Below are 71050 nucleotides of genomic sequence, written 5' to 3' on the forward strand. Positions count from 1 at the left end.
TGTGGGGCCCAAAACTGGACACAGTACTCCAGATGTGGCCTCACCAATGCCGAATAGAGGGGAATAATCACTTCCCTCGATCTGCTGGCAATGCTCCTATTAATGCAGCCCAAAATGCCGTTAGTCTTCTTGGCAACAATGGCACACTGTTGACTCATATCCAGCTTCTCATCCACTGTAATCCATAGGTCCTTTTCTGCCAATCAGTCCCCAGCCTGTAACAGTGCATGGGATTCTTCCATACTAAGTGCAGGACTCTGCATTTGTCCTTGTTGAACCTCATCAGATTTCTTTTGGCCCAATCCTCCACTTTGTCTAGCTCACTCTGGACCCTATCCCTACTTTCCAGCTTATGTACCTCTCCCCCAAGCTTAGTGTCATCCGTGAACTTGCTGAGGGTTCAGTCCATTCCATTATCCAGATCATTAATGAAGATGTTGAACAAAACCGGCCCAGGACCAACCCCTGGGACACTCTGCTTGATACTGGCTGCCAACTAGACATTGAGCCTATCATAGATATAAAGAGAAGAGTAACAACTTTTATGTATGCAGTAATATAAAATCCCTCTTGGCCAGAGGTACAGAATCACTTACCTGTAAGGGGTTAATCAGTTCAGTTAACCTCGTTGGCACCTGACCAGAAGGACCAATGGGGAAAGAAGATACTTTCAAATCTGGGGCGGGGGAAGGTTTTGTTTGTGCTCTCTGTGTGTTCCTTTGAGAGAGAAAGAGAGGGACCAAGCAGGTAATCCAGCTCCTACTGAATTGATACATCTAAAATTACAGAAATTGTAATTAATAGCAAGGAAATGCATTAGATTATCTTTTGTTTTAGCATGTGACTCTTCCCTATGCTAAGAGGGAGGTTTATTCCTGTTTTGTAACTTTGAAGTTGAGCCTAGAGGGGAAAACCTCTGTGTTTTAAATCTGTTTATCACCCTGTAAAATTACCTTCCATCGTGATTTTACAGAGGTGCTTCTTTTACTTTTTTCTTTATAATAAAGTTCTGCTTTTAAGAACCTCAAGCCTCCCCAGAAAAGGGGAAGAAAGGGACTTGGGGGGATATTTGGGAAAGGATAGGGCTCCAAGTGGCCCCTCCCTGAATGTTTGTTTAAATCACTTGGGGTGGCAGCAATACCGTCCGAGGACAAGGAATTTTTGCCTTGGGAAAGTTTTTAACCTAAGATGGTGGAATATAAGCTTAGGGGGTCTTTCATGTGGGTCCCCACATCTGTACCCCAGATTTCAGAGTGGGGAGGGAACCTTGACGGAGCCGTTGATCACTACTTCTTGAGCCCGATGATCTAGCCAACTTTCTATGCATCCTATAGTCCATTAATCCAATCCATACTTCTTTAACTTTCTAGCAAGAATACTGTTGGAGACCATATCAAAAGCTTTGCTAAAGTCAAGATATATCGTGTCCACTGCTTTCCCCTTATCAACAGACCCAATTATCTCATCATAGAAGGCAATCTAGTTGGTCAGGCATGACTAGGCCTTGGTGAATCCATGTTGACTGTTCCTGATCACCTTCCTCTCCTCCAAGTGCTTCAAAATGGATTCCTTTAGGACCTGCTCCACGATTTTTTCAGGGACTGAGATGAGGCTGTATTTTCCTGGATTCTCCTTCTTCCCTTTTTAAAAGATGGGCACTATTTTTGCCTTTTTCCAAGCATCCAGGGCCTCCCCCAATCACCGTGAGTGTTCAAAGATAATGGCCAATAGCTCTGCAATCATATCAGTGAACTCCCTCAGCACCCTCGGATGCAGCGCATCCGGCCCCATGGACTTGAGCCTGTTCAGCTTTTCTAAATAGTCCTTAACCTGTTCTTTCACCGCTGAGGGCTGCTCACCTCCTCCCCATACTGTGCTGCCCAGTGCAGCAGTCTGGGAGCTGACCTTGTCTGTGAAGACTGAGGCAAAAAAAGCATTGAGTACATGAGCTTTTTCTACATCATCCATCACTAGGTTGCCTCCCCCATTCAATAAGAGCACCACACTTTCCCTGACCTTCTTCTTGTTGCTGACATACCCGTAGAAACCCTTCTTGTTACCCTGCACATCCCTTGTGAGCTGCAACTCCAGCTGTGCTTTGGCCTTCCTGATTACACCCCTGCATGCTTGAGCAATATGTTTATACTCCTCCCTAGTCATCTGTCCAAGTTTCCACTTCTTTTAAGCTTCCTTTTGGTGTTTAAACTCACCGAAGTTTTCTCTGTTAAGCCAAGCGGGTCACCTGCCATATTTGCTACTCTTTCTACACATCCGGATGTATTCACCAATGCTAAGTAGAGTGGGACAATTACCTCCCATGTCTTACGAACGACAATCCTCTTAATACACTCCAGAATAATATTAACGTTTTTCACAACTGCAGCACATTGTTCACTCATATTCAATGTATGATCCACTATAGCTTCCAGATCCTTTTTGCAGTTCTACCACCTAGACAGTTATTCCCCATTTTGTAGTTCTGCATTTGATTTTTCCTTTCTAAGTGAAGTACATTGCACATGTCCGTATTGAATTTCATGTTGGTGATTCCAGACCAAATCTCTAATTTGTCAATTATGTTTCAAAACCTAATGTTGTTCTCCAAAGGGTTTGCAGCCCCTCTCAGGTTGGTGTCATCTGCACTTCATCATCCAAGCCATTAATGAAAAGATTGCAAAGTACCAGATCCAGGACTGACCACTGCAGGACCCCACTAGAATCGTTCTCCCAGTTTGACACACAACCACTGATACTTTCTGAGTACAGTCTTTTGAAAGTTTCTCCCAGCACCTTATAGTAATTCCCTTAGTTTATTTATGAGAATGTTTTGTGGAATTGTGTCAAAAGCCTGACTTAAAATCATGATACATCATGTCTACTGTGTCCCCCATCCACTATGCCAGTAACCATGTTAAAGAAGGACATTAGGTTGATTTGGCATGATTTGCTCTTGACAAATCCATGTTGGCTATTCCTTGTAACCCTATTATCCTCCAGGGGCTTCCTAATTGATAGTTTAATAATTTGATCCGGTATCTTTCCAGGTATCAAAGTTAGGTTGACTGGTCTACAATTCCCTGCATTCTCTTTGTTCCTCTTTTGAAAGATAAGTACTATATTTTCCCTTCTCCAGTCCTCTGGGACCTCTCACCGGTCCCTTGGTAGGTCCCTTGTGAGGTGAAACTCATTTTGTGCCCTAGCCTTTCCAATTTTGTTCCTACATGCTAGTCCTAGTCTTTTTTACTCCCCCTTAGTAATTTTTCAAATTTCACCTTTATGGATTTTCACAACTTTAAAGAGTTTCTGTTGGCGCCATATTGGCCTCTTACTATTCTTCCCTTCTTTGCTTTGTATAGGGTTAGTTTGTAGTCGTGCCTTTAATATTGCCCCTTTCAGAAACTGCCAGCTCCCCTGAATTTCTTTAGCTCTTAGAATTTCTTCACATGGGACCTCACCTATAATTTTCTGAACTGGTTAGTCTGTTTTTTGAAGTCCATTGTTCTGATTCTGCTCCTCTCACTCCTTCCTTTCGTTAGGATCAGGAATTCTATCATTTGAGGGTCACTTTAGCCTAAATTGCCTTCCACCTTCAGATTCAGAACCAATTCCTCCCTGCTTGTCAGATTCAAGTCTAAAATGCCCCTCTCTCTCGGTTTTTGCTCCACCTTCTGAAACAAAAAGTTGTCCCCAAGACATTCCAGGCACTTATGGGAAATCTTGTGTCTTGTTGTTTTACTTTTCCAGCAGATGTCTGGGTAGTTAAAATACCCTTCCCTCCCCGCCATCTGCCCTCTTTACCTGTTAATTTCCCAGGCTGGCTTGTGTTCTCTGGAATCAACACATAGTTTTATGGAATCCCGTCCCTGGGAGTGTTTCCTCCTCTCCCAGATCTCTGTCCCCAGGGCAGAGGAGCCCCAGTCACTCAGCTCCCCAGGGCAGGGGAGCCCCAGTCACTGGCAGTCTGACCTGCCTGTCCGACCAGGGCAGTTAGTTAAACAAATCATTAGGATCCAGCCACTTTCTATGCATAGCCTTGTGCTGTCAGTGGTGATGGGAAATGTGAGATGGGATCTTTCCTCTCTGGGGGGCACCGGCTCCGATCCCGCCTCAGGTCTGGACTGTGTGAACTGGTCTGTAGATGATGTGAATTGTAAAATTAAAGAAATTAGTGGTAATTTTTAGTGGTAATTTGTTTATGAATCATTTTTTAAATACCATCATTACATTGGGATATGAGCTGCAGTGACCGAGTTTAACCCAGGAACATTTCGGTTTTGTAGCAGCGTTGGTGGACAACGTGACAGAGGCGGAGGAACCAGATAGAATGTTAGATGAAATCATCAAACTGACGGATACACGTTAGATAAAAGTTAGAGCGTGGTCTGGGAACAAAACAGGGCATATTGTACAAATAAAATGAAGATGCTTGTTGTAAATAAAATGTCCATTTAAAATGTCGGTGTGAAGCGTGTTTTTATGGAGCTCAAGGGTGGGGGTGGTTGTAAAAAGAGAAGTAGGTTGCACCTGTGGTATACTTGTAGTTAAGTTACAGTTTGTGAACAACAAGAGGTAAATGGATGGCCAATTCCTCTAACAAGGGCCCACGGGTGCTTGTGCATGAGGGATAGGCTGCTGGGACATCTGGGTCATTGCAAAGTAGCTCCAGAAACCCTCTTAAACTCTTCTGCTTCGGCTGTGCCTTTTAATTTTCCTGCAGGCCCTCTGCATTAGGACTTTAGTGATCATGACACCTCTGTTTTCAGCAATGTCTCAGGTCTTTCATCTACTGGTGCATATTATTTAATGCTGTACAGCATCTAGGGTTACAGTTTGCATAAAAGTGTTTTATAAAAACACAACAAAAAATTCTCTAAGGTGTCAAGACAAGATAATAATAAACAAAATTGTAATTGTTGCTTTGCAGGCACCGCTACAAAGTATCTTCAAGTATGTGATCCCTCTTTGTTTTTGTTAATATTATTTCGGATAGGCCGTAGGACGGGGGAGATAATACCTCATAGAGTGGGGAAGGGATTCTGAATGACAAACGCTCGCCTGTGCACAAGCATAACAACTCACAAAGAATGGCTGCCTACAAAACTGTGTTGCTAAAAGAGATTTCAGTCAGTTATCAATATTCTCCTAAAACCTCAGGACAGCTCTCTTATCCCCATGCCCTGTTCTCTATGGCTATGGTTTTTGTCTTTTTATTTTTTTTATTGTAAAACCCATCACTTCTGTGTGTGTGTGTGTGTGTGTGTGTGTGTGTGTGTGTGTGTGTGTGTGTGTGGTGTTGTGGGATAGGGGGAGGAGATTCTTAACCACACCCTTGACTTTTAAAGCTATCTTTACAATTTACAAGTAGAGCGCTTTCTGTATTCTAGGCAATTCATTTACACAAAAGTTTAAAAAACAAACACTATATTTTGAAGACCCTGCCTAACCATGTAGAAAGCTATAACATGTCTTTACATTTTATTTTATTATTGTAAATCCGTTCTTTACATGAGGGTTTTGTATTATATTCCTGTCCCCCAGGAACTTATTTTTTCACAATTTACAATCCCATGTAACCTAATTTCACTGAGCGGGAGTGGGGGAGGGGAAGAGAAGGAGGTTGATCTTACCAGGTAAGTCAGTTAGACTAAGATCTTCATGTTGCAGAGATGATCATTATTTTGTTATGGAAATTGAGTAAACCTAGCATATTTTTAGGCTTATATTATTTCATTTTAAGCCTGTGTTTTTTCTGCAAAAGTTAAGAGATTTTAAAAATGTTTGCCACTTCAAATTGTCCTCACTGCATGCTAACTTCTTTTTTTTATTGAAACACATATGTAAACTCCCCTCAATTGTGACAGTTTTCATATTCTATTCAGTTGTTTTGGTACTTTAAAAACACTATTTTTCAAAGGATAGGCTAGTGTACCTTAAATATTTTTATGTCACTGAAGTTGTACAAAATATTCCTAAAAAAGAGACCTTGTTATGTTACAGCTCATTTAATGCTGGTTTTTACGGTTTACTGAGGGCTTGCGTTTCTTCAGATAACCAACGTGGGTGTTTATCTTAGAAGAGGTATCTCTTTGTTGTAAAATATAAGGTTTTCCTTTTTTATTTGAAAAAAGGAGCTGATTTTTGTATAAGCTGCTTTCTTAGTGTCATCCACTGTAAGAACCTGCTAATACAGGTTCTTTTGAACTTTTATTGTCCATGCTGGGAATAGGACTTTCACACTTTACAAAGTTTACAGCTAAAGTCATTTTATGGCTTGGGGTCTTTCTGAGGGTTGGTGTTTTTAACCCTGGAGTTGACGGTCATTATGTTAGAAGAGGGGCCTCTGCTTGTAAAAGTTGTATAATTTCTTTACAGAACTTTTCCTTTGGGAAAATATTTAAAAAGCAAGCCAGTGTTTTTTTGAGAGAAATAGAACATCTTTTGGTAAAAGATGTATCTTTTTATTCACTGTTAGCCAAAGAATTAAGAAAGGAGTTTATCTTCAAAACGGTTAGAAGGGAGTTTTATCTACTTACTTCTCATCGTTATCTTCTGGGAACAAAAAGGAGTGGGCACCGGATGCTATATAATTTCTCTCCTTTAAACTTTTATTGTCAGTGCTGCAGATAGGACATTAACTGCTTTGTATAAATCTAAAGCAAGTTGGTGTATTATTTGAGGGAAGTACAACATCTTTTGTTAAAAGGAGTACATAGGCGGCAAGTTATATGGGCCTGTGGTGCTCATGCTCCATCAATATTCATGAAGGAGGGCCCAGCTCCACCAATGTTTGGGCCGCAGGCCCAGTGCTTTGGGGGGCCCCGTGCCATGGGTCAGCAACGTGGAGCGCTCTCACCTCAGGGGCAGCTCCCCCGCTTCCCCACAAGCAGCTCCCCCCATCCCCGGAGTCACTGCGTGCTGCAGAGAGGCCCCAGCACTAACCCGGCTCCCAGCCCATTGGCCGGAAACCCCGGCCAATGGGAGCTGCAGGGTCCGATGCCAGAGCTGCCTGGCCATGTCTCCACAACAGGGGTGGGAGGGAGCCGCATGCAGAGAGAGCCCCAGGAGTCTGTCCCTGTCAGAGACACACAGACACAGACAGGGCTTGTGCGGACAGACAGCTGGAGCTGCGGCTGGGGGAAAGGAGCAGCGATGGGCACCCCGGGGCTGGCATAAAATACACAGTACAGATGGGGCTTCCTGAGGGGGCTATAGCAACACCCTCCCGCAGAGCAGACCCGGGCTGCGGCTGGCTCCGTCCATCACTCCAACCCGCCCCACAGAGCCCCCCACAACCCTCTGCCAATGTTGCCTCTATTTTTTGACAGGCCGTGTGCGCAAAAAAATTCTTCTGTGCAAATTTTTGAAGCAGAGTTCAAATTTGTGCGCCATGATGCAAATGCGTCCAAGCGAGGAAAATGCTTATACATTTAAAAAGGTTTAATTTGCAATTTGTGATAATAATAGTTTTACACAGGGCCGGCTCCAGGCACCAGGCAACCAAGCTGGTGCTTGGGGCGGCACCTGGAGGGGGGCGGCGCGGCGCTCGGGCCGCCGGGGAGAGCGGGGCCACAGCCAGGCTCGCCGCCCTCCCCCCGGCGCTCTGGCCGCCCTTCCCCCGCGCCCTCACCCCCGGCTGCCGGGGGGAGAACGGCGAGCCCCTACTGGGGCTCGCCGCCCTGCGCTCTGCCCGCCGGGGGGGGAGAGCCGAGCCCCAGCCGGGGCTCGCCGCCCTCTCGCCGCCCTGCCCCTGGCGCTCTGGCCGCCGGGGGGAGAGCCGAGCCGCCGCCGGGGCTCGCCGCCCTGCCCCCGCCGGGGCTCGCCGCCCTGCCCCCGGCGCTCTGCCCGCCGGGGGGGGAGAGCCGAGCCCCAGCCGGGGCTCGCCGCCCTCTCGCCGCCCTGCCCCTGGCGCTCTGGCCGCCGGGGGGAGAGCCGAGCCACCGCCGGGGCTCGCCGCCCTGCCCCCGCTGGGGCTCACCGCCCTGCCCCCGGCGCTCTGGCCGCCGGGGGGGGGGAGCCGAGCCCCCGCCGGGGCTCGCCGCCCTCTCGCCGCCCTGCCCCCGGCGCTCTGGCCGCCAGGGGGAGAGCCGAGCCGCTGCCGGGGCTCGCCGCCCTGCCCCCGCCGGGGCTCGCCGCCCTGCCCCCGGCGCTCTGCCCGCCGGGGGGGGAGAGCCGAGCCCCAGCCGGGGCTCGCCGCCCTCTCGCCGCCCTGCCCCTGGCGCTCTGGCCGCCGGGGGGAGAGCCGAGCCACCGCCGGGGCTCGCCGCCCTGCCCCCGCCGGGGCTCACCGCCCTGCCCCCGGCGCTCTGGCCGCCGGGGGGGGGGGGAGCCGAGCCCCCGCCGGGGCTCGCCGCCCTCTCGCCGCCCTGCCCCCGGCGCTCTGGCCGCCGGGGGGAGAGCCGAGCCGCTGCCGGGGCTCGCCGCCCTGCCCCCGCCGGGGCTCGCCGCCCTCCTCCCAGGGCTCCGGCCGCCCTCCCCTCCGGCGCCCTCCCCCCGGCCGCCGGGGGGAGAGTGGAGCCCCCGCCGGGGCTCGCCGCCCTCCCCCCCCCGGTGCCCTGCCCCCGGCCGCTGGGGGAGAGCGGAGCCCCCGCCGGGGCTCGCCACCCTCGCCCCGGGGCTCCGGCCGCCCTCCCCCCGGCGGGAGCCGCCGCCCTCCTCCCAGGGCTCGCCGCCCTCCCCCCCCCCCCGCGCCCTGCCCCCGGCCGCCGGGGGGAGAGCAGAGCCCCCGCCGGAGCTCGCCGCCACCCCCGCGGGCTCCGCCCCCCCCCCCCCCCCCGCGGGGGGGGGGGGGGGGCGGCCGGAGGCTTTTTTGCCTGGGGCGGCAAAAAAGCCAGAGCCGGCCCTGGTTTTACACCATGTTATTTCATAAATGTCAGGTTTGAATACTTAGAAAAAGGAAATTTAACCATTGCTCATGAAGCAGAAGTTAGTTTTAAGCAGTACACTTTAGGATCTTTGTATAGACAATCACGAGCATATATCAAGCACATATTAATCATGATCATTATCAGTCCATAGGCTTCTGCCCGTTGGTGTCCACTTTCACCTTTCATTCTATACACATGTCCAAAAAGATTTTGATAAACATATAGTAAAGACAATTTAATAAGTATCCCATTATGTCAATTTATATGGGTTTTCAGATAGAGACATAAGTAAAAAAAGAAAAACAAGAGTTTGTGTTTTAAATTTAAAATTTTCCTAAAAAATATCGATCAATCATTATCAGTCAAGAATAAAATATGTCATTACAAATGCATTTTAATTTCCTTATTGGTCGAAATGTCAAAGACTGCTAAACTAACCTTCCTGTTTTTCCCTGCGATCTTTTTCATTTGCCCGTTCAATATAAACTCTGTCCAGATCTATCAGTTCTCCATCCAGCTGGTAACTCTTAATACACATCAGCATGTCCAAATGATCTACTTGTAAACGATTCCGTAGTTTGTTTTTTAGAGTGTTCATTAAGCTAAAGCCACGCTCACAGTCTGGACTTGATGCTAGGAATGTTCCTCCAATATCCATCAACTTTGCAAGATCCTGAAACTATTCGTTCTGGTGAGCAAATGTCACCATATCTGGAAAACTTAAAACCAATTGGCTTTTGATTCTTTCGGCTACTGCAAACTTGAAGTCATTGTACTGACTGACTATAACAATCTCTTCAGCAAGAAAGTCTTTGTATTTTGAACATAGGGATTTGACCTGATGAATTCCAAAATTGAAGTCACACTTAACTATTGCTGCACAATCAAAAGCGGACCACTCCTGGACTTCATCCTCTGGAAACCTGTCTGCAAAATGTGCACACAAGATGTTTATCAACGTTATTATGGAACTGGTATCAATTTCATTATTTTCTTGAGAGCTCATATCTAAGAGAGCCTTAACTTTTCACTCCAAAAGACTGAATCTCCAAGGTACTGTCTTCTGATCTTATTCAGTTTACCTCAGGCAAGGTGAAATGCTTCAAGAGGTTAAGGAACCATTTCTGAAGCAGCGTGGATAGTGAAGCCAGCTCTGACAAAACATCATTCAAAACTTCTAATGTTATTCGTATTCCATGGTATTCAGCTTTTTGTGGCAGTATTTAGAAACTGGATCAGTATCTTTGTCTTGCTCAAAATATTCCAGAAGAGGATTATAGTTGCGAATAATTGCTCAAAGTGCAAAGTGCCTAGATAACCAGCACACTTCATTGAGTGGCCTGAAAGCCACTGACTCACATTCAGAAGCATCCACTATTTCCTGAAGTTTGCATTTTCTCCTGGATGACCAACAGAACACCGTGTAGACAGTTCTCATTAAGGTTTCGATGTCTCTTATGAGCTTGACCTCTTTCCATGCATCAGAAATCCCCAAGTCGTCCCAGTGTGCAACGCAATGTTGCTGGACTAAGTGTGGAATATCATGTTTCAGCTGAGCCTCATCATCAGATGTGAACATCACCATTTTCATTAGATCAAGTTGGTGTTTTTTATAAAACTCTTTGATTGCAGACACTATTGAAACAGCATCACATTCTTGCAATTGTAATAGTCCACCAAACGAAGTTTTATAGTCTGCAGAATTTATGGATCTATATTTAAAGTAGAGTATCAAGTATCTGTTAATGGATATATCAGTGCTTTCATCAACAGCTAAAGTATGAAACATTGCCGATGCTATTTCATGCATGGGGTCATTTTGGACAATGCACTTGATAATTTCAAGAAATTCAAAAGCATAATTTTTACTTCTTCAGCTCGCTGGTATGTGCACATACTTTTCCAAATGGTCATTAATATCCTGAACAGAAAGCATTGAGCTGTTCATTTTAAAAGCCAACAACACACTGTCAATAAGTGCCTTGATTTCTTCTGAGTTTGAGCGCGTGCGTTCAAGATTAATTTGCCTCCTCTGCTTTTCAGCTGGACTTTCAAGTATCATGCTAAGCAATCTGCTCCGTAAGGAAGGGTTTTTGTTTCTAAGCCTTGTTACACCATCTGTATGAAACTTACTTGACAGATGATGCTTTAAGAAATCCAAATTCCATACGTCGTTCCACATTCTTCCTGTTGAAAATTCTCTCGAAGCTCTGGCATCTTGACAATATACACAAACCACTCCGTTGTCCTCATCATATGTGAATATTTCATGAAGTTTAACAAGCATTACACTATGTGACTTCGGTGTAACCGCCTCTATAGTCTCATCCAGCCATCCAGATTTAAATGAAGTCGCTGTTTTTTACGCTTTAGACCTCTAGACAGTGACATTTTGGGATTGATTTTTTACCAGATTGATTTATTTAAAATTAATACTTTTATTATATGGCTACTATTTCAATGTGCTTAACAGCGTGACTCGACAAAAGGATCAGGATACCATAAGTTTATGCATAGCTAAAAAAACGTGGCAAAAAATGCGGGAAAATGGTAAAACATCATGAGTAAATGTATGAAGTCCAATGCCTTTGAAAGATTTCAGTCACAAAAACAACACTTACCTTTGTTCATTTCTGGGAAATCTTTGCAGTTCCTTAACAACTATGGCCAGACATTTTGACTTATTCACACGTACTTGAGTTTGTACACAGCCAAATGAACAACTACAAGGAGATGTGTGGGGCCCGACCGTCCCAATGTGATCAAAGTTCCACGTTCAAAATGCTGGCGGGGAGGGGTACGAACAATTCATTGCCCTCCTTTGCCTTCCCCGCCCCTTACCAGCTGGTAGAATCTGGCTGTGTTCATAGATGGCAGGCGAACAATGTCCAGAGTTGCCCGTAAATTATATTTTGACCTGGCTCCAATGTAGTATTTCAGTTTTTGTGCGTGCAGTGTTTCACCATGTGCGTGGGGTTTAGGATCTGTGTGCGCATGCACATGCGCACAGTTTAGAGGGAACAGTGCTCCCAATCCCCCTGGCAGTGAAAGGTGCATCCCCACGCACGGCCGTGTCATGAATGGAAACAGTTCTCAGAGTCAGACATTGGGAAGAACAAGCAGAGCTGTCTGAAGCTGTGAGTCCAGGAATGGGAAGGGGGGTGCTGCAGGTCAGGATTGAGAGTCTATGTGACAATGCTCAGTAAAAGCCATGCAGGAAATTGGCGGGGGGGACACTGGAACGACTATTAAAAGTCTACATCTTTGAGTGCAAATTTGTCATTTCTCCAGTCCCCATCTGCTGTGTCATTTCCTTTTACTCCTGGTTCTCAGAAACTTTTCAAGACCAGCTTTGTTTTTTTCCGTGTGAGGTTTCATATCTGCCTGGCCCCCTGCCCAGCTGGGCTCCAGATAACAGGCAATGCAGGGAAGGAAGCTCAGAGGATTTAATCTCAGAACACATTTCATAGAGTAGAATCATAGAAATATCAGGCTGGAAGGGACCTCATGAGGTCACCTGGTTCAGCCCCCTGTTCTGAGGCAGGAGCATGTCAACCTAGACCATCCCTGACAGGTGTTTGTCCAACCTGGTCTTAAAACCCTTCAGTGATGGGTTTTCCATGCTTCCCTTGAGATCCTATTCCAGAGATTAACTCCATTTTGGGTTAGAAAGTTTTTCCTAATAACTAACCTCAATCTTCCTTGCTGAAGACTCAGCCCATCACTTCTTGTCCTACCCTCTGTGGACATGGAGAACCATTGATCCCTGTCCTCTTTAGAACAGACATTCACATAGTGGAAGACTGTTCTCAGGTTCCCCTTCAGCCTCCTCTTCTCTAGACTAAACATGCCCAGTTTTTTCACCTTTCCTTTTAGCTCAGGCTTTCTCAACCTTTGATCATTTTTGTTCCTCACCTCTGGACTCTCCAATTTCTCTACATCTCCCCTAAAGTGTGGCACCCAAAACTGGACACAGTACTCCAACTGAGGCCCCACCAGTGTCGAGTAGTGTGGAACAATTACCTCCCATGTCTTACATACGGCACTCCTCTTAATACACCCCAGAATAATATTAATGTTTTTCATCCCTGCAGCACATTGTTCACTCATAGTCAATGTATGATCCACTTTAGCCTCCAGATCCTTTTTGCAGTGCTACCACCTAGCCAGTTATTCCCCATTTTGTAGTTCTGCATTTGATTTTTCCTTCCTAAGTGAAGTACTTTGCACATATCTGTATTGAATTGCATATTGGTGATTCCAGATCAAATCTCTAATTTGTCAAGTATGTTTCAAAACCTAATTTTGTTCTCCAAAGTGTTTGCAGCCCCTTTCAGGTTGGTGTCATCTGCACTTCATCATCCAAGACATTAATGAAAAGATTGCAAAGTACCAGACCCAGAACTGACCGCTGCGGGACTCCACTAGAATCGTTTTCCCAGTTTGGCACACAACCATTGATAGGTTTTGAGTATGGTCTTGTCTACTACTTCCCCCCATCCACTAGGCCAGTATCCCAATTTAAGAACGAAATTAGGTTGATTTGGCATGATTTGTTCTTGCTGGCCATTCCTTGTAACCCAAACTAAGTATTTAATAATTTGCTCCAGTATCTTTCCAGGTATCAAAGTTAGGCTGACTGGTCTATAATTCACTGTATTCTCTTTGTTCCTCTTTTTAAAGATAAGTACTATGTTTGCCCTTCTCCAGACCTCTGGGACCTCACCTGTCCTCCAGAGGTTCTCAAAGACACATCCTAATAATTCCGTGATTGCTTCAGCCACTTCCGTATGTACCCAATGATTAATTTAATCAGGCTCTGCTAACTTGAATACATCTAACCTATCTAAATGTTCTGTAACCTGTTCTTTCCCTATTTTGGCTTGTGTTCCTTCCCCCTTGCTAGTATTAATTGTGAAGAGTATCTGTTCACCATTAACCTTTTTAGTGAAGTCTGAAGCAAAACTGACATTAAATACCTTTTTTCATTTTGATTGTTAGTTCTCTTTCCTGGCTACGTAGTGAACCTTCACTTTTCTGAATCTTTCTCTCGCTCCTAATGCTTGTCAAGGACCTCTTCTTTTATGTCCCTTGCTAGGTGAAACTAATTTTGTTCCTTAGCATCTCTGATTGTGTTCCTACGTGCTAGTCCTATTCTTTTATACTCCTCCTTAGCAATTTTTCCAAGTTTCCCCCTTTTTTAAGGATTCTTCTTTGATTATGAGGTCATTAAAGAACTTCTGTGGAGACATATTGGCCTCTTACTATTCCTTGTGTCTTTCCTTTGCATAGGAATAGTTTGCAGTTGTGCCTTTAATATTGTCCTCTTCAGAAACTGACAGCTCTCCTGAACTCTTTTCGCCCTTAGACTTTCCTAACATGAGAGCTGACCTATAATTTTCTGAGCTGGTTAGTCTGCTTTTTTGAAGTTCATTGTCCTTATTTTATTGCTCTCCCTCCTTCCTTTTGTTAGGATCAGGAATTCTATCATTTCAGGATCACTTTCTCTCATAAATTGCCTTCAGAATTGCAACCAATTCCTCCTTGTTGGTCAGAACCAAGTCTAAAATGCCCCCCTGGTTTCTTCCCCCACCTTCTGACACAAAAAGTTGTCCACCAGACATTCCAGGCACTTATGGGGAATGTTGTGTCTTGACGTATAACTTTTCCAGCTGATGTCTGGGTAGTTAAAGTCCCCTTCCCTCCCCGCTATTTCCCTGTAAACTTGTTAATTTCACAGGCCAGATTGTGTCCTCTGGAATCAACACAGAATTCAATGAAATCCCATCCCTGTGAGTATTTCCTTCCCTCCTGGATCTCTGTCATCCAGCTGAGGGGAGCCGCAGCCACTCAGCGGTTAAACCCGGCAGTCTGAGCTGTCTAGCAAACCAGGGCAGTAGGAAAAACAAATCACTAGGATTCAGCCACTCTAGCTGCATCTGACTCTGCTGGAGAGCATGACTGAAGAGAGGAGGGTGAATGTGGTGGGCTGGATTAGCTTAAAAAACAGGCTGAGATGGATTCTGATTACTCTCTATGTTGATGATGTGGCGGGTGGAGGGTTTGTGGAACATCAGTCTATCTTCTGTGGGGAGAGGAGGCTGTAGAGTTTGTATGGCCTCCACCTCAGGAGAAGAGGGACCAATCTCCATGGGGACCGGCCGGCTAGAGGAGTCAAGGGAGGGCTAAACTAATAGACCAAGGGGAGGGTAAAAGGGGGAAGAAATGAGCTCTCAGCAAAAATCAAGAACAAAATTAATCCAGGAACCCCAATTAAATGAAGAGAAGAAATTCTTGACTTGCCTCTGCACCAGTGCGAGGAGTCTGGGGAACAAACACGAGGAATTGGAATTGCTCCTCTGGTAGCATCAGTTTGGTGTAGCAGGTGTGACTGGAACCTGCTGGGATGATTCCCACGACTGGACGGTTAAAATCCATGGTTACCAGCTAGTCAGGAAGGATCAAGTGGAGAAAAGGGGAGGGGACGTGCACTCAGTGTCAAAAATGGCACCACCTGTTTCCGAGTCACTGATAACTGGGAAGAAACTGATCCTGGATGCTTATGGATCAATGTCCTACCCAATAAAGCACAAGAGAGGTTAGTTGGTGTCAGCTATAGACCATCACATCACACTCGGGAAGAGGATGCCTGGCCCTGCGAGCACCTTTCTATACTGTGTAGGAAATAAACCATGTGAAGTGTCCTAGGCCCCAGCTTAGCGCATTAACCACAACCTCAGCCTTCCCCTGTAGGGGTTAATTCCCACCTGGCCCTGGCAGATGCAGCAGCTGCTCTGGATTTCACAGCTCGGGTTGATCGCTCAGTATCTGAAACACTTTTTTTGTAACTTAATTTTTATTCATTGCTGGCAATGGAGCAGGGAGTGAAATGCAGCAGGCCGCGCGGCAGGGTGGGGCAGGGGAGGTGGGAGGGAGGCGATCAGCGCCGGGGACTGATCTGCAATCAGTTCAGCGTGGCTTTCGCTGAGTTCCCTTGCCGACCCTGGGAATAGGTGTGTTTGGAATGGGAAATGCCCCCGCCCCCCGTGGGAACTAACCCCTGGGAAAGGCCCAGGGAGGACAGGGTAGGCTTCAGTTTTCACACGACTCAGCAGGTCAGGTAATAACGAGGATCTCCCATAAACAGTCACTTGACCAGGTGACACGGGGAGAGCTACAAACCGCTGGGTCTGCCAAAGGATTTGGCTCGTGTGTGTTCCCTGGGGGAAATAAACCAGCTGCTCCCTACCGAAGCGGCAGCCTAAGGGACTGGGTTGGGATTGCTAAGGGAGACGATGAGAGCTGGCCTTAAACCTGGCTCCTAACTCCTCTAGGCTCCCTACTTTGATTCTCATGGGTTGGGCGCTGCCTGAGTGGAGCCATGGTGGGTGGGAGGGAATGAGCCTGGGGGGGCTCAGCCCCTCTGAGAAGCAGGCAGTAAATCTGGGCATCTCCATGGGACAGAAGTGGCACAGCTCCAGCCCATTCAGTGATTCCCAGCGTGGCTCAGGGCTGCAGCCTCCTCATCGTCGCCTGCATCCAGGGGATGAAGGTGGAAACTCTTGTGTACACTGCTGGGTGGGTCCCATCCTTGGATCCCCAAGAGACGATGCCCTGGGCTGTTCCCTGACACACCAGGGGCCCCCAGAGTCACCCTGCAAAATGAAAGGAGAGACAGATAAACCACAAGACTCAGCAACAGCACCCGCCCCCTGCCCAGGCAGTCTCAGCATCACACCCTCCCATCCTTGGCAACCTCCTGGTTTCTGCCTCCCCTGGGAGAAGAAAAGATTTTTTCCCATTCATTTCTACAGCCTAACCTCTGATCTGTGCTCTGCAGCCCGACTGCAACACCAACAGGCTCATAAATAACAATTTGTCAAGGGAGCTTAAAGGCAGGAGATTTACACTGAAAGAAGTTTTGTTCTCCTCTGGGTCTCCCACACACAGCATCGTTGAGGCGTTATATTCATCGTATATAATATACACGTCATCCTCCAGCACCTCCAGGTCCACCTCATGGAGCGTGTCCGAGCTCAGCTCATTGTCTGCACTAGTCCGGCCCCAGCTGGCGACACTGCACACGGTCTCTGGAGGCACTCGATGATGGGCCGTGGGCAGGTGGATGAGCCTGACATGTTCATTGAGCCGTGCTTTGTGCCGCAGCTGCACACAAGAGAGGACACAAAGACCAGGGTCAATTTGAAGGTCAGAGTCAATGATGTCCCAATCAAATAAGAGAGAAACTACAGCCAATGCATGGCCATGGGGTCATTGGGGTGGGATGATGGGATGGGGGCAGTACCTGCAGCAGTGTGAGGTCACAGGGGAGGGGTTATGGGATGTGGCTGTACCTGGAGAAGTGTGAGGTCACTGGGGGCGGGATCCGTGGCAGATTGAGAGTTAGTGGGGCCCTGTGCTCAGCTTCATTTTTGGGGCCCCATCTTGGGACCCAACCAAGAAAAAGACCATTCTCTCTTATCTCCCGCCCCCGCCCCTGTTTCTCTTCTTTTTTCTTCATCCTCCTATAAGTAATAGGAAGTCAATGAAAATAAAGTGAGGTACCTAGATTGTTTTTGTAGTCTAACTTATTTTTCCACAGACCACTTGAAAATTATTTAGGGTCATAGAATCATAGAATCATAGAATCATAGAATATCAGGGTTGGAAGGGACCTCAAGAGGTCATCTAGTCCAACCCCCTGCTCAAAGCAGGACCAATTCCCAACTAAATCATCCCAGCCAGGGCTTTGTCAAGCCGGGCCTTAAAAACCTCCAAGGAAGGAGACTCCACCACCTCCCTAGGTAACGCATTCCAGTGCTTCACCACCCTCCTAGTGAAATAGTGTTTCCTAATATCCAACCTCGGAGGACCACTTAATAATCTTTCCAAATATTGTTTGTCCCATTAGCTAATTACTGTAAAGCACTTTGGATAAGAGCGCTTTATAAAAAAAAAGTCAAAAACCGTTGGGGTGCAGCGTCTGGCCAGGACTTAGGGGGTGGGAGGGGACTCAGGGCTGGGGGTGCAGGGTCTGGCCAGGACTTAGGGGGTGGGAGGGGGACTCAGGGCTGGGGGTGCAGGGTCTGGCCAGGACTTAGGGGGTGGGGGGGACTCAGGGCTGGGGGTGCAGCGTCTGGCCAGGACTTAGGGGGTGGGGGGGACTCAGGGCTGGGGGTGCAGGGTCTGGCCAGGACTTAGCGGGTGGGAGGGGGACTCAGGGCTGGGGGTGCAGGGTCTGGCCAGGACTTAGGGGGTGGGAGGGGGACTCAGGGCTGGGGGCCAGGACTTAGGGGGTGGGGGGGACTCAGGGCTGGGGGTGCAGCGTCTGGCCAGGACTTAGGGGGTGGGGGGGACTCAGGGCTGGGGGTGCAGGGTCTGGCCAGGACTTAGCGGGTGGGAGGGGGACTCAGGGCTGGGGGTGCAGGGTCTGGCCAGGACTTAGCGGGTGGGAGGGGGACTCAGGGCTGGGGGTGCAGGGTCTGGCCAGGACTTAGGGGGTGGGAGGGGGACTCAGGGCTGGGGGTGCAGGGTCTGGCCAGGACTTAGGGGGTGGGGGGGACTCAGGGCTGGGGGTGCAGGGTCTGGCCAGGACTTAGCGGGTGGGAGGGGGACTCAGGGCTGGGGGTGCAGGGTCTGGCCAGGACTTAGGGGGTGGGAGGGGGACTCAGGGCTGGGGGTGCAGGGTCTGGCCAGGACTTAGGGGGTGGGGGGGACTCAGGGCTGGGGGTGCAGCGTCTGGCCAGGACTTAGGGGGTGGGAGGGGGACTCAGGGCTGGGGGTGCAGGGTCTGGCCAGGACTTAGCGGGTGGGAGGGGGACTCAGGGCTGGGGGTGCAGGGTCTGGCCAGGACTTAGCGGGTGGGAGGGGGACTCAGGGCTGGGGGTGCAGGGTCTGGCCAGGACTTAGGGGGTGGGAGGGGGACTCAGGGCTGGGGGTGCAGGGTCTGGCCAGGACTTAGGGGGTGGGGGGGGACTCAGGGCTGGGGGTGCAGGGTCTGGCCAGGACTTAGGGGGTGGGAGGGGACTCAGGGCTGGGGGTGCAGCGTCTGGCCAGGACTTAGGGGGTGGGAGGGGGACTCAGGGCTGGGGGTGCAGGGTCTGGCCAGGACTTAGGGGGTGGGAGGGGACTCAGGGCTGGGGGTGCAGCGTCTGGCCAGGACTTAGGGGGTGGGAGGGGGACTCAGGGCTGGGGGTGCAGGGTCTGGCCAGGACTTAGGGGGTGGGAGGGGGACTCAGGGCTGGGGGTGCAGGGTCTGGCCAGGACTTAGGGGGTGGGGGGGACTCAGGGCTGGGGGTGCAGGGTCTGGCCAGGACTTAGCGGGTGGGAGGGGGACTCAGGGCTGGGGGTGCAGGGTCTGGCCAGGACTTAGGGGGTGGGAGGGGGACTCAGGGCTGGGGGTGCAGGGTCTGGCCAGGACTTAGGGGGTGGGAGGGGGACTCAGGGCTGGGGGTGCAGGGTCTGGCCAGGACTTAGGGGGTGGGGGGGACTCAGGGCTGGGGGTGCAGCGTCTGGCCAGGACTTAGGGGGTGGGAGGGGGACTCAGGGCTGGGGGTGCAGGGTCTGGCCAGGACTTAGCGGGTGGGAGGGGGACTCAGGGCTGGGGGTGCAGGGTCTGGCCAGGACTTAGCGGGTGGGAGGGGGACTCAGGGCTGGGGGTGCAGGGTCTGGCCAGGACTTAGGGGGTGGGAGGGGGACTCAGGGCTGGGGGTGCAGGGTCTGGCCAGGACTTAGGGGGTGGGGGGGGACTCAGGGCTGGGGGTGCAGGGTCTGGCCAGGACTTAGGGGGTGGGAGGGGACTCAGGGCTGGGGGTGCAGCGTCTGGCCAGGACTTAGGGGGTGGGGGGGGGACTCAGGGCTGGGGGTGCAGGGTCTGGCCAGGACTTAGGGGGTGGGAGGGGACTCAGGGCTGGGGGTGCAGGGTCTGGCCAGGACTTAGGGGGTGGGAGGGGACTCAGGGCTGGGGGTGCAGGGTCTGGCCAGGAGTTAGGGGGTGGGAGGGGACTCAGGGCTGGGGGTGCAGCGTCTGGCCAGGACTTAGGGGGTGGGAGGGGACTCAGGGCTGGGGGTGCAGGGTCTGGCCAGGACTTAGGGGGTGGGAGGGGACTCAGGGCTGGGGGTGCAGCGTCTGGCCAGGACTTAGGGGGTGGGAGGGGACTCAGGGCTGGGGGTGCAGGGTTTGGGAGGAAGTTAGGCTGCAGGAGCAGGCTGGGGGTTGGGGTGCAGGGTCTGGCCAGGAGTTAGGGTGTGGGGGGGGCTCAGAACTGGGGCAGGGGGTTGGGGTATAGAGCACTTAACTGGGGCAGCTCCCGTTTGATGTGAGGGGTGCAGGTGGGGATGTGAGGGGGTGCAGGAGTCAAGGTGGGCAGGGGGCAGAGGGTGTGGGGGGTTGCAGGAGTCAGGGAGAGCAGATGGCTGGGGATGTGTGAGGGGGTGCAGCAGTCAGGGCTGGGAGTGTGTGAAGGGGTGCAGGAGTCAGGGATGGGGGTGCAGGGTCTGGGAGGGAGTTAGGGTGCAGGAGTGGGCTGCGGGTTGGAGTGCAGGGTCTGGCCAGGAGTTAGGGTGCAGGAAGGGGCTCAGGGTTGGGGCAGGAGGTTGGGGTGTGGAGTGCTTACCTGGGGCAGCTCCTATTTGGTGTGAGGAGTGCAGGTGGGAATGTGTGTGTGTGGGGGGGGGTTCAGGAGCTCTCATTTGGTGCTCAGGGTGGGTGTCGGGGTGTGGGGTTGTGCAGGAGTCAGGGAGGGCAGGGGGCTGGGGGTTTGTGAGGGGGGTTTAGGAGTCAGGGCAGGGGGCTGGGGGTGTGGGCTGGGGTCATGGGAGTGCTCCCAGCCTCCTGTCCCACCCCAGCCCCCTGCCTTGAGCCTCTCATGGCAGGAGGATGGGTGGGTATGTATAGGGGGAGTGGAGGGGCCGCACCTTTGCTCCACCCTGCCCCAATTCACCCCCTTCCCCAAGTCCCCGCCTCCTCCCCAGAGCGTGCTGTAGCCCCGCTCCTCCCACTCCCTCCCAGAGCAACCTGAGCGCTGGCAAACAGCTGTTTGGCAGCGGGGGAAGCCCTGGGAGGCAGGAGCAGGAACGCGACACACTCGGGGGAGGGGGGATCTTGGCTGCCGGTGCAGCATGAGACCCAGGAGCTGGCAGGATCAAGCTTCTGCCCCCGCAGCTGCCCGGCCCTGGAGTCCCCTGTTCTTGGGGGGGCCCGTGCCAGGGCACCCTGTATTGTACTGTAAATCTGCCTGTGGGTGGGGTGATGGGATGGGGGCAGTACTTGCAACAGTTTGAAGTCACTGGGGATGGGGTGGAGTGATGGGGAAATTCCCTGTAGCAGTGTGAGGTCACTGGGGGTTGATGGACAGGGGGGCGCTACCTGCAGCAGTGTAAGGTCAAAGGTGCATGGGCATGAGATGGAGATGGTATCTGCAGTAGTGTGAGGTCACTGGGGGCAGGAGGATATGGGCTGGGGGTGTTACCTGCAGCAGTGTGAGGTCACTGGGGGCAGGAGGATATGGGATGGGGGTGTTACCTGCAGCAGTGTGAGGTCACTGGGGGCAGGAGGATATGGGTTGGGGGTGGTACCTGCAGCAGTGTGAGGTCACTGGGGGCAGGAGGATATGGGATGGGGGTGGTACCTGCAGCAGTGTGAGGTCACTGGGGGCAGGAGGATATGGGATGGGGGTGGTACCTGCAGCAGTGTGAGGTCACTGGAGGCAGGGGGATATGATGAGGGTGGTATCTGCAGCAGTGTGCAGTCACTGGGGGCAGGAGGATATGGGCTGGGGGTGTTACCTGCAGCAGTGTGAGGTCACTGGAGGCAGGGGGATACGATGGGGGTGTTATCTGCAGCAGTGTGAGGTCACTGGGGGCAGGAGGATACGATGAGGGTGGTATCTCCAGCAGTGTGAGGTCACTGGGGGCAGGAGGATATGGGATGGGGGTGTTACCTGCAGCAGTGTGAGGTCACTGGAGGCAGGGGGATACGATGGGGGTGTTATCTGCAGCAGTGTGAGGTCACTGAGAGCAGGGGGGTGGGATGAGGGCAGTAGCTGAAGCGGTGTGAGCAGGGCTGGCTCTAGGCACCACCCCTCCAAGCACGTGCTTGGGGCGGCACTTTCTAAGAGGCGGCACTCCGGCCCCCCTTTTTTATTTTTATTTTTTATTTTTTTGCTTGGGGCGGCATTGCCGGGAGCCGGCCCTGGCCCAGCCACTCGCCCTGCCAGCGCGAGCTGGGATCCGCGCCCCCTGCCCAGCCCGGCGGCGCCCTGTACAGCGCTGCCCTGGGGAGACTCGGCGCGGCAGCGGCAGCAGGACCCCATATCCCTCCCTGCATCCCGGGCGCCGCTTCCCTTCCCCCCCCCGCCCAGCCCCTCTCGCGGCCGCTGCAGCCCGGGCTGCGGCGGTGGCTAGAGGGGCTCCCGGAGTGTGTGAGGAGCGGGGGGGGCGGGGGGGAAGGGAAGCGGCGCCTGGGATGCAGGGAGGGAGATGGGGTCCTGCTGCCGCGCCGAGTCTTCCCTTCCCCCCCCCCCCCCCCGCCGCTCCTCACACACTCCGGGAGCCCCTCTAGCCACCGCCACAGCCCGGGCTGCAGCGGCCGCGAGAGGGGCTCCCGGAGTGTGTGAGGAGCGCGGAGGGAAAGAAGCGGCACCCCCTGGAGCCGAGCCCGGGCTGCGGTGGAGGCGAGAGGGGCTCCCAGAGTCAGGGCCGCCCGGGGGGGGGGGGCAAGTGGGGCAATTTGCCCCAGGCCCCGAGTATGTCCAAGGCTCCCCCCGCCTCCGTCTTCCCGCATCCCCCGGCATCTCAGCCGGTAAGGGGGCGGGGCTGCAAGCTGCGGCCCAGCGGCGGGAACTCAGGCCCCGCTGGAGACACCAGGCGGCTGTAGCGATGTTTGGGAGAGGGGTAAGCGGCATGGTAAGGGGCCAGGGCACCCCCGACCCCATCCCCCACAACCCTGACCCCCAGTTCCGAGCCCAGCCCCTCTGAGCCGGGCACCCCCGACCCCATCCCCCACAGCCCTGACCCCCAGCTCCGAGCCTAGCCCCTCTGAGCCGGGCACCCCCGAGCCCATCCTCCCCCCAGCCCTGACCCCCAGCTCCGAGCCCAGCCCCTCTAAGCTGGGCACCCCCGACCCCATCCCCCACAACCCTGACCCCCAGCTCCGAGCCCAGCCCCTCTGAGCCGGACACCCCCCAACCCCATCCCCCCCACAGCCCTGACCCCCAGCGCCGAGCCCAGCCCCTCTGAGCCGGACCCCCCCCGACCCCATCTCCCCACAGCCCTGAGCCCAGCCCCTGTGAGCCGGGTACTCCCCAACCCAGAGCCCAGCTCCCCACCCAGCCTTGGGCAACAGCAGCATCACCCCCAGGCAGCGACAGCCCATTGCCACCAACCATCACCCAGCAACAGCCCATTATGTACTTGCAAATGTATACATACCATTAAAGCATTTAATGTTTTTAAATAATGTATTTAGTGTATTTTCAAATTATTACAAATTAATTTTTGAATCTATTTCACTAGTTATTTTTTACATTTCCAAATACATGTTACTATAGTATTGCAACTTTTTTTTATGGAAGGGGCCCCCGAAATTCTCTGGGCAGCCCTGCCCAGAGTGTGTGAGGAGCCAGGGAGGGAGGGAAGTGGCGTCCCCTGGAGCCAAGCCCGGGCTGCGGCGGCGGCGAGAGGGGCTCCCGGGGTGTGTGAAGAGGTGAGCGGCCGGCTGGGCTCGTCGGTGCTGAGCAGGTAGCCCCGCAGCCGGAGATCCTCGCCTTCCCGCCCGCCGGGGCTGGGCCAGGGCGCGGTGAGGCTGAAGAGCAGCAGGTCCGGGGGGCTCTCCAGGTCCTCGGCTGCCAGCATGTCAGGGGTGAGGGCGGTGAGCACAAACTGATCCACCTTGGCCACCAGCAGCGCCGCGAAGCCCAGGGAGGGGGCCGTGTTCTCCGCGCCGCCCCGCAGCCGCACTGCCACGTGGAAGTACTCCCACTCTGCGCCGTCCAGCAGCTCCACCCGCATGGGGACAGAGTCACAGCTGGGCCAGGGCTTGGCCGCTGTGTGCTGGTAGCGGATCCCACGTTTGGGGGGGAGCCCAGTGCTGGGGTGGCAAGGGGTGCAGGGGGGGGAAGAGAGAGCCCGGTGCTGGGGCGGCAGGGGGTGCGGGTGGGGGGGGGGGCACTGGTGGGCTGGGGGGTGGGGGGGCAGCCAAAATTTTTTTTGCTTGGGGCGGCAAAAAACCTAGAGCCGGCCCTGGGTGTGAGGTCATTGGAGGTGGGGTGATGGATGGGGGTGGTACCTAAGGTCACAGGTGGTGGGGTGATGGGATGGGGGGTGGTACCGGCAGCACTGTGAGCTCACTGTGGGTAGGGAAATGGGATTATAGAAGTACCTGCAGCAGTGTGAAGCAATTGGCGGCGGGGTGATGAGGTGGGGGCAGTACCTGAAGCAGTCTGAGGTCACTGGGGGTGGGGTGATCGGATGGGGGATGGTACCTGCAGCAGCGTGATGTCATTTTCATCCATCTCGTCATTGGATTCTGGGTGGGGGATGACGTATCCAGATCTGCTGCTTCCCAGGTTCATGTATTGAAATGTTGTGGGCCCCAAGTAGCACGCTGATGGTGCTCTGAAATACAAGGGTGTGCACGTGCTGCAGATGGGCCAATACTATGGATCCAGTCATGGGCTGTTAACCCTGTTAAAGTGGGTGGGTTTAGCAGCCGCCTTGCACTCACGATGAATGTAGAGAAGCCAGTGCTCCAGGGCCTTTCCCCTGCAGAAGCAGGGACTGGCTTTGATCTGGCCTGAGGGCAGGGGACTGGCTGGCTCAAGGACAGGGGCTCTTGCATTTCTTACCCCGGGTTGCAGTTACAATGAGCTGCCGTCACCACCACGTCCTCCCTGATCAGGAACCCTCCACACCTGCTTCTTTGATTTCCTCCTGTCTCTATGTTCACAAAGGCCATGTAGGGTCTGGAGTGAGGCCGGGCTTCCCATCCCCCGATGATCTCCCCTGGCAGAGCCTCCAAGAGAAGGAGTTAGTTGAGGCCCCCGATCCAGCAAGCTGGTGTACCCCTTCCCTGACCGAGATCAGGGCCCCCACTGTGCCAGCTGCTGCACAGACCCAGACCGAGAGCAGGGCACCCATCGTGAGGGGCGCTGCCGGGAAACAGAGTGAGAATTCCTGCTCCAGGGAGTTTACGCAGACAGAGGACGGATCCTCATCCCCATTTCACACACTGGGAAATCCAGGCACAATGAGAAAAAGTGATTCACTCCAGAATCACTGGCGCAGTGTGCGGTAGGATTGGAAAATGAACCCAGAAGTCCAGATGCCCAGCCCCCACTCTAACCACTAGAACTCACTCCCCTCCTGGAGCCGGAGACTGAACCCAGGAGTCCTGGCTCCCAGCCCCTCCCCCGCTCTAACCAGACAGGCTGCACAGATCTGCATTTCCTGCCTAGGTGCCCATCGTTCACATCAGGTGTATTGAGCTTCTCTGTGTTGCCTCCGCCTCAAGGGACTTTTTTATGTTAGCACCAACCCCCTCCTCCCCCTCTGCCCCTTTAGCTCCCTGCCCACCTACCCTCAGATATCATTGCTCCCCAGCTGGGTCCTGGACACACACTGATGCCCCCAGACTCCATGGCCCTGAGGCTCGCCAGTTGCATCCTGGTCAAACACTGATAGCCCCCCAGGCCCCACGGCACTGCATCTGGGTGATGGGAACACACTGATAGTGCTGGTGGAAACATCTGACTCTGGGGAGGAGCCAGGGTTTGCAGACAGCTCTGCTCCCTATGGGGCTGGGGGGCCTATTCCCCATGTACTCACCAGTCTGAGCCCCAGGGGGCAGGGGAAAGATGTTGGGGAACAGGAGCAGCAGGAGCATCTTCAGAGGGAGTCCGGGGAAGGAGACGATGTGTCTGCCTCTGGGGTCACTTATAGACCTGTCTGGGGGAGAGCAAAAGGGAGGGGCTGGGCTCCCCAGGTGACACTCGGCTCAGGATCCTGTGGGGGAGGAGCCCCTGGATCCTGCGGGGAGGAGTTCACACCTATGGTAAGGGACTCACCAGCCACCCAGCAGAGCTAGCAGAGAGCAAACCCTTGGCTGTGCACCTCTGGGGCCCTGAATCCACTGGGGCCTGTGCACATTGGGGCCACTATGCCCCCCCCCACCAACTTGAGCCCTGGGGAGAAGGTGTAGGAGCAGCACTGTCATGGCCCAGCTTGGCAGGGGGGTGGGCATCTGCCAAAGCAGTGGGTTACAGGCCTGGCTGAGCAGTGGGGATACAAGGCAGGAAACCTCAGGGCCATGAGCTCCGGGGCGTGGGTAGGGGATCTGCCATCTTGGACCCCTCCCCCCCCACCACACCTGCTGGGGGAAAGGGTGGAAAAGGGGAATCACCAGCCTGAGTCCATTCTGGTGGGGCCATGGGCACTGCAGGGCTGCGCTCACCCTGGGTTGTGCCCAGCAGCCCTGCAGAGTGGAGGGAAGTGGTTCAGCTGCTAAGAGGAGGGGCCTAGTTTGAGGCCGATGCTGTGGTTATCCCGACCTGATCTCAGCATCTCTCTGCAGGGCCGGCTCCAGGGTTTTGGCCGCCCCAAGCAGCCAAAAAAAAAAGAAGAAGCCGCGATCGCGATCCGCGGCGGCAATTCGGCGGGAGGTCCTTCGCTCCGATGCGGAGTGAGGGACCGTCCGCCGAATTGCCGCCAAATACCTGGACGTGCCGCCCCTCTCCAGAGCGGCCGCCCCAAGCACCTGCTTGACAAGCTGGTGCCTGGATCCGGCCCTGTCTCTCTGCACCAGGAGAGCTCCTGTGTCTGGTTGGGACCTTCACAAGCCACAGGCTGACAGACTCGCTTCCCCCTCTCTCGCAAAGCAACGCCGGTCCTCTCCGCTCTCATGTCCAGGTGAAGCAGCAGGAGGAAGGTTCCTCTGTGGCCAGGCACCCTCCACAGCTGGGGCTGCAGCACATCTAGGCACTGGCCCAGCCTGGAGCTGTGCACATTTGGAGTGGAGCTGAGCCCTGATAAAGCTTGCACAGTCTCCTCTCCATGCACATGCCTGGTGATGCGTGTGGCGAGGGCTGAGACATCCACTGACACGTCTTTGCTGGCCTCTTTCTCCAGGCGCCCGGGTTGGAGCAGAGATGGGGGTGGGGAGGACACCTCAGTGAGATGTTTCCACCTGCCTGGTGGAGCCTCGGCCGTCTCTTTTCCTGGAAAACCCACCACATGGCCTGCAGGGGGAGTGATCAGGCCCAACTGCATCACACCCCCACCCCCAGCTGAGCCCCTGGAGCCAGGGCCGGCTCTAACTCTTTTGCCGCCCCAGGCAAAAAAGAAGAGCGCCGCCCCGCCGTACCCCCCCCCCCCACGAGCGCTGCCGAAATCCCCGCCCCCCCCCAGCACCACGCCACCTGAAGCCCCACCCCCCAGCGCCGCGCCGCCCGAAGCCCCGCCCCTCCAAGCGCCGCACCGCCCGAAGCCCCCGCCCCTCCTCCGAGCACCGCGCCGCCCGAAGCCCCCGCCCTCCCTCCGAGCGCCGCCCGAAGCCCCGCCCCCCTCCAAGCACCACGCCGCCCGAAGCCCCCGCCCCCCCTCCGAGCACCACGCCGCCTGAAGCCCCGCCCCCCCGAGCACCACGCCGCCCGAAGCCCACGCCCCCTCCCCGAGCGCCGCGCCGCCAAATAAAAAAAAAAATTAAAAAGTTAAAAATCAAGCGCCGCCCTGCCCCAAGGTGCTGCCCCAAGCACGTGCTTGGTTGGCTGGTGCCTGGAGCCGGCCCTGCCCGGAGCCCTGCCCAGCTGGGGGCTGCCCGTCCTGCTGCCAGGCACAGCTGGGGCCACACTTAACTGGAACCGCTCTGTGCCCCGGCAGCCGTGCACTGCTGGGTACTGCGCACATCTGGAGTGGAGGTGGGTGAAGTGGCTCAGCCGCTAACAGTCTGAGCTCTCTCCCTGTCTTGGTGCTATTGTGGGAGCCGCGGTTTGACCAAGACTGAGCTCAGCTTCTGGTGGGAACCCGGCCCCTTGATCCTCCTCAATTGCCCCCCTCCCTCACAGCGTGGGCGTGAGCTGGGGTGAGGGAAATGGGTTAGGGAGACCAAGCCGCCCCCACCCCACCTGCATCTGTGACAGCACCACTTTTCACAGACATCTGGATGGGGGGCGGGGCAGAAATAGTGAATCTGATTCTCAACCCCTCCCCCACCGTCGAGCCAGCCAATCTTGGATAGGAGTTGGTGCCTCCTGGAGGGGAAAAGCCCCATGTCCCCTTCCCCTTCCCCTGAACCAGCCCTGGGGCTGGTTCAGAGCCAGTGTCCCCTAGAGGGGAAAGGCCCATGTGCATTTCCAGCCCACCCTACAGTGTAATGTGAGGCTGGATCCCATTTGGAGCCGTTCCCATTGGTGTGAGTGAGGGGTCTGAGTGGACTCCAGTGTGTACCTGCTCCTCGGCTTATGTGTGTTTGGCTCTTGTGAAAATCTCCCCATATCCCCCCATTGGGAGATGCTGGGTGCTGGGATTACATGGGATTGAGCCTCAGCACTTGAGAGGATGGGCTGGGGATTGTAAAGGGGGTCAGGGTGTTACGGGCCCAGGGCCGACTGAAAGTCAATGGGATTTTGACACCTCACTCCTGCAGGTGGCTTTGAACATCTTAACTTGTCTGTGTGCAATAGCAGTGGTCACTTCTAAAGACCCTGGAGGGAAGTAAACACCCACAAAGGCTGAATGTCACTACACTCCATTGATGCCGGCAGACAGAGAACAGGGAGTGAAATAAACAAGCAAACATGGCAGAGATGAAGGCACCAACAGAGCCGAGATACTACAGCAATCGGTTACACTGTCAGGGGATGGATGGATGGATGGAGGGGGTGTGTGGGAAGGGAGGGAGGGATGGAGACTTGCATATGCATAGGGAGAGCGGGAGGGAAGGATGGAAGGACAGATGGAAAGAAGGGTGTGGTTGGGAAGGGGGGGCTGGCTGGATAGAAGGTTGTTGATGGGGACTGATGGATAGATAGAAGGGCGTGGATGGTCTGTCATGGGGTAGATACACCCCGTCAAGGGGTGTCTAGTCATGCACAGTCAGTGGGGAGCTTATGCCCTGATTCCTAGAGTCTCTCTGACAGCCTAACCCAGAACATGGGAGAGTGCGAGCTAGTGGTCAGAGTCCTTTGGGCTATCCTTGTTCTCACGGTAGTGTGACCTAGTAGTCAGAGTCCTTTGGGACAGCTCTTTCTCTCAGGTTGGCATATCCTAGTAGGCAGAGGGGAAAGGGCTGCCCCCCAGAGTCTCAGGCCGTCAAGCAGGGTAGAGCAGCAAATCAACGGTCTGGAATCTCCAGCCCTCAGGCAGGGAGGAGCAGCAACCACCCAGTCTGGGTCCCTCGGGCCCTCAGATAGGGTGGGAAAAACAAATGGTCTGGGTTACTCAGGCCTTCAGACTGGGCAGGGCAGCAAACAGACAGTCTGGGTTGCTCAGGCCCTCAGATAGGCCATAGCCGGAAACTCACAGTCTCAATAGTCTAGCGTTCTGACTTGGGTGAACGGCAAACAACCACAAGCCTCTAGGCCTAAGCTGGGGAGAAGCAGCCACCCTGGTGTGGGGTTGGCCGCAGGAGGTAGGAGGACCTGGGCCCACCCGCTCCACCGGGTCCCAGCCCAGGGCCATAATGCCCCAACACTGGTCAGCGGGGATCCCACTTGAAACTTGCTGACGAGTCGCCCGGTCCCAGGACCGCACTAGTATCTATTTCCCCAGCGCTACTTCCTACCCAGTCTCCCAGTACAGCCGGCCACGGATCCTCTGGGTCTCTGGCTCACACAAATCTGGTGTTTAGCCAGACAGGGATCAGCCACACGGCATCGTCCAGTCCTAGGGAGCGCTGTCCAGCACTGCCCCGTTACCAAACAGAGAGAGCCAGACGGAGGGGAGTGTGGAGACACACAGGTCAATTCTGTCTGTACCTGCTCCACAGCCACTGGATTTGGGTGTGGGTGTGGGGTGGGTGTAATTCCAGCCCTGCAGGTGTTACAGCCCCGCACCCTCTAACCAGAGATCTGCCCTGCCTTGGTGAACCCAGCGCCTGCCCCATACAACATGGGTTAGGAGGAAATTCAGTGGTGGAAACGTTTGTGTCAGATCTGTACTGATTGCAGAGGATACAAGATATGAAGTGAAATTAACAAGCTGTGTGGTGGAAGGGTTTGGGGGCTGCGGGGCCTGGGACTACCTGACTGAGGTGCTTTGAGTTGGGGGCAGTAGTGTGTCCTCGAAGCCTGCGCTTCGGGACACCTGGTTTCTGTGCCCAGCTCTGCTGCTGAGTGACTTTGGACAAGTCATGGCTCCTCTCTGTGCCTCAGTTTCCCCATCTGGGAATAATGATCCCAACAACCTTTGTAAAGTGCTTTGAGATCTGCTGAAAGAAAGGTACAGCCCAGATCCTTAAACGTACTTGGGCACCTGGTGATTTAAATGGGAGTTAGAAACCTCAACACTCCTGAGGATGTGGGCCTAGATATTCTTATTTAGCACTAATTTTGTTTATGGCTCATCCCAGCTTCCCTTCATCCCGCCCTTTGCCCCCTTATCCTCCCCCAACCCTGGATCATTAGCATTCACAAATCCCAATCTACAGGCCAGTGATAGAAAAGGAAGTGTGAATCGTTCAAAGAAAATGTTTTTTATTCAAAAACGGCTTTTTTTCCCTCAAGAGTCATTTGTTTTTCAAATGAAGGTCCGTTTTTGATATTTTCCAAATATTTGGAATATTCTTTATTTTGTCCCAATATAGCTCAGCAATGCTTTCCAGGTTCCTGTGATCTGGGTTTTTCCTACCTCCCGTCAGTATCACAATGGTAAATAATAAATAATTAAATATTTGTGGGGTAGGGAGAGGAAAAAAGGAAAGAAAATACTGAAAACAAATAAAAGCTGGGTCCTGTTCAAAATCTCCTAAACAAAACATTCAAATTTCAATTTTTTTAATGCAATCGTTTCCATGTGCTATTGTCATGGGCTGTTTAATTTGGCTAGCAACGCTTTCTAGTGTTATATTGGCCATCTAAAACACATGGCCTTGCTGCTAATCCTTGACTGGGTGAAAGTTTTAAAGGCAGCCAATGACATGCTGCAGCTAGGAATTTTGATGGTAGAAAACTTTGAAGATGTAATAGGTATAAAAATGTTCAGCATTTGTAGAGGGCTTATAGAATTCAACAGAGAAAATTCTACCTTTGCTTCAGAATCCTCTAGGCTGATGTAAAACCCTGTACAAATGTGGGAATTCTTACGACTCAGGGGGAAAGGTTTTCACCGAATATTGTTCTGGGGGTAACAAGAAATGTCATCAGACAGACACAACACAAACAGAGAGACCCGGGGACAGAAGAGAGTCTGATGCAAAGTAAAAAGCCAGGCACTTATGTTGTCCCCAAGACATTCCAGGCACTTATGGGAAATGTTGTGTTTTGCCGTATAACTTTTCCAGCAGATGTCTGGGTAGTTAAAGTCCCCTTCCCTCCCTGCCATCTGCCCTTTTAACTTGTTAATTTCACAGGCCAGATTCTGTGCTCTGGAATCAACACAGAATTCTATGAAATCCCATCCCTGTGAGTGTTTTCTTCCCTCCTGGATCTCTGTCAATCAGGTGAGGGGAGCCCCAGCCACTCAGTGGTTAAACCCGGCAGCCTGAGCTGTCTGTCAGACCATTGCAGGAGGAAAAACAAATCAGGAGAATTGAGCAACAGAGGGTCCTGTGGCACCTTTAAGACTAACAGAAGTATTGGGAGCATAAGCTTTCGTGGGTAAGAACCTCACTTCTTCAGATTCAGGAGAATTGAGGCACTCTAGAACCATCTGCCTCTGCTGTCAGTGGTGATGGGGAATGCGAGATGGGGCCTTTCCCCTCTGGGGGACACCGGCTCTGATGAGGACCCAGGTCTGGGGGACTGACTGGCTCAGGGGGGCAGGGAATGCTACTGCATCTCACCTGAGGCCTGGAATCCATAAGTCGCTCTTTGGAAATCCCGATCTGCATCACCAGCCTGGGCTGCATCCCCTGCCCCTCCTGTGAATGAGGGGGCTGATGTGTCACCTGAACTGGAGAGCATTTGCCACATTCACCAACAGACCAGCGTGGGGGTGGAGGGACCTCCCATGGGCTGCAGAGCTGCCTAAGCTCAGATCTATGTAGGCCGGGCTCCAGCTGTGCATGGCCCCAGCTGTGCATTGCATAGTGCCAGGTGTGCATAGACCTTACTGTGCACTCCATATCTCCAGCTGTTCATTGCATACTTCCAGCTGTATATGGCCCCTGCTGAGCATTTAATTCGTCCAGCTTTGCATGGCCCCAGCTGTGCAGCTCTCCGGGCTCTGGGCCATTCCTCACCAAGTGGCTTTATCCCTGGCATCTTGAATGCGAGAAAGAAGGAACCACAGTGTTTGCATGATGACCCTGAGGTTTCTGATGGTCTTAATCAGAAGCCACATCCGTCCCCCACAAGCCTGTGCGTGTGTCATCTGGGCTTTCTGAGGGGTGCAACCTCTCCATTTCCTGCTCCCCCTGCCTCTGTCTATAGAGGGGGAGGCATCACCCCAGTTGCACCTGCTTCAGCCCCACCATGCAGGAGCTAATCTGTGGCAAGCAGACCCAAATGCCAGGCCTCACGTGATTCTGAGCAAGACACATCTGGGCCAAGCGAAGCCACGGCCCCTAGCTCTGGGGCTCCCAAGGCAGGCTCCCAGGGCCAGGCCTGCCATTGCGCACCTTTCCTTGGGTCGTGGGATGCTGCACTCCAGCTGCCCTGGATCAGTGCAACCTCAGCAAACATCTCCCATCACTGGTCAGGGTGCGCCAGTAGCTGCCAGGAACCCAGCTTCCCATCTGGAACCAATTTGGCTCACGCGTGTGCAGGACAGAGGAATTCAGACCGGAGCAGATGCAGAGAAGGGCTGTGAGGGCGCTCAAGGGACCGGAGAGCAGGTCTGAAGAGAGGAGAGTGAATGTGCTGGGCTGGATTAGCCTAAAACGCAGGCTGTGATGGGGTCTGATTACTCTCTATATCGATGGTGTGGAGAGTGCAGGGTTTGTGGAACGTCAGTCTATCTTCTATGGGGAGAGGGGGCTGTAGAATTTGGATGGCCTCCACCTCAGGAGAAGGGGACCAATCTCCATGGGGACCGGCCGGCTAGAGGAGTCAAGGGAGGGCTAAACTAATAGGCAAAGGGGAGGGTAAAGAGGGGGAAGAAATGAGTTCTCAGGAAAAATCAAGAACAAAATTAATCCAGGAACCCCAATTAAATGAAGAGAAGAAATTCTTGACTCGCCTCTGCACCAGTGCGAGGAGTCTGGGGAACAAACACGAGGAATTGGAATTGCTCCTCTAGGAGCATCAGTTTGGTGTAGCAGGTGTGACTGGAACCTGCTGGGATGATTCCCATGACTGGACGATTAAAATTCATGGTTACCAGCTAGTCAGGAAAGATCAAGTGGACAAATGGGGAGGGGACGTGCACTCAGTGTCAAAAATTTGATGTGTCCTAGGCCCCAGCTTAGCGCATTAACCACAACCTCAGCCTTCCCCTGTAGGGGTTAATTCCCTCCTGGCCCTGGCAGCTGCAGCAGCTGCTCTGGATTTCACAGCTCGCGTTGATCGCTCAGTACCTGAAACACGTTTTTTTGTAACTTCATTTTTATTCATTGCTGGCAATGGAGCAGTGAGCGAAATGCAGCAGGCCGCGCGGCACGGTGGGAGAGGGAAGGTGGGAAGGAGGGATCAGTGCCAGGGATTGATCTGCAATCAGTTCAGTGCAGCCTTCACTGCGTTTCCTTCCCTCTGGCCTCGCCAGCGCTGGGAACAGGTGTGTTTGGAACGGGCGGTGGCAGCCCGATGAACTAACCCATGGGAGAGGTCCAGTGAGGACAGGGCAGGCTGCAGTTTTCACAGGCTTTAGCAGGTTAGATAACAATGAAGATCCCCCAATAAATGGTCACTCGACCAGCTGACATGGGGGAGAGCTACAAACCGCCGGGTCTGCCCCAGGGTTTGGCTTGTGTCCGTTACCCCCGGGGGGGGGGGGGGGAAACAGCTGTTTCCCTAGCAAAGAGGCAGCCTAAGGCTCTGTTTTGGGATTGCCAAGAGAGTGGATAGGAGCTGGTCTTGAACCTGGTTCCTAACTCCCCGAGGCCCAGTGCCTTGATGCTCATGGGCTGGGCACTGCCTGAGTGGAGCAATGGAGGGGGGGCTATCCTGGGGAGAGGGGGGCTCAGCCAATTTGCAAAGCAGGCCCTACATCTGGGCATCAGCAAAGAACAGAAATGACGCAGCTCCGGCCCCTGCAGCTATTCCCGGCTTGGCTCAGGGCTGCAGCCTCCTCATCGTCGCCCGTATCCAGGGGATGAAGGTGGAGACTTTCGTGTACACCCCAGGAGGGGTGCGATGCCCCCAAGAGACGACGCCCTGGGCTGTTTTCCCGCACACCAGGGGGCCCCCAGAATCGCCCTGTGAAATAAAACAAACCACAGATGGAGAACAGCTCAGTGAGTCATTCCCGCTGATGCACAGCTCAGTGACAGCCCCCTATGTCCACCCGGTCTCTGCTCGGCTCCCCCAAGGCCCAGCTGGTATCAGTCCCCCCACCCCTACCCCTAGAGCTGGTCTCTGCTTCCCTTGGGAGAAAACCAGATATTTTCCCATTCATTTGTACAGCACCAAGCACAGTGGGGCCAGATCGCTGTCCGCCACTCGTATGCCGGACTGCAACACCAACAGCCTCATTAATAATAACGATTTATCAAAGATGCTTGAAGACAGGAGGAGAATCACCTTCCAAGAGTCTTTGCCCGTCTTTGGATCCCCCACACACATCATGGTGGACGATTTATAGTCGCTGTATGGCCCATTAGGGTTCCTCGGACATGCGGCATCCGGCATCACCACCACGTCCACCTCCTGGAGAGTGGCGGGGGATGATTCACTCTCTGTGCTAGTGCCGCCCCAGCCGGCGACGCTGCACACGGTCCCTGGCTTTACTCTCTTGCTGGCGCGGGGCAGGGCGATGGTATCCACCCATCTGTTCAGCTTCGCTCTCTTCGCCAGCTGAGACACAAGAACGATGAAGATCAATGTGAGGGTCGCACTCAAGGACACAGAGACACACCCCAATAGCCAGAAACACTCAAACCCATGCCTGAGAGGTCACTGGGGATCGGAGGATGGGATGGGGGCAGTACCTGCAGCTCTCTGAGGTAACTGGGGGCGGGGTGATGGAATGGGGGGGGGCACGTGCAGCTGTGAGAGGTAACTGGGGGCAGGTGATGGGATGGGGGGACTTACCTGCAGCAGCATGATGTCATTGTTGAGGGTTGTCTTGTTGTACTGCCGGTGGGGGATCCGGTGGCGCACGGAGAATTTTTGTTGGCTCCGTTCCTGTTCACTAATGTTATGGGCTCCCAGCTGGACAGTGATCTCGCTGTGAAAGCCAAGAGCAATACATGGGGCGTTAGGGGCAGGAGCATACGTGAGGAGGGGGAGGGGCACATGTGGGTCTGACTCATGAGCAGTGATATGGGGAGGACAGGGCTCTTCTGGGCCGGGAAATAGCACAGGGGACTTTTCCCCTCTAGGAGGCAATGGCTGCAGCACACAGACCCTGCCCAGTGGTGTTGGGGTCCCAGCCTGTGTCTCTACCAGCCCCTTGTGTTGTTCCTCTGAGCTCCTTCACACCCCGCAGTCCTCCTGCCCCCTGGGTCTCAGCTCCTCCCCACCCCCTGGCTAGATCCAGACAGGGGTCTATGCAGGGCTGGTGCAACCTATTAGGCAACCTAGGGGGTCGCCTAGCGCGCTAGCATTTGGGAGGCGGCATTTTCTTCAGCGGCGACCGCGGCGGCCGGATCTTCAGCCGTCCCGCTCATCGTCGGCATTTAGGCGGAAGGAGCTGGGGCAGGGGGACGTGGGGAGGGCTGCCTGCTGCAAGTCAGGGGGGACGGGACGCAGGGGAACTCCCCGCTCCAGCTCACCTCTGCTCCGCCTCCTCCCCTGAGCACGCCGCCCCACTCTGCTTCTCTCCCTCCCAGGCTTGCGGCGCCAAACAGCTGATTGGCGCCGCAAGCCTGGGAGGCGGGAGAAGTGGAGCAGCGACGGCGTGCTTGGGGAGGAGGTGGAGCAGAGGTGAGCTGGGGTGGGGAGCTGTCGGGGGGGGGCGCCTCAGGGAGGAGGGGGGGTGGGGAGCTGCCGCAGGGGGGCGCCTCAGGGTGGGGGGGCGGGGAACTGCCGCAGGGCTCGGGGAGGGGGAAGGGCGCAAGGTGGACGTTTCGCCTAGGGCGCGAAACATCCTTGCACCGGCCCTGGGTCTATGCCAGCTCCTTCCAGCCCAGAGCCCCGCAGAGCTGTCTTGGGGCTGTGACTTTCTCCCTGCCCCAATCAGGACAATGTGCCAGACCCCAGCTGGTGTCAATGGGTCAATGGCTGTAGCTCCATTGATTTACCCAGCGTTGGCTCTGGACCATGGTTTGCAGAGACCCCTAGAGACACGCCACCGCCCCCTGACCAGATCATATCCCTGGGTTCTGCTCTCTCAGCCTGTCGCACAAACTCCTCCTTCTCTGGAGCCTATGATGGCACCAGAGCTCCCGGCTCCCCCATCACCCACTAACGCCCGACCTGCCCCGACATCCCCAGCACAGAGGCGCTTACTCTCCATTGCAGTGAGCGGCCGTCAGCACGAAGTTCTCCGCCACCAGGAACCCTCCACAGATAGAGTTCTTCCCTTTGCGTTGTATTTCCAGATAGGCCATGTAGGGTCTGGAGTGGGGCTTGGCTTCCCGACCCCCAATAATCTCACCTGGGGAGAGACCAGATTCATAGAAAGAGCCCCATCATCTCCCTGGACCGGGCTGGGACTGAGCTCCCCATCCCAAAGGGGAGTCTCTACAACCTCATCCCATCCCCTCTGATGCTCTCTGTGGGGGATCCCTGTGCCTGGAACTCTGCCCCCTCCTCAGTTCTCCCCCAGATTGGACACCCCATGGGGCCGGAGGGTAAATCTAAAGCTCCCACCTCGCTGTGTGGAGAATCGGTGCCAAACGCACCAGGAGTGGGTCAGTAATTGCACTGCCTTGAGTTAACAGCTTTGGGGGCCGAAGTCACCCCAGATTAAGCCAGGGAGCCCCTGGAAGGGCACAGACAGGTCCCTTGTGGATGCTTCTTCTCCATCAGCCCACAGTCACCAGCCAGGGCTGCTCCCAGACTGACCCGCCAAACTTTTTACGAATGTCATTTTTTCTCAGAAAGCCTCGTCTCAAACCTGTCTGAATTATTCTGATTCTTTCCCCCCAAGTGTTAGGTAATATTTAGGTGAAATTTTAAAAATACCACTTTGGTTTTTTTTTCTCATGGAAAATAAAAAACGTCTCTGATCACCTCTGAAGAAGTTTCCACTGGGGTGGGTGGGTGTGTTGGAAAATCTCACCTTTAACAAATTGCTGTTTTTTGCATGAGGGTGGCAGATAGACCGAGAACCAAGCCCCTTTTATGCCAGGGGCTGCGCAGAAACTAACCGAGATCAGGGGCTCCCTTGCTCCAGACCTTTCACTGACTCAGGCAGCGTCCAGACACAAGCTGAATTATTCTTCACATTGTACAGATAGGGAAACTGAGGTCCAGGGAGATTGTTTGTAAACCCGCCTAAGGGATTTCAGTGACCATCCTCAATCCATACAAATCCCTGTCCACAGAGATCCTGGGCAGATCTGGGAATGGTCCCAGATTTCTTGGGTCCCAGCCCAGTGGCCTAGCCCCATGGCCGACCTCCCTGTCTGGGACAGGGATTGGCAGTGGGGTCCCAAAGGAGCCTGTGGGGGCTTGGCCACCCAACCCCTTGGGCTGCTGTGAGAGCCCCAGCCGCACTCAGGAGAGGATGCAGGGTTCAATACAGGTGCTTGGCCCCAGCAGGAGCAAGGGGGAGACCCTAAACACTGCCCACAGCTCCCCATATGGGAGGGTCATGCTCCCCATGGGCCCTGATCCCACCCCAAAGTCACCAGCCTGAGACCCAGTGGGAAGGAGAAAGGCCACGGGAAGCAGGACAAGGATCAAGAGCTGCATTGTCAGATATATCCAGGGATGGGCACGGAGCCTCTGCCTGAGCCCCGGGGGTTATATGGACCAGGCGTGGGGAGGGGGGGCAGCGCCTGGCAACCACCTGACATGTACCCTGCTGCCCGGAAACTCCCACCCCAGATGGCCCAGGGGTGGAGACTCCAATTGGAGAAGCCTCCAGCCACAGCTGTGCCCACATCAGGGTGGGGGGTTTCCTCCCTGCTCTGGTGCCCACCCAGACTGGCTGCAGATGTGGTTAACCCTCCCCCCTCCCTACTACAGGTGTAAGAAACACCCCTGGGCTTCTCTGCACCTAGATACCCAGACCCCTAGATTTCAAGGCCTGGAGGGACCATTATGACCTTCTAACCTGACCCCCTGGTGGACACCCCAGAGCCAGAACCCACCCAGCAACTCCTGTCTCTACATGGCCCTGGGTCAGTTGTTCCCATGGCTCCATGTTTAATGATTGAATATTAGTCTCAGCCAGACCTTTTCTTACTCCAGTTCCTGGCCATTGGGTCTTGTCTTGTCTTGGCCACAGAGGCTGAAGAGACCCTGCTCTCAAAACCCCCGCCCCATGGAGTTTCCTTCAGACAGGCCAACTCCCCTCTTCGCCTCCAAAATCCTCAGAAGATCACTCTCCTTGAAGCTCTCCCCACCAGCTTGTTCTTGTAGCTCTTTTCAGTTTCCCAAAGTCCTGCTAAAGGTGTGGACATTAGAGCTGGACAAAATCTCCAGTCATGGTCCCACAAGGGACGAATCCAGAGGTGACCCCAACTCCTTGCTGCTACTGAATATCCCCTGGTTTATGCATCTAAGGACGGTATCTGCCTGCTTAGCTCCAGCATTCCATTGAAATCTCCTGTTTGGATGGGTTCCGCCATGCTCCCTTTCAGAGCCCCTGCTCTCCAGGACACAGCTCCCGTCCTCCAGCATGAACGACATCCCTTCTCCCTCGATGTTTGACCTTGCATTTGGCTGGATTCATGTGCAGGTCTAATTGCACCCAACTCACCAGGTGACCCAGGTAGCTCTGTAGCTTGGAGACATCCCCATCCCACCTATCCTTGTGTTCTCTGCAAACTTTGCCAGCAACAATTTACATGAACTTCCAGATCATTGCTATAGATACTGAATAACATCAGGCCCAGATCAGATCTTTGCGGGGCCCACCAGCAACACCCCAATGGATGCTGATTCCCCATTGAAGATCATATTTTAAGGAGAACCATTTTGGAGCCATGTTGAGTGTTTAGAGAGCTAATTTCTCAATATGAATATTGTGTGGTAGTTGGGCACACTCCCTAAGGGAATCCACGTATATATCACAACAGCACGGTCTCCTTAATAAACCAGACTTTTAAGGTTGCTCAGAAATGACATGATGGTCATTGAACATGATCTGTTCTCCATGAACTCACTTTGACTGACATTAACTCTGTTTCCATCCATTAGTAACTGCCTATTGGTAGATCCAATCTCAGCTCTTCCATTATTTGGCTCTGGATCCCTCTCTTGGAATTGCTATGTCTGATGAATGAGGGGTGGGATCTGTCCATCCAGATATCAGTGTCACTGTCGAACTGAGGTGGGCAAACTATGGCCCAGGGGCCACATCTGGCCCTCCACACATTTAAATCCGGCCCTCGAGCTCCTGCCGGGAAGCGGGGTCTGGGGCTTGTCCGGCTCCGGTGCTCCAGTCGGGGAGTGGGATCAGGGTCTTGCCCCACTCTGAACGGCTCCCAGGAGCAGCATCCTGACCCCACTCCGGTCCTACGCATAGGGGCAGCGAAGGGGCTCCGCATGCTGCCCTCACCCCAAGCGCCGCCCCTACGGTTCCCATTGGCCAGGAACCACAGCCAATGGGAGCTGCAGGGGTGATGCCTGTGCACAGGGTAGCACGCAGAGCCACCTGGCCACGCCTCCGCATAGGAGCCGGAGGGGGGACATGCCACTGTTTCTGGGAACTGCTTGAGGTAAGCACCACCCGGAACCTGCACCTCCAACCCCCTCCTGTGCCCCAACCCCCCTGCCCCATCCCTGATCCCCCTCCTGCCCTCCAAGCCCCTCGGTCCCAGCCCGGAGCACCCTCCTGCACCCCCAACTCCTCATCCCCAGCCTAACCCCAGAGCCCGCACCCCCAGCCGGAGCCCTCACACCCACCTGCACCCCAAACCACCAATTTCATGAGCATTCATAGCCCATCATACAATTTCCATACCCAGATGTGGCCCTCGGGCCAAAAAATTTGTCCACCCCGATCTAAAATAATTCCAGAACCTCTGTGAATCCATTCAAAATCAATATACATGCATGAATACCCAACTCACTCCATTTAAATTCTTGCTAGATTCACTTCAGTTGATGCTGTTCATTCTAGATCTATCCATACCCACATAGCTACCTGTAGATCCCTTCTAGATTGGTGCACATCCCTGTACATCCATTCTAGACCCATCATTTCACCCTACCAGTGCTGGACCGACCTGCTGTCTGGACCCTGATGGTAGCTACAGGTGCTTGGAACAGTGACAGCAGCACAGATATGTCCAAGAGGGGAAAGGCCCCACATCTCATTCTGTACCCCTAGAACCAGCCAGTCCCCTGCTATGAGGTTGTATCATAGCTGGCACCCCCTATAGGGGAAAGACTCCATGTCCATTCCCTACTCCCCCAAACCAGCCTGTCCCCCATCCCAGGGCTGCTATTAGTCTCACTAATGCTGCATAGAGAGGCAAAATCCCCTCCCTGATTTTACAGCCCAGGCTCTGGTCAGTTTTGTCCCAGAGGTGTGTGGGGAGCTCATGGCACTGCTTGTTCACTGTAAGCCCTCCTAGATCCTTTGTGAAGCATCAGTCCTCCAGGACAGAGTCCCGGACCTGGGAAGGTGTCTGCGTCCCTGGGACTGGGATGGAGAACACTGCATCCACTGGATTCTCACTGCTGGGGTGTGACTGGACCCAGCTCACCAAGTGCCCCAGCTTGCTCCCTGCACCTGCCCTGGCTCAGTCAGCATTTACTGCTCTGCCTGGCACTGTGACACCCACAGATCTGATGGCAGCTTGAGCTGGGACCTGGGGTGACTCTGGTTCCTGGCGTCCAACCTGAGACATGGAGCATGTCCAGGATTGTCAGATGACCAGGGCTGCATTGTGCTGGGCGCTGTACAGTGTTTATTAGGTGTATTATGGTAGCACCTAGAAGACCCAGTCATGGCAAAGGATCCCATTGCCGCTGCACATGACTTGTTAGGTGTATCACAGTAGCACCTAAGTGGACTCCCAGCTATGGCCCAGGACCCCACTGTGCCAGGTGCTGTACAAACACAAAACACAGCAATGGCCCCTCTCCCCAGTTGCTCACAGTCTAGGTATAGAACAGGAGAAAACAAGTAACTACAGACAGGCAGATGGGGAAGATCCAGGGGAACAATGTGATGACACTAATAGGCATCAGCAGATGGTGCCGTGTCCCAGTCTGAGACGTCTCTTCCCAGAGCATCAGAGCCGCGTCCGGTCTGTGGATCCCGGCTGTACTGGGCTAGGTTTGTGGTGCATTTTCTTTGCAAGGGAGCTGTTGCAAACAGCAATGGAGTTTACCCCCTGCCCAAATAGTCCTTGATTAGAGTCAGTCGGGCTGGGGGGACACACAGAGGATCTTTGGGATCAGGCCTTAACATCTGGGCTGAGATGCCTGATGCAGGGGACTGGTCTTCCTGCTCTTTGTGACCCCTCTGTCCACAGACAGGTGCGGAGTGGAAGAGGAATGATATACAAGGGAAACTAAAATACCGTGGTACCGATTTCTCTTGCAGTGGGCCTAAAGTGCACTCCTGTTGGCATGGAGGTGGTCCAGGTGTCAGTGGTGGGATACTGGAGTCAGAGAACTGACAACACACACAGTGATTTACTTTTTCACCTGTGATTTTCCTTGTCTTTCTAGCAGATCCAGCATGAATTACTCAAACCCAGGGGGTGAATTCCCCCCTGGGCCCAAAACCTTGGTTACACCTGCTAGGTACAAGTTAGCTGGGAGTCCGAGGCTGGGGGCATTCATTCAATTCCCAGGAAGGCACCACTTCATTGTTTTGCAACTTCATTTTTATTCATTGCCGGATAAGAAGCAGCGAGCGAAATGCACCAGGCCGCGCGGCAGGGCAGGGCAGGGCAGGGCAGGGGAGGTTAGAGGGAGGCACTCAGAGCTGTCATTTCAGCTAAAATCAGTTTGGTGCACAATTTCCTAATTTCTCTTCTCATGAACAAACTCCCGCTCTCCTTTGGCCCATGTATAAACCGGACAGTCTCTACGCAAAAGAATAAATGGACACAAATCTGACATCAGGAATCATAACATTCAAAAACCAGTGGGAGAACACTTCAACCTCTCTAGCCACTCAGTGACAGACTTGAAGGTGGCAATTTTGCAACAAAAAAATTTCAAAAACAGACTCCAAAGAGAGACTGCTGAACTTGAATTAATATGCAAATTAGATACAATTAACTTAGGTCTAAACAGATACTGGGAACGGTTGGGTCATTACACTAATTGAATCTATTTCCCCATGTTAAGTATCCTCACACTTTCTATGGGTCATCTCGATTATCACTTCAAAGGTTTTTTTTCTCCTGCTGCTGATAGCTCATCTCAATTGATTGGCCTCTTACAGTTGGTATGGCTACTTCCACCTTTTCATGTTCTCTGTATGTATAAATATCTTCTTTCTGTGTTTTCCATTCTATGCATCCGATGAAGTGGGCTGTAGCCCACGAAAGCTTATGCTCAAATAAATTTGTTAGTCTCTAAGGTGCCACAAGTACTCCTGTTCTTTTTGTGGATACAGACTAATACAGCTGCTACTCTGAAATTTAGCTAAGCAGAGCACTAACAGCAGTGAAAAGACAAGTACCACCAAAACGGAAATCCAAAAAGCAACTAACAATCAAAGATTAGAGCATAGACATCCTAAGCTTGGCTACCATGGAAAGAGCTACAGACTTTTACAGAGAGTCCCCAAAAAAGTTGCTAGAGATATGAGATGATCTCCTGGAAGTATATGATGGTCCTATCGAATGCATGGGCCCACCTTAAATCCCCTTTTCCCTACCCACTTCCACTCCCTGTATCTATCCCTCTCATTTGAATTTTGCTTCTAGCCTTTATCTTACTTTAATATATTTTTTTAACTAGCTGGATTTTTATAAAGCATATTTTGTTTGTAAATTGTGGAATACAATAAGGGATTGAAATTCTAACCATTCATACTACAGATAACTAAATGTTTCAAGCCTAGCTAAGGTGAGGTAGCAAATACTTAATATCTTATGAGGTGTTTATGCATTATGATAAGTTTATGTATATTTTGCTGTTTGTTTTCTCACTCTCTCTATGTATCTTTTAAAAATTAATAAAAAGTTATTAGAAAAACAAATTACTTTGGGGGTTTTCAACGAAAAGTCGAAATTTCCCCGGGAAAAACTTTTCAGACCAACTCTGAACACGTCTCAGCCCAGGTGGGTGAAGTCAAAGCTAGACAATCAATGTAAAGACATCAGGGTGGAGGGGACAGGAAGGGGGGAAGAGCTGGTGAAGCTGAAGGACAATGTAGGTAGAAGAACAAAAGGGGATAAACTGGGCAGGGATAGATGGAGGTGGAAGTGAGAAGGTCTCTAACTATCAGGGGGATGTAGGAATTAGGAATTGCCAGACTGCATGGTTTGTTTTAACCCTGTGCAAATGCACATCTTGAGGCACTTGTATTGGTTGAAGGCTGGTTCTCTGAGGTTAACGAGTCCCTGGGAAGTTTCCGACGCTTTGGCCAAGTTTAAATCAATATCAGGGCAGCCACAGGCAGAGCTGAACCAGTTGAACCACAAATGTGGTTTAAAATCACGATAATTAAAGCAATACAAGTTTGTGCGCAGCTCACATCTGAATGTTTTAACAGACGACTCATGGCTGTTAGTTTGATGTCCATAGGAACGAGGCTGTATTGACAGTCTGGTGCTGTTATTTGCATATGGTGCCACCAACCCAGATGAGAGCCCCGTTGTGCCGGGTGCTGCACAGACCCTCAGGGAAAGTCAGTCCCTTCCCTAAAGAGCTTCAATTTAAAATGACACCACAGACAAAGGAGCTAGAAACCTGGAGTCCGGGCTGCCATCCCCGAGCTCCACTCTAATCACTCGACCCCACTCCCAAGCAGGGGATAGAACCCAGGAGTCTTGGCTCCTAGCTCCTAGTTAAGATCCTCCTCTGTCTCTCTCCTGCTCGCAAGCTCTCTATGTATCTCTCGGGGGCTTTATCTCAACACCAGCTCCACCACCCAACTCCTTCACCCCCACCTCCAAACTCTTCCCTAGCTGGGTCCTGGGAGCCAGAAATCACCCTGGGAGACGCATCTTACTCTGGGGAGGATCCAGAATTTGCAAACAGCCCAGAGAGCTCCCGGCTCCACTCCCCAGGATCCCTGACCCCCCCACACTCACCAGCCCCAGCACCGGGGGGCAGGAGAAAGGCCACGGGCAGCAGGATCAGAATCAGCATCGTCACCATCTGGGGAAAGTGACAGTGCTCGTGCCTCAGTACTGGAGGATTTATAGAGTCAGCAGGAAACCGCAGATCATTTTCGCTTTCCCCTCGTGAGAGCTGGGACCATGCAGGTGCCCTCAGAAACCTCAGCATTACTCCACTGACACATGGGGGGCACGAGGGAGGGAGCTGGTGGCTGGAAAACAACCTCTCTCTGGAGGAAGGAGCTCAGGGGAAAGTCCCTCAGGGATGGAATATCTCTCCCCTGCCTCCCAGAGCAACTGGAAGCAGGGCCCCATGGGGCCTGCCTGGAGCCCAGCACACTGGCACCGGGCTCATCTGGAAACATAAGAACATAAGAACATAAGAAAGGCCGTACTGGGTCAGACCAAAGGTCCATCTAGCCCAGTATCTGTCTACCGACAGTGGCCAATGCCAGGTGCCCCAGAGGGAGTGAACCTAACAGGCAATGATCAAGTGATCTCTCTCCTGCCATCCATCTCCATCCTCTGATGTACAGAGGCTAGGGACACCATTCTTACCCATCCTGGCTAATAGCCATTTATGGACTTAGCCACCATGAATTTATCCAGTCCCCTTTTAAACATTGTTATAGTCCTAGCCTTCACAACCTCCTCAGGTAAGGAGTTCCACAAGTTGACTGTGCGCTGCGTGAAGAAGAACTTCCTTTTATTTGTTTTAAACCTGCTGCCTATTAATTTCTTTTGGTGACCCCTAGTTCTTGTATTATGGGAATAAGTAAATAACTTTTCCTTATCCACTTTCTCAACATCACTCATGATTTTATACACCTCTATCATGTCCCCCCTTAGTCTTCTCTTTTCCAAACTGAAGAGTCCTAGCCTCTTTAATCTTTCCTCATATGGGACCCTCTCTAAACCCTTAATCATTTTAGTTGCTCTTTTCTGAACCTTTTCTAGTGCTAGAATATCTTTTTTGAGGTGAGGAGACCACATCTGTACACAGTATTCGAGATGTGGGCGAACCATGGATTTATATAAGGGCAATAATATATTCTCAGTCTTATTCTCTATCCCCTTTTTAATGATTCCTAACATCCTGTTTGCTTTTTTGACCGCCTCTGCACACTGCGTGGACATCTTTAGAGAACTATCCACGATGACGCCAAGATCTTTTTCCTGACTCGTTGTAGCTAAATTAGCCCCCATCATGTTGTATGTATAGTTGGGGTTATTTTTTCCAATGTGCATTACTTTACATTTATCCACATTAAATTTCATTTGCCATTTTGTTGCCCAATCACTTAGTTTTGTGAGATCTTTTTGAAGTTCTTCGCAATCTGCTTTGGTCTTAACTATCTTGAGTAGTTTAGTATCATCTGCAAACTTTGCCACCTCACTGTTTACCCCTTTCTCCAGATCATTTATGAATAAATTGAATAGGATAGGTCCTAGGACTGACCCTTGGGGAACACCACTAGTTACCCCTCTCCATTCTGAGAATTTACCATTAATTCCTACCCTTTGTTCCCTGTCCTTTAACCAGTTCTCAATCCATGAAAGGACCTTCCCTTTTATCCCATGACAGCTTAATTTACGTAAGAGCCTTTGGTGAGGGACCTTGTCAAAGGCTTTCTGGAAATCTAAGTACACTATGTCCACCGGATCCCCCTTGTCCACATGTTTGTTGACCCCTTCAAAGAACTCTAATAGATTAGTAAGACACGATTTCCCTTTACAGAAACCATGTTGACTATTGCTCAAGAGTTTATGTTTTTCTATGTGTCTGACAATTTTGTTCTTTACTATTGTTTCAACTAATTTGCCCGGTACCGACGTTAGACTTACCGGTCTGTAATTGCCGGGATCACCCCTAGAGCCCTTTTTAAATATTGGCGTTACATTAGCTAACTTCCAGTCATTGGGTACCGAAGCCGATTTAAAGGACAGGTTACAAACCTTAGTTAATAGTTCCGCAACTTCACATTTGAGTTCTTTCAGAACTCTTGGGTGAATGCCATCTGGTCCCGGTGACTTGTTAATGTTGAGTTTATCAATTAATTCCAAAACCTCCTCTAGTGATACTTCAATCTGTGACAGTTCCTCAGATTTGTCACCTACAAAAGCCAGCTCAGGTTTGGGAATCTCCCTAACATCCTCAGCCGTGAAGACTGAAGCAAAGAATCCATTTAGTTTCTCCGCAATGACTTTATCATCTTTAAGCGCTCCTTTTGTATTTTCATCGTCAAGGGGCCCCACTGGTTGTTTAGCAGGCTTCCTGCTTCTGATGTACTTAAAAAACATTTTGTTATTACCTTTGGAGTTTTTGGCTAGCCGTTCTTCAAACTCCTCTTTGGCTTTTCTTATTACACTCTTGCACTTAAGTTGGCAGTGTTTGTGCTCCTTTCTATTTGCCTCACTAGGATTTGACTTCCACTTTTTAAAGGAAGTCTTTTTATCTCTCACTGCTTCTTTTACATGGTTGTTAAGCCACGGTGGCTCTTTTTTAGTTCTTTTACTGTTTTTCTTAATTTGGGGTATACATTGAAGTTGAGCCTCTATTATGGTGTCTTTAAAAAGGGCCCACGCAACTTGCAGGGATTTCACTTTAGTCACTGAACCTTTTAACTTTTGTCTAACTAACCCCCTCATTTTTGTATAGTTCCCCCTTTTGAAATTAAAGGCCACAGTGTTGGGCAGTTGAGGTGTTCTTCCCACCACAGGCATGTTGAATGCTATTGTATTATGGTCACTATTTCCAAGCGGTCCCGCTATAGTTACCTCTTGGACCAGCTCCTGCGCTCCACTCAGGATTAAATCTAGAGTCACCTCTCCCCTTGTGGGTTCCCGTACCAGCTGCTCCATGAAGCAGTCATTTAAAGTATCGAGAAATTTTATCTCTGCATTTCGTCCTGAAGTGAAATGTTCCCAGTCAATATGGGGATAATTGAAATCCCCCACTATTATTGGGTTCTTAATTTTGATAGCCTCTCTAATTTCCCTTAGCATTTCATCATCACTATTACTGTCCTGGTCAGGTGGTCGATAATAGATCCCTAATGTTATATTTTTACTAGAGCATGAAATTTCTATCCATAGAGACTCTATGGAACCTGTGGATTCGCTTAAGATTTTTACTTCATTTGAATCTACACTTTCTTTAACATATAGTGCCACTCCTCCCCCTGCACGGCCTGTTCTGTCCTTCCGATATATTTTGTACCCCGGAATGATTGTGTCCCATTGATTGCTCTCAGTCCACCAGGTTTCTGTGATGCCTATTATATCTATATCCTCCTTTATCACAAGGCACTCTAGTTCACCCATCTTATTATTTAGACTTCTGGCATTTGTGTACAAGCACTTTAAAAACTTGTCCCTGTTTATTAGCCTGTCTTTTTCTGATGTGCCAGATTCTTTTTTATGTGGCTGTTTATCATCTGATCCGGCCCTTACATTATACTTTTCAGTCCTCTGCTCCTGACTATAACCTGGAGATTCTCTATCATCAGACTCTCCCCTAAGGGAAGTCTGTGTCCGATCCACACGCTCCTCTGCAGCAGTCGGCTTTCCCCCATCTCCTAGTTTAAAAACTGCTCTACAACCTTTTTAATGTTTAGTGCCAGCAGTCTGGTTCCACTTTGGTTTAGGTGGAGCCCATCTCTCCTGTATAGGCTCCTCCCATCCCAGAAGTTTCCCCAGTTCCTAATGAACGTGAACCCCTCCTCTCTACACCATCGTCTCATCCACGCATTGAGACTCTGAAGCTCTGCCTGCCTACCTGGCCCTGCGCGTGGAACTGGGAGCATTTCTGAAAATGCCACCATAGAGGTCCTGGATTTCAGTCTCTTCCCTAGCAGCCTAAATTTGGCTTCCAGGACATCTCTCCTACCCTTCCCTATGTCATTGGTACCTACATGTACCACGACCACCGGCTCCTCCCCAGCACTACACATAAGTCTATCTAGATGCCTCGAGAGATCCGCAACCTTCGCACCAGGCAGGCAAGTCACCATACGGTTCTCCCGGTCATCACAGACCCAGCTATCTACATTTCTAATAATCGAATCTCCCATTACTAACACCTGCCTTTTCCTAGAAACTGGAGTTCCCTCCCCCGGAGAGGCAACCTCAGTGCGAGAGGCAACCCCAGAACCATCTGGAAGGAGGGTCCCAACTATGGGAAAGTTTCCCTCTGCTTCCATTGACTGCTCTACTTCCCTGGGCCCTTCTTCCTCCTTAACAGCACAGGTGCTGTCTAAGCGGAGGTGGGACAATTCTACAGTGTCCCGGAAAGCCTCATCAACATACCTCTCTGCCTCTCTCAGCTCCTCCAGTTCCGCCACCCTGGCCTCCAAAGTCCGTACATGGTCTCTGAGGGCCAGGAGCTCCTTGCACCGACTGCACACATACGCCACCCGCCCACAGGGCAGGTAATCATACATGCAACAGTCGGTGCAATAAACTGGATAGCCCCCACTCTGCTGCTGGGCTTCTGCCTGCATTTTATCCTAGTTAGTGAAAGGGTGGTTTACAGAAGGAAGTTTTGGAATGTGGTTTGGTTTATAGGTTTTAGGGGGGGGCCACAGGGATGGGGTTACGGCTGGCGAGGGACTCCCACTCCCTTCCCACTCCCCTTCTAAACTCCCTTGCGAAACTCCCTGTTAGCAAAGCTCCCTGGTCGCTTGTGCGCGGCTTTATAAAGCCCTGGCCTGAGTGAATGCCCCGCCCACTGAGTAAGGCTCAGCCAATTACCAGAGGCTTCGAGCTTTCAAACCTGCCTCCAACTGCCAGCCAGAGCACACGGTCCCTCAAACAACCAAACAAACAAACACAAGCTCAGCACACAGCAAGTAACCCCCAAACTCAAACAAACACACACTACAGACAGTCACTTACCCCACAGATGCTGTAATTAGCTCCTCCTTCACCTGGAGAACTCCCTTGCGAAACTCCCTGTTAGCAGCCCCTGGTCGCTTGTGCGCGGCTTTATAAAGCCCTGGCCTGAGTGAATGCCCCGCCCACTGAGTAAGGCTCAGCCAATTACCAGAGGCTTCGAGCTTTCAAACCTGCCTCCAACTGCCAGCCAGAGCACACGGTCCCTCAAACAACCAACCAAACAAACACAAGCTCAGCACACAGCAAGTAACCCCCAAACTCAAACAAACACACACTACAGACAGTCACTTACCCCACAGATGCTGTAATTAGCTCCTCCTTCACCTGGAGAACTCCCTTGCGAAACTCCCTGTTAGCAGCCCCTGTTCGTGAGCTTGCCCGTCTCCTCTGCTCCAGCAGCTAATCTGATGGGGAGTGCGGCTGACGCTGAGTCACCCGCTGGCTTGGCTCAGCTCCCTGCTTCCTCTCCAGCGTGCGTCTCAGAGCAGTAAGAAGGGGATGGGGGCTCTCCTGTGACTTCCTGTAGCACAGCCACAGAGCCCACAACAGGAATTCTCCCAGAAGATGGGGAGCATGTAGACCACATTGGAGGTGGGGGAGCACTGATACCATGGTGATGGGTGATGGGGAAGGCCCTAAACAGACGGTGCTGGAGCCGTGTTCCTCTGGGCCTGCCCCATGGCTGGCATGGTTGAGTAAAGAGCAAACGTGCCCACTCAACAGGGGTGACCACTTGGAAATGTGACCCTGGCTGTCCAGACATTTGAATATCTCACACGCCCACAATTTAGGGCCCCAGAAAGTGGCTTAAAATTGCACTGAGGCCCTGGCCCCATTTCTCCATCAAGCTCCGAACTCTCCTGAAATACCTTGGTGTATTTTGTAAAGCCCCAGCATCAGGAGTCATGGGATCACCTGCAAATTTTAGCTTCTCTTGTGGTAAATTGGATGTTTTGAGCCCACAGAGCTGTGGAGAAGAGTTTGAAGCCATGACCCATAAATGTATAAAATCCCCTGGTCTTCTCCTCATCCGTGTCACTCCCTCAGGGTGCCCTAATACAACTCAGACAGCACCCACAGAGCATGAGAACCCCGTATTCATTCCCAGATGACGTCTTCCCATCCCCCACGAGAAGCATCTTCATGGCCTGTCTGAGGTGGGGGCAGCCCTTCTGCCTGGGCCCAGAGGGGTTGCAGCCCCAGCTGGGTGGGGACAGGAAACCTTAGGGTCAGTTTCCCAGTGCGTAGGTGGGTGCTAGGGTGTCCTGGGCCATGTACACCCAGCCACATGGCAGGGAGAAAGGATGGGTCCCCAACATCTGCAGACGCTCAGCATCTTGGGCTCTGCACAGCTGGGGCTGTGTCCAGTCTGGTCCATCCTACAGGATCAATTGACTCGGTCTCTGAAACTGGCTGTAGTGGGGGGGTTTTGTGGTGTTGATGAACCCCCAGTGTCCATGGCCTGGACGGTAAAACCCTGCCATCTGTAGCAGGCTATCATCCCAGAGGCCTGACTTTCAAGCTGAAATGAGCAGGAACATCTCCCCGTCCCCCTGGCAGTGAAAGGTGCATTCCCATGCATGGCCGTGTCACGAATGGAAACAGTTCTCAGAGTCAGACATTGGGGAACACAAATGGAGCTCTCTGAGGGTCTCAGTCCTGGACTGGGATGGTGGGTCTACAGGTCGGGATTGATGGTCCCCAGCAGAGATGACCCATGCCTGCCCATTCTGGGGGCACAGAATGAGGGCAGCCCGTTTCAGCAGTGCTATCCAGCATGCTCAGTCCATGTTAGCATGGTCAGTATAAGCTAAGTAGCTAATCTGGAGGGGGCATTTGTGGTCACATACCGCCCACCCCCCACCGCACCGCCTCTGGCCTGCATCAGCAAGAATATTAAATGTCTATATCTTTTTCTGCAAAATTGTTATTTCTCCACTCCCCACGAGCTAAGTAATTTCCTTCTTCTCCTGGCTCTTAGAAAACTTTCAAGACCAGCTTTGTTTTCTCGGTGTAATGTTTCATAACTCCCTGGACCCTAGCTAGCTGGTCGCCAGCTAACGGGCAATGGAGGGGAACAAAGCAGAGGGGATTTCATCTCAGAAGATATTTCATAGAGTAGAATCATAGAAATATCATCTGAAAGGGACCTCGAGCGGTCACCTGGTCCATCCCCCTCTTGTGAGGCAGGACCATGTCAACTTCAACCATCCCTGACAGGTTTTTGTCTAATCTGGCCTTAAAAACCTTCAGTGACGGGGATTCCACAACCTCTCTTGGGATCCTATTCCAGAGATTAACTCCATTTAGGGTTAGAAAGTTTTTCCTATGACTAATCACAATCTCCCTTGCTGCAGATGAAGCCCATTACTTGTTTTCCTACCGTCAGCGGACATGGAGGACAATTGACCCCCATACTTTTTAGAACAGCTCTTAATATATTGGAAGACTGTTCTCAGGTTCCACCTTAGCCTCCTCTTCTCTAGACTAAACATATCCTGTTTTTTTTCACCTTTCCTCCCAGGTCAGGTTTTCTAAACCTTTAACTATTTTTGTGGCTGTCCTCCGGACCCTCTCCAGTTTTTCTACATCTCTCCTAAAGTGTGGCACCCAGAACTGGACACAGTAGAATCATAGAATCATGGAATATTAGCAGTGGAAGAGACCTCAGGAGGTCATCTAGTCCAACCCTCTGCTCAAAGAAGGATCAGCACCAACTAAATCATCCCAGCCAGGGTTTTGTCAAGCGGGACCTTAAAAACCTCTAAGGAAGGAGATTCCACCACCTCCCTAGGTAACCCATTCCAGTGCTTCACCACCCTCCTAGTGAAATAGTTTTTCCTAATATCCAACCTATACTTCCCCCACTTCAACTTGAGATTCTTTCTTTTTGTTCTGTCGTCTGCTACCACTGAGAACAGCCTAGCTCCATCCTCTTTGGAACCCCCTTCATGTAGTTGAAAGCCGCTATCAAATCCCCCCTCACTTCTCTTCTGCAGACTAAATAAGCCCAGTTCCCCCAGTCTCCCCTCATAAGTGCCCCAGCACCCTAATCATTTTTGTACCCTCCGCTGGATTCTCTCCAATTTGTCCACATCCTTTCTGTAGTGTGCAGCACAAAACTGGACACAATATTCCAGATGTGGCCTCACCAATGCCAAATAGAGGGGAATAATCACTTCCATCGATCTTCTGGCAATGCTCCTACTAATGCAGTCCAATATGCCATTAGCCTTCTTGGCAACAAGGGCACACTGTTGACTCATATCCAGCTTTTCATCCACAGTAATCCCCAGGTCTTTTTCTGCAGAACTGCCGCTTAGTCAGATGGTCCCCAGCCTGTAACGGTGAATGGGATTCTTCTATCCTATGTGCAGGGCTCTGCACTTGTCCTTGTTGAACCTCATCAGGTTTCTTTTGGCCCAATCCTCCAATTAGTCTAGGTCACTCTGGACCCTATCCCTACCCTCCAGCATATCTACCTCTCCCCCAAGCTTAGTGTCATCCGGGAACTTGCTGAGGGTGCAATCCATGCCATCCTCCAGATCATTAATGAAGATGTTGAACAAAACCAGCCCCAGGACCAACACCTGGGGCACTCCACTTGATGCCGGCTGCCAACTAGACATTGAGCCATTGATCACTACCTGTTGAGCCCGACGATCTAGCCTAAATGATTATTTAATAATTTGATCCAGTACCTTTCCAGGTATCAAAGTTAGGCTGACTGGTCTACAATTCCCTGCATTCTCTTTGTTCCTCTTTTGAAAGATAAGTACTATATTTTCCCTTCTCCAGTCCTCTGGGACCTCTCACCTGTCTCTTGGTAGGTCCCTTGCAAAGTGAAACTCATTTTGTGCCCTAGCCTTTCCAATTTTGTTCCTACATGCTAGTTCTAGTGTTTGGACTCCCTCTTAGTAATTTTTCAAATTTCCCCTTTATGGATTTTCACGACATTAAAAAATTTCTGTTGGAGCCTGTCATAACTATAAAGGGAAGGGTAACAGCTCTCCTGTGTACAGTACTATAAAATCCCTCCTGGCCAGAGACTCCATTTGTACCCTAAAGTTCAAAGTGGGGAAGCAGCATTGACATGGTGGCAGAGCGGTGGGAATCATTTTAAACCCAAAAGCCAGTAAGATTTTTTTTTCCTTCTAGCTGCTTGGAAAGCAGAGCTGAAGGTAGATGCATATCTTATCTCTCCTTGCCTGAAGGCAGAGGTGTTAAGTTTTTTTAACAAGGGCCTTTGTTAAGAGAAGGGTTCAATCAATGAGCAAACAACTGGTAAAAGGAATTTACAAGCTGAATTGGTTTTTTTTCTTTCTACCTCCTCGGGAGTAGCTAGTTAGAAAGTCTCTGTTAACTCAGCAGCAGCCTGAGCTGAGTGCATCCCAGTTTCAGTGAACTGCAGAGGGGTGTGACCCAGCACAAGAAAACAGGAAAATGACTACCAAAGAAGTAGCTAACAAAATAGAACTGGCCAGACTAGAAGCAGAAGAAAATGAAAAAAAACATCAGAGACTGCTTCAATTAAAAAAACTTGAGAAAGAGCAGAGTGAAAGAGAAGAGAAAGCCAAAGAGGAGGCCCACAAGAGAGTTATGGAGCTGAGAGAAAAAGAAATGGAGCATGAACTGGAATTAGCACGGGCTAGGCCGGGTACACCAGCCAATCCTAGCAACCCCTCTCCAGGTACCACTTCCCATCCCAGAAAATTCCCCACCTACAAGGCAGGTGATGATACTGAGGCCTTCTTAGAAAATTTTGAAAGGGCCTGCCTTGGATACAGCCTCACTACAGACCAGTACATGGTAGAGCTGAGGCCGCAGCTCAGTGGACCCTTAGCAGAGGTGGCGGCTGAAATGCCTAAGGAACACATGAACAGTTATGAACTTTTTAAAAACAAGGCCAGACTCAGAATGGGGCTAACACCCGAGCATGCCCGTCGGCGGTTCAGAGCCCTAAGGTGGAAACCAGACGTGTCATTTACCCGACATGCCTACCACATTGACAAAAATTGTGATGCCTGGGTATCAGGAGCAAATGTTAAATCTCTGGAAGATCTGCTTTCCCTAGTAAAAATGGAGCAGTTTTTAGAGGGTGTTCCTGAGGAAATAGAAAGGTACATCCTAGATAGGAAGCCCAAAACTGTAACCGAGGCGGGGGAGATTGGAGCCAAATGGGTGGAGGTGGCAGAAAAGAAAAAAACTAGTAGCAGTTGGAGCGAATATCAGAAGGGGCAAGCCGAAACAAAACCTTACCACCGGGGACAACCCAAGGCCCCACCCACATCCCAAGGGAAACCCCAGACGCCTTCTCACCCCACCCCACCAGTCTCCACCAACCAACATCGCCCCGGTGATACCTTAGCAGGGCGATGTTTTAAATGTAATGAACTGGGACATATAAAGGCTCACTGCCCCAAGAACCCCAACCGATTACAGTTCATTACACCACAATCACACCAAAGATCCACAGACCCAGATGCCTCTCTCATACCCTCGGAGCGAAGGGAAACCTTGAGAGTGGGCGGAAAGAAGATTATTGCTTGGAGGGACACTGGGGCACAAGTGTCAACTATCCACCAATCCCTAGTGGACCCCAAACTCATCAACCCGGAGGCTCCAGTGACAATTCAACCCTTCGTGTCACAGTCTGTAACCTTGCCTACAGCCAAGTTACATGTCCAGTACAAGGGCTGGTCAGGAATGTGGACTTTTGCAGTCTATGACAATTATCCCATTCCCATGCTGCTGGGGGAAGACTTGGCCAACCATGTGAAGCTAGCCAAGAGGGTGGGAATAGTCACCCGCAGCCAGGCTAAGCAAGCTTTCACCCCCATCCCTGTTCCTGAGCCGTCCCCCAGGGCCCCGTCTGTGTTACCAGAGACCCAAACAACGGTGGTGGAACCGGATCCCCTGCCAACGACTGCAACAGCCGTAGTGGATCCAATCCCAGAGACCCAGCCAAAGCCAGTCCCAGAAACGGAACTGGCAACGCAACCAGCACCAGAACCATTGCCAGCACTGAGTCCAGCGCTTGCAAACCCGTCTACAACTCCAATGCCAGAGGGCACCAGCGAGCTTGAACTGGCGGAAGCAGCAGATAACCCTACCCAAGAGGCTCAGCCAGAGCCTGAAATACCACATAGTGCACCAGCGAGCCTGAACTGGCGGAAGCAGCAGATAACCCTACCCAAGAGGCTCAGCCAGAGCCTGAAATACCACATAGTGCACCAGCGGACAGCGGTTCACAGTCAATGGAAAAAGCCCCAGCACCTGCATCGCTTCCAGAGGGACCAAGCCCCAGTCCACAGTCCAAGGAGGAACTGATGTCTCCAGCATCAAGGGAACAGTTCCAGGCCGAGCAGGAAGCAGATGACAGCCTTCAGAAAGCTTGGGCGGCGGCACGGAGCACCCCACCGCCTCTCAGCTCTTCTAACCGATCCCGGTTTGTTGTAGAACAAGGACTTTTATACAAGGAGACTCTTTCTGGTGGGCACCAGGAAGACTGGCATCCTCAAAGACAGTTGGTAGTTCCCACTAAGTATTGGGTAAAGCTCTTGAACTTAGCCCATGATCATCCCAGTGGCCATTCTGGGGTGAACAGAACCAAAGACCGGTTGGGGAAGTCCTTCCACTGGGAGGGAATGGGCAAGGACGTTGCTAATTATGTCCGGTCTTGTGAGGTGTGCCAACGAGTGGGAAAGCCCCAAGACCAGGTTAAAGCCCCTCTCCAGCCACTACCCATAATTGAGGTCCCATTTCAGCGAGTAGCTGTGGATATTCTGGGTCCTTTCCCAAAGAAGACACCCAGAGGAAAGCAGTACATACTGACTTTCATGGATTTTGCTACCCGATGGCCGGAAGCAGTACCCTTAAGCAACACCAGGGCTAAAAGTGTGTGCCAGGCATTAGCAGACATTTTTGCCAGGGTAGGGTGGCCCTCTGACATACTTACAGATTCGGGAACTAATTTCCTGGCAGGGACCATGAAAAACCTGTGGGAAGCTCATGGGGTGAATCACTTGGTTGCCACCCCTTATCACCATCAAACCAATGGCCTGGTGGAGAGGTTTAATGGAACTTTGGGGGCCATGATACGTAAATTCGTAAATGAACACTCCAATGATTGGGACCTAGTGTTGCAGCAGTTGCTTTTTGCCTACAGGGCTGTACCACATCCCAGTTTAGGGTTTTCACCATTTGAACTTGTGTATGGCCACGAGGTTAAGGGGCCATTACAGTTGGTGAAGCAGCAATGGGAGGGGTTTACGCCTTCTCCAGGAACTAACATTCTAGACTTTGTAAGCAACCTACAGAGCACCCTCCAACACTCTTTAGCCCTTGCTAAAGAAAACCTAAAGGATGCTCAGGAAGAGCAAAAGGCCTGGTATGATAAACATTCCAGAGAACGGTCCTTCAAAGTAGGAGACCAAGTCATGGTCTTAAAGGCGCTCCAGGCCCATAAAATGGAAGCGTCGTGGGAAGGACCATTCACGGTCCAGGAGCGCCTAGGAGCTGTTAACTATCTCATAGCCTCCCCCACCTCCAACATAAAGCCTAAGGTATACCATGTTAATTCTCTTAAGCCCTTTTATTCCAGAGAATTAAACGTTTGCCAGTTTACAGCCCAGGAAACAGATGACGCGGAGTGGCCTGAAGGTGTCTACTACGAAGGAAAAAGTGATGGTGGCGTGGAAGAGGTGAACCTCTCCGCGACCCTTGGACGTCTGCAGCGACAGCAGATCAAGGAGCTGTGCACAAGCTTTGCACTAATTTTCTCAGCCACTCCAGGACGGACCGAACGGGCATACCACTCCATTGACACAGGTAATGCTCACCCAATTAGAACCCCACCCTACCGGGAGTCACCTCATGCCCAAACTGCTATACAAAGGGAGATCCAGGACATGCTACAGATGGGTATAAGCCGCCCCTCTAGCAGTGCATGGGCATCTCCAGTGGTTCTAGTTCCCAAACCAGATGGGGAAATACGCTTTTGCGTGCACTACCGTAAGCTAAATGCTGTAACTCGTCCTGACAACTATCCAATGCCACGCACAGATGAGCTATTGGAGAAATTGGGACATGCCCAATTCATCTCTACTTTAGACTTAACCAAAGGGTACTGGCAAGTACCACTAGATGAACCCGCTAAGGAAAGGTCAGCCTTCGTCACCCAGGCAGGGGTGTATGAATTCAATGTACTCCCTTTCGGGTTGCGAAATGCACCCGCCACCTTCCAAAAACTTGTAGATGGTCTCCTAGCGGGATTGGGAGAATCTGCAGTTGCCTACCTCGATGATGTGGCCATTTTTTCTGATTCATGGACAGAACACCTGGAGCACCTGGAAAAAGTCTTTGAGCGCATCCGGCAGGCAGGACTAACTGTTAAGGCTAAAAAGTGTCAAATAGGCTAAAACAGAGTGACTTACCTGGGGCACCAGGTGGGTCAAGGAACTATAAATCCCCTACAGGCCAAAGTGGATGCTATCCAAAAGTGGCCGGTTCCAAAATCAAAGAAACAGGTCCAATCCTTCTTAGGCTTGGCCGGATATTATAGGTGATTTGTACCACACTACAGCCAAATCGCTGCCCCGCTGACAGACCTAACCAGAAAGAAACAGCCAAATGCAGTTCAGTGGACTGACAAGTGTCAAAAGGCCTTTAACCAGCTTAAGGTGACACTCATGTCTGACCCTGTGCTAAGGGCCCCAGACTTTGACAAACCGTTCCTAGTAACCACAGATGCGTCCGAGCGAGGCGTAGGAGCAGTTTTAATGCAGGAAGGACCAGATCAAGAATTCCATCCTGTCGTGTTTCTCAGCAAGAAACTGTCTGAGAGGGAAAGCCACTGGTCAATCAGCGAAAAGGAATGCTACGCCATTGTGTACGCGCTGGAAAAGCTACGCCCATATGTTTGGGGACAGCGTTTCCAACTACAAACAGACCATGCTGCACTACAGTGGCTTCATACCGCCAAGGGGAATAACAAAAAACTTCTTCGGTGGAGTTTAGCTCTCCAAGATTTTGATTTAGAAATACAACACATTTCAGGAGCTTCTAACAAAGTGGCTGATGCACTCTCCCGGGAAAGTTTCCCAGAGTCAACTGGTTAAAAATTGTTCTTGGAATGGAACATATTGTTAGTTTTTATATAATCAGTAGTATGTCCAAAGGTACATGTGTCTTATTAACTCCTAGAGCTCCAGGAAGAAATCACAGCCAGTGTGAAACCGGACGTCCAACACTATCTGTGATTTGGGGGGCATGTCATAACTATAAAGGGAAGGGTAACAGCTCTCCTGTGTACAGTACTATAAAATCCCTCCTGGCCAGAGACTCCAAAATCCTTTTACCTGTAAAGGGTTAAGAAGCTCAGGTAACCTGGCTGACACCTGACCCAAAGGACCAATAAGGGGACAAGATACTTTCAAATCTTGGAGGGGGGGGAAGGCTTTTGTTTGTGCTCTTTGTTTTGGGGGTTGTTCGCTCTTGGGACTGAGAGGGACCAGACATCAATCCAGGTTCTCCAAATCTTTCTGAACAAGTCTCCCATATTTCCAACTTGTAAGTAAACAGCCAGGCAAGGCGGGTTAGTTTTTATCTTTGTTTTCTCAACTTGTAAATGTACCTTTTACTAGAGTGTTTATCTCTGTTTGCTGTACTTTGAACCTGAGGCTAGGGGGGGGGGGTCCTCTGAGCTCTTTAAGTTTGATTACCCTGTAAAGTTATTTTCCATACTGATTTTACACAGATGATTTTTACCTTTTTCTTTAATTAAAAGCCTTCTTTTTAAGAACCTGATTGATTTTTCCTTGTTTTAGATCCAAGGGGGTTGGATCTGTATTCACCAGGAGTTGGTGGGATTAAGAAGGGGGGATGGTTAATTTCTCCTTGTTTTAAGATCCAAGGGGGTTGGAACTGTATTCACCAGGAGTTGGTGAAAGGAAGGAGGCGGGATGGTTAATTTCTCCTTGTTTTAAGATCCAAGGGGTTTGGATCTGTATTCACCAGGGAATTGGTGAAGGTCTCTCAAGGCTACCCAGGGAAGGGGATTAGCTTTGGGATGGTGGCAGCGGACCAGATCTAAGCTGGTAGTTAAACTTAGAAGTTTTCATGCAGGCCCCCACATTTTTACCCTAAAGTTCAAAGTGGGGAAGCAGCCTTGACAGAGCCATATTGGCCTCTTACTATTCTTCCCATCTTTGCTTTGTATAAGGATAGTTTGTAGTTGTGCCTTTAATATTGCCCGTTTCATAAACTGCCAGCTCTCCTGAACTATTTTAGCCCTTAGATTTTCATCGCATGGGACCTCACCTATACTTTTCTGAACTGGTTAGTCTGTTTTTTGAAGTCCATTGTTCTGATTCTGTTGCTCTCACTCCTTCCTTTCATTAGGATAAAGAATTCTATCATAGACTCTTCCATCTTCAGATTCACAACCAATTCCTCCTTGCTTGTCAGAGTCAAGTCTAAAATGCCCCTCCCTCTCAGTTTTTCCTCCACCTTCTGAAACAAAAAGTTGTCCCCAAGACATTCCAGGCACTTCTGGGAAATCTCGTGTCTTGTCGTATAACTTTTCCAGCAGATCTCTGGGTAGTTAAAGTCCCCTTCCCTTCCCGCATTCTGCCCTCTTTAATTTCACAGATTGGCTTGTGTCCTCTGGAACCAACACAGAGTTTTAATAAATCCCGTCCCTGGGAGTGTTTCCTTCTCTCCCGGATCTCTGTCACCCAGGGCAGGGGAGCCCCAGTCACTGGCAGTCTGAGCTGTCTGTCCGACCAGGGCAGTTAGTTAAACAAATCACTAGGATCCAGCCACTCTTAATGCATTTACTTCTGCTGTCAGTGGTGATGGGAAATGGGAGATGGGACCTTTCCTCTCTGGGGGACACAAGCCCCGATCCCGCCCCAGGTCTGTATTGTGTGAACTGGTCTGTAGATGATGTGAATTGTAAAATTAAAGAAATTACTGGTAATTTTTAATGGTAATTTGTGTATGAATCGTTTTTTAAATACCATCATTACATTGGGATACGAGCTGCAGTGACCCAGTTTAACCCAGGAACATTTTGGTTTCGTAGCAGCATTGGTGGACAACGTGACAGAGGCGGAGGAACCAGATAGAGCGTTAGATGAAATCATCGAACCAACGGATACACATTAGATAAAAGTTAGAGCGTGGTCTGGGAACAAAACACGGCATATTGTACAAATAAAATGTCAGTTTAAAATGTCGGTGTGAAGCATGTTTTTATGGAGCTCAAGGGTGGGGGTGGTTGTCAAAAGAGAAGCAGGTTGAACCCGTGGTGTACTTGTAGTTAGGTTATAGTTTTTCAATGACAAGAAATATATGGACAGCCTGTTCCTCTAACATGGGCCCCTGGCTACTTGTTCATGAGGGATAGGCTTTTGGGGCATCTGGGCCATTGCAAAGTAGCTCCAGAAACCCTCTTAAATCATACCATCTTCTGCTTCGGCTGTGCCTTTTACTTTTCCTGCAGGCCCTCTGCATTAGGACTGTAGTGATCATGACACCTCTGTTTTCAGCAATGTCTCAGGTTTTTCATCTACTGGAGCATATTATTTAATGCTGTACAGCATCTAGGGTTACAGTTTGCATAAAAGTGTTTTATAAAAACACAACAAAAAATTCTCTAAGGTGTCGAGACAAGATAATAATAAACAAAATTGTAATTGTTGCTTTGCAGGCACCGCTACAAAGTATCTTCAAGTATGTAATCCCTCTGTGTTTTTGTTAATATTATTTATGATAGTCCATTGGATGGGGGAGATAATACCTTGTAGAGTGGGAAAGGGATTCTGAAACACTCTCCTGTGCACAAGCATAACAACTCACAAAGAATGGCTGCCTACAAAACTGTGTCGCTAAAAGAGATTTCAGTCAGTTATCAATATTCTCCTAAAACCTCAGGACAGCTCTCTATCCACATGCCCTGTTCTCTATGGCTGTGGCTTTTGTCTTTTTAATTGTTTTATTGTAAAACCCTTCATTTGCATCTGTGGGGGTTGTGTGTGTGTGTGTGGTGTTGGGGGATAGGGAGAGGAGAGGAGATTCTTAACCACACCCTTGACTTTCAAAGCTATCTTTACCATTTACAAGTAGAGCACTTTTTGTATTCTAGGCAATTTGTTTACACAAAAATTTAAAAAACAAAATAACACTATATTTTAAAGACCCTGCCTAACCATGTAGAAAGCTATAACCTGACTTTACATTTCATTTTATTATTGTAAAACCCTTCTGTCAAGGTTCCTTCCCCACTCTGAACTTTAGGGTACAGATGTAGGGACCTGCATGAAAACCTCTAAGCTTCTCTACCAGCTTAGATCTGCTTTTGCTGCCACCACTCCCAGTGTGCTAACTCCCTTCCCTGGGTAGCCTTGAGAGACTCCTCCACCAATTCCCTGGTGAACACTGATCCAAAACCCCTTGGATCTTAAAACAAGGAGGAATTAATTATCCCCCCCTCCCTTTCCCCCCTGTCTGGCCAGGAGGGATTATAGTATTCTACACAGGAGGGCTGTTACCCTTCCCTTTATAGTTATGACACCTTCTTCACATCAGGGTTTTGTATTATATTCCTGTCCCCCAGGAACTTATTTCTTCACAATTTACATTCCCGTATAACCTAATTTTACCGGGCCCAGGGGGTGGAGGGGGATGGAGAAGGAGGTTGACCTTACCAGGTAAGTCAGTTAGACTAAGATCTTTGTGTTGCAGAGATAATCATTAGTTAGTCATGGACATTGAGTAAACTTAGCATCTTTTTAGGCTTATGTTATTTAATTTTAAGCCTGTGTTTTTGTTGCAAAATTTAAGAACTTTTAAAAAAATATACTGCTTCAAATTGTTCTCACTGCATGCTAACTTCTTTTTTTATTGAAACACATATGTAAACTCCCCTCAATTGTGACAGTTTTCATATTCTACTCAGTTGTTGTTTTGGTACTTTAAAAACACTATTTTTCAAAGGATAGGCTAGTGTATCTTAAATATTTTTATGTCACTGAACTTGTACAAAATATTCCTAAAAAAAGACCTTGTTATGTTAGAGCTCATTCAATGCTGGGGTTTATGGTTTACTGAGGGCTTGTGTTTCTTCAGATAACCAGGGTGGGTGTTTATCTTCTAAGAGGTATCTCTTTGTGATAAAATATAAGGTTTTCCTTTTTTATTTGAAAAAAAGAGCTGATTTTTTTATAAGCTGCTTTCTTAGTGTCATCCACTGTAAGAACCTACTAATATTGGTTCTTTAGAACTTTTATTGTCCATGCTGGGAATAGGACTTTCACACTTTACAAAGTTTACAGCTAAATCATTTATGGCTTGGGGTCTTTCTGAGGGTTGGTGTTTTTAACCCTGGAGTTGTTGGTCATTATCTTTATCTTAGAAGAGGGGCCTCTGCTTGTAAAAGTTGTATAATTTCTTTACAGAACTTTCCTTTGGGAAAAAGTATAAAAAGCAAGCCAGTGTTTTTTGAGAGAAGGAGAACATCTTTTGTTAAAAGATGTATCTTTGTATTCACTGTTAGCCAAAGAATTAAGAAATGATCTTATCTTCAAAACAGTTAGAAGGGAGTTTTATCTACTTTCTCCTCACTGTTGTCTTCTAGGGGGGAAAAAAGGAGGGGGGACTGGATGCTACATAATTTCTCTCCTTTAAACTTTTATTGTCAGTGCTGCGGTTAGGACATTCACTGCTTTGTATAAATCGAAAGCAAGTTGGTGTATTTTCTGAGGGAAGTTAAACATCTTTTCTTAAAAGGAGTATCTTTATTTTCACTGTTAGCCAAAGAAAAGCGCTTATCTTCAAAACAGTTAGAAGGGGGAGGGCGGGAGGGAGGAGAAAATACAATGTTTTTCTTTACAATGTGAAAAAAGTAGCTAATTTTTGCTTAAGCTGTTTTCTAAGGGTATGTCTACACTACGAAATTAGGTTGATTTAATAGAAGTCGATTTTTTAGAAATCGATTTGATACAGTCGATTGTTTGTGTCCCCACTAAGCGCATTAAGTCGCCGGTGTGTCCCCACAGTACCGAGGCTAGCATCGACTTTAGGAGTGTTGCACTGTGGTAGCTATCCCACAGTTCCCGCAGTCTCCGCCACCCATTAGAATTCTGGGTTAAGCTCCCAATGCCTGATGGGGCAAAAACATTGTCGCAGGTGGTTCGGGGTACGTGTTGTCAGGCCCCCCTCCCTCCCTTCCTCCGTAAAAGCAACAGCAAAAAATAGTTTCTTGCCTTTTTTCATGGGTTACCCGTGCAGACGACATACCACGGCAAGCATGGAGCCCGCTCAGCTCACTGTCACCGTGTCTCCTGGGTGCTGCTGGTAGACGCGGTACTGCAGTGCTACACAGCAGCATCCCCTTGCCCTGCCTTGGTGATGGCAGACGGTACAATACGACTGCTAGCCGTCATCATCGGCCCATGGATGCTCCTGGCCAACCTCGGTTAGGTTGGTCGGGGGCGCCTAGGCAGACATGGGTGCTCCTGGCCAGCCTCGGTGAGGTCAGTCAGGGCCGCCTGGACAAAAATGGGAATTAATCCAGGTCATTCTCTTCTTTAAATTTTGTCTTATGGAGATTCAGTCCTGCCTGGAATATCATGCCAGCTGGAAGCTTCTGCCTCAGGCTGCTCTCCCATTCGGCAGCACCGCACGGTCGCACCTACCCCAGCCTACCCCTTGCTCCCATGGCGCATGAAACCTGGACAGTAGTAAGGAGCAGTTCAGCTATAGGCTGAGCAAGTGCAGAATGGTGGTAGAATGTGCCTTTGGACGTTTAAAAGCGCGCTGGTGCAGTTTACTGACTCAGTTAGACCTCAGCGAAACCAATATTCCCATCGTTATTCCTGCTTGCTGTGTGCTCCACAATATCTGTGAGAGTAAGGGGGAGACGTTTATGGCGGGGTGGGAGGTTGATGCAAATCGCCTGGCCACTGATTACGCGCAGACACCAGGGCAGTTAGAAGAGCACAGCAGGGCACGCAGTGCATCAGAGAAGCTTTGAAAACCAGTTTCATGACTGGCCAGGCTACGGTGTGAAAGTTCTGTTTGTTTCTCCTTGATGAAAACCCGCCCCCTTGGTTCACTCTACTTCCCTGTAAGCCAACCACCCTCCCCTCCACCCTTTGATCTCCGCTTGCAGAGGCAATAAAGTCATTGTTGTTTCAAATTCATGTATTCTTTATTAATTTGTCACACAAATGGGGGGATAACTGCCAAGGTAGCCTGGGAGGGGTGGGGGAGGAGGGAAGCACAGGGGTGGGGTAGTTGTAGGTGCACCCCCTAGAATGGCATGCAGCTCATCATAGAAGCGGCATGTCTGGGGCTCTGACCCAGAGCAGCCATTTGCCTCTCTGGTTCTTTGATAGGCTTCACTTGGCACTGCTGCGGGTCCCTGTTATAACCTCTGTCCTTCATGCCCTTGGAGATTTTTTCAAATATTCTGGCATTTCATCTTTTGGAACGGAGTTCTGATAGCACGGATTTGTCTCCCCATACAGTGATCAGATCCAGTACTTCCCATTCGGTCCATGCTGGAGCTCTTTTGCAATTCTGGGACTCCATGGTCACCTCTGCTGATGAGCTCTGTATGGTCAGCTGTGCTGATCTGCTCACTACGCTGGCCAAACAGGAAATGAAATTCAAAAGTTCACAGGGCTTTTCCTGTCTACCTGGCCAGAGCCTCTGAGTTGAGAGTGCTGTCCAGAGTGGTCACAATGGAGCACACTGGGATAGCTCCCAGAGGCCAATACCATTGAATTGTATCCACACCACCTCAGCGCTAAAACCCGTCGTTGGGGAGGAGTACAGAAATCGATGTTGGGAGCCCTTTAAGTCGACAAAAATGTCTTAGTCGTGTGGATGGGTGCAGGGTTAAATCGATCTAACACTGCTAAATTTGACCTAAACTCGTAATGTAGACCAGGGCTTAGTGTCATCCAGTATAAAACCAGCTAATATTCCTGTCATGCAGTGATATTATTTCATGATAGGAAAAGAATTCCTGGACTTTGCAAAAGTGTTAAGATAGGCTATCTCTGAGCTGAATGTAGTCACAAAACGATAGTTTTTGTCTTATAAAAGCATGCTAATAAACATTTTATTGCAGTAATTAACAGCTTCAAATAACAAGGGAGAATGTGGGGGTATTTAGCATACTCCTTCATGCAGTTGCACATTTCTTTTGAAATTTTCTTGGATATGACATCCTCCCTTTATAAAGCTTAACAGCTGGGGGAGTGGGGAGGGATGGAGGGAGGTGAAGGGCTCTTGTTTTAAAATCTTGTTAGGATATGATTGGTTCAGGAAGAATTCATGCTATGACATAGCTGTAGAACAGCTTGTGATTGCCAGCTAGTTGGCAGCCGGTATCAAGCAGAGTGCCCCAAGGGTCAGTCCTGGGGTCAGTTTTGTTCAATAGCTTCATTAATTATCTGGGAGGATGGCGTGGATTGCACCCTAAGCAAGTTTGCAGATGACACTAAACTGGGAGGAGTGGTAGATATGGTGAAGGGTAGGGATAATACACATAGTGACCTAGACAAATTATAGGATTGGGCCAAAAGAAATCTAATGAGGTTCAACAAGGACAAGTGCAGAGTCCTGCATTTAGGATGGAAGAATCCCATGAACTGCTACAGACTAGGGACCGAATGGCTTGGCAGCAGTTCTTCAGAAAAGGACTTAGGGGTTACAGTGGACAAGAAGCTGGATAAGAGTCAACAGTGTGCCCTTGTTGCCAAGAAGGCTAATGGCATTTTTGGCTGTATAAGTAGGGGCGTGATCATTCCCCTCTATTCCCCTCTATTTGGCATTGGTCAGGCCTCATCTGGAGTACTGTGTCGTGTCTTGGGCCCCACACTACAACAAGGATGTGGAAAAATTGGAGAGAGTCCAGCAGAGGACAACAAAAATGATTAGGGGTCTGGGGCACATGACTTATGAGGAAAGGCTGAGGGAACTGGGATTATTTAGTCTGCAGAAGAGAAGAATGAAGGGGGATTTGATAGCTGCTTTCAACTACCTGAAAGGGGGTTCCAAAGAGGATGGATCTAGACTGTTCTCAGTGGTAGCAGATGACAGAACAAGAAGTCATAGTCTCAAGTTGCAGTGGGGGAGGTTTAGGTTGGATATTAGGAAAAACTTTTTCACTAGGAGGGTGGTGAATCACTGGATTGGGTTACCTAGGGAGGTGGTAGAATCTCCTTCCTTGGAGGTTTTCAAGGTCAGGCTTGACAAAGCCCTGGCTGGGATGATTTAGTTGGTGTTGGTCCTGCTTTGAGCAGGGGGTAGGACTAGTTGACCTCCTGAGGTCTCTTTCAACCCTAATATTCTATGATTCTATGATTGTATGAATGGCCGAGAGGCATGGTTTGCTCCCAAAGCTCTCCACCCTAAACAACTCTCATTTCACTATGGGCAGCTGGGGGACAGGAGAAAAGCCATGGGAAGCAGGACAAGGATCAAGAGCGGCATCGTCTGAACCACCAGGGACATGAACGGAGACTCTACCTCAGCCCTGGGGGTTATATGGACCAGGTTGGGGGAGGGAAAGGCAGGACCTGCCAAGTACAGTGGCACATACCCTGCTGCCTGGAAACTCCCATCCCAGTTGAGCCAGGAGCAGAGACACCCATTGGGAAATTGTCAGGTCACAGCCACACCCACAATGCGGGGTGGGGTGGGGGGGTCGGGTTCCTCTCTGCTCTGTTGCCTAAATAAACTGGTTGGGGTCAGTGGCTAATGATGCCCCACCCCCCATCCCTCTGCCTGAGGATGTGGCTAACACTGCTCCCCCCATGCCCCTGGCTGAGGATGTGATTAACATAATGAATAAGTTGGAATATGAACAAGAAGCTGGTAGGCAGCTCTCTAACTCCACTTTCTACAGGCCATTATCCTCTGATACCACTAATGATTACCAAAATAAACTACACCATCTGCTCAAGAAACTCCCTGAGAAAGCACAGGAACAGATCTGTACAGACACATGCCTAGAACCCCGACCAGGTGTATTCTATTTGCTACCCAAGATCCATAAACCTGGAAATCCTGGATGCCCCATCATCTCAAGCATTGACATCTTAACAGCAGGATTGTTTGGCTATGTGGACTCTCTCCTCAGGCCCTACGCTACCAGCACTCCCAGCTATCTCCGAGATACCACTGACTTCCTGAGGAAACTACAATCCATCGGTGATCTTCCAGAAAACACCATCCTGGCCACTATGGATGTAGAATCCCTCTACACCAACATTCCACACAAGATGGACTACAAGCCATCAGGAATAGTCAGGGCCGGCTCCAGACACCAGCCTGGCAAGCAGGTACTTGGGGCGGCAGCTCTGGAGAGGGGCGGCACGTCCAGCTATTCGGCGGCAATTCGGCGGACGGTCCCTCATTCCCACTTGGAGCGAAGGACCTCCCGCCGAATTGCCGCCACAGATCGTGATCATGGCTTTTGGGGGGTGGGGGGGCTGCTTGGGGCGGCCCAAACCCTGGAGCCGGCCCTGGGAATAGTATCCCCAATAATATCACGGCTAACCTGGTGGCTGAACTTTGTGACTTTGTCCTCACCCACAACTATTTCACATTTGGGGACAATATATACCTTCAAGTCAGCGGCACTGCTATGGGTACCCGCATGGCCCCACAGTCCACAGTATGCCAACATCTTTATGGCTGACTTAGAACAAAGGTTCCTTAGCTCTCGTCCCCTAACACCCCTACTCTACTTGCGCTACATTGATGACATCTTCATCATCTGGACCCATGGAAAAGAAGCCCTTGAGGAATTCCACCATGATTTTAACAATTTCCATCCCACCATCAACCTCAGCCTAGACCAATCCACACAAGCAGTCCATTTCCTAGACATTACTGTGCTCATAAGCGATGGTCACATAAACACCACCCTATACCGGAAACCCACTGACCGCTATACTTACCTACATGCCTCCAGCTTCCATCCAGGACACACCACACGATCCATTGTCTACAGCCAAGCGCTAATATACAACCGCATTTGCTCTAATCCCTCAGACAGAGACAAACACCTACAAGATCTCTATCAAGCATTCTTAAAACTACAATACCCACCTGCTGAAGTGAAAAAACAGATTGACAGAGCCAGAAGAGTACCCAGAAGCCACCTACTACAGGACAGGCCCAACAAAGAAAATAACAGAACGCCACTAGCCGTCACCTTCAGCCCCCAACTAAAACCTCTCCAGCGCATCATCAAAGATCTACAACCTATCCTGAAAGATGATCCCTCACTCTCACAGATCTTGGGAGACAGACCAGTCCTCGCTTACAGACAGCCTCCCAACCTGAAGCAAATACTCACCAGCAACCACACACCATACAACATAAACATTAACCCAGGAACCTATCCTTGCAACAAAGCCCGATGCCAGCTCTGTCCACATATCTATTCAAGTGACACCATCATAGGACCTAACCACATCAGCCACACCATCAGGGGCTCGTTCACCTGCACATCTACCAACGTGATATATGCCATCATGTGCCAGCAATGCCCCTCTGCCATGTACATTGGCCAAACCGGAAGTCTCTATGCAAAAGAATAAATGGACACAAATCTGACATCAGGAATCATAACATTCAAAAACCAGTGGGAGAACACTTCAACCTCTCTAACCACACAGTGACAGACTTGAAGGTGACAATTTTGCAACAAAAAAACTTCAAAAACAGACTCCAACGAGAGACTGCTGAACTCGAATTAATATGCAAATTAGATACAATTAATTTAGGTTTAAACAGAGACTGGGAATGGTTGAGTCATTACACTAATTGAATCTATTTCCCCATGTTACGTTCTCCTCACACCTTCTATGGGTCATCTCGATTATCACTTCAAAGGTTTTTTTCTTCTGCTGCTGATAGCTCATCTCAATTGATTGGCCTCTTACAGTTGGCATGGCTACTTCCACCTTTTCATGTTCTCTGCATGTATAAATATCTTCTGTCTGTGTGTTCCATTCTATGCATCCGAAGAAGTGAGCTGTAGCCCACGAAAGCTTATGCTGAAATACATTTGTTAGTCTCTAAGGTGTCACAAGTACTCCTGATTTTTTAGGAGGGACAATGATGACCTTCCTGACTTACCCACCTGGACACCCCAGAGCCAGAACCCACCCAACATCTCTGCCCTCCAGCCCGGCACTGCAGGCAGAGCTAGGACAGATTTCTAGAGAGATGACATCTGGAGACCCCGCCTGGTGGGGAGAGCTCCAAGGAGAGTATTGGAGGCGAAGAGGGGACTCGGCCCCTGTCTATAGGAACTTCCATGGAGAGGGGGTCTCTGAGAGCAGGGGACTCTTCAACATTTCTGGGCAAGGCAGGACAAGACCAGATGGCCAGGAGCTGGGAGTCAGCAAAGACCTGGCAGGGCTGAAGGTGCAAACATAGGACACAGAGCCACAGGAACAACTGACCTGGGACCACATTGGAGGCAGGAGTTGCTGGGTGGGTTCTGGCTCTGGGGTACCCAGGGATTCACTTTGGAATGTCACCATGGTGCCTCCTGACCTTGAAATTTATGGGTCTTGGAATCTATGAGCAGAAAACCCAAGGGCCATTCTGACACTGGTAGTAGGCAGGAGGCAGCATTAGCCATGTGACGTTGGCGGGCCAGATGCCAGCTCTTACCCAGGCTGCAGGCATTAGCTAAGAACTGACTACCTTGTAGCTGAAGACCAGACCAGCTCACCTGTATGGTAGTTTTGTTAAAAATACATATGTCTTATAAGAATGTGTTTAGTGTTTTGACTCTCTGAAATGCTTGGAAATCTCACGTGCAATGTTGGTATTCCAGGCTATAAGAACATATGTAAGTCTTGTGTGACAAATTTCCTCCTCTATCTTGGTGGGTCCTGCGCTTATTGGCGGATTTTCTTGCCTCAGAGATTCACCATGTGGGTTGGGGAACAGCCCAGAGACCTTCCCCTCTGGAAGAACCCACGGTCCAGGTCAATTGGGAGGTTTGGGGGGAACCCGGGCCTGCCCTCTTCTCTGGGTTCCAGCCCAGGGCCCTGTGGACTGCAGCTGTCAATAGTGCCTCCTGTAACAGCTGCATGACAGCTACAACTCCCTGGGCTACTTCCCCATGGCCTCCTCCAAACACCTTCCTTATTCTCACCACAGGACCTTCCTCCTGGTGTCTGATAACACTGCTCTACAGCCAAAATGCTTCTGAAATAAATGTAGTCAAACTTTACTAATTCTGGGTCACTGAGAACGAAAATGATGCTTAAAATTGTTGATTGGCTCTAGTTTTCAAGATATGCTATTGGGTCAGTATATACGACCCTTGACTTGGGAATGGTGGAGGATAAGTGAGTGATAAAGGGAAGGGATCTCAATTTAAACCAGAAATGACTAAAATACATCTTTGACTGGATCTATGAATAAATTATTGACTGGGTTTGGACAGTACTTGCTTTTTAGGCAAAGCAATGAATGATGCAATCTGAAGCTGGTATTGCGTCATACATGATATGAATTGCATCATGTTATTCCTAGAAGTCATGGATGATGCAATCATAACGAAGCTTACATCACTCTGCTGAACAAATTGCCCTATATCAGCTCTAGAAATCATACAGTGTCGTGC

At 50.9% G+C, this 71050-nt stretch overlaps 1 protein-coding gene and 1 pseudogene across 2 annotated transcripts; both read right to left on the bottom strand.

Moving 5' to 3' along the window:
* Nucleotides 1-16370: 16370 nt before the first annotated feature.
* On the bottom strand, nucleotides 16371-25746 carry LOC135886564 (mast cell protease 1A-like; annotated as a pseudogene).
* A 7804-nt stretch (nucleotides 25747-33550) lies between these two features.
* Nucleotides 33551-49437, bottom strand: LOC135886560 (granzyme H-like). Of its 2 annotated transcripts, none has more exons than XM_065414312.1 (5): nucleotides 49378-49437; nucleotides 36563-36710; nucleotides 35204-35339; nucleotides 34694-34966; nucleotides 33551-34369 (listed from the first exon to the last, which is right to left on the bottom strand). In XM_065414312.1, exons 2-5 carry the CDS (start codon nucleotides 36661-36663, stop codon nucleotides 34226-34228), a joined length of 654 nt encoding a protein of 217 aa, XP_065270384.1. In that variant the 5' UTR covers nucleotides 36664-36710; nucleotides 49378-49437; the 3' UTR covers nucleotides 33551-34225. The 2 variants fall into 2 exon arrangements, with proteins under 2 accessions (XP_065270384.1, XP_065270383.1); XM_065414311.1 differs by lacking the exon at nucleotides 49378-49437 and adding an exon at nucleotides 44455-44570.
* Nucleotides 49438-71050: the final 21613 nt, after the last annotated feature.

Source organism: Emys orbicularis, chromosome 12, assembly GCF_028017835.1.
Source record: "Emys orbicularis isolate rEmyOrb1 chromosome 12, rEmyOrb1.hap1, whole genome shotgun sequence".
Classification (NCBI taxonomy): Eukaryota; Metazoa; Chordata; order Testudines; family Emydidae; genus Emys; species Emys orbicularis.

Coding starts and splice junctions, on each gene's coding strand:
- LOC135886560 (XM_065414311.1), bottom strand. CDS start 44,521: ATGGTGACGATGCTGATTCTGATCCTGCTGCCCGTGGCCTTTCTCCTG. Junction 36,711..44,454: donor GCCCCCCGGTGCTGGGGCTG/GTGAGTGTGGGG, acceptor GTCTCTCCCCAG/GTGAGATTATTGGGGGTCGG. Junction 35,340..36,562: donor GCCGCTCACTGCAATGGAGA/GTAAGCGCCTCT, acceptor TGGCTTTCACAG/CGAGATCACTGTCCAGCTGG.